Source organism: Bombina bombina, chromosome 9, assembly GCF_027579735.1.
Source record: "Bombina bombina isolate aBomBom1 chromosome 9, aBomBom1.pri, whole genome shotgun sequence".
Classification (NCBI taxonomy): Eukaryota; Metazoa; Chordata; class Amphibia; order Anura; family Bombinatoridae; genus Bombina; species Bombina bombina.
The window spans coordinates 67,838,921-67,911,009 of NC_069507.1; the positions used below are offsets into that span (position 1 = coordinate 67,838,921).

The following is a 72,089-nucleotide window of genomic DNA, read 5'->3' on the forward strand; positions in this document are numbered from 1 at the left end:
TCAGAGCATTAGGAGATTACTTAGAACAGCTGTTTAAACACTCAGGTAAACCCACAAGGCCCAATCACATTGAAACAAAGTGAGAGTAAGAAACACCCGCACATTAACTCTTTCATATCCATTGGTGTATTAAACATTATACATAAATGTGACCGGACCTGTGGGATCCCTGAAATGTAACAGCATAACAATAAAGAAAAACAAGATATATAAAAAGAATAACTTAGAAATTGAAAAACAAAAATTGAAAAACATGAGGCAAAGCATTGGGAACAATTTAAATAGTAAAAAATGAAAGGCTAAAGCTAAGCCTATATTTCGATGTTACTTTATGACTGCTTAAAGTTAATAATATAGAGGTGGTGAATCGGCCAATAGCTATCAAGGTATATAAGATAAATGCAGATAATATCTAAGGGCCATCACCAAAGCTATATTGGTCAAAATAAAATAACTAAATAACTTTAAACAGTATAACCAACAATTTTGATTTCTTGCTACATTAACGTGAGAAGACACAATAAAAGTATACATTGTTATTCTGGATATAAATAACACTGAACTAAAGAATGCATATATTAGGCAATAAGTACACAGGAACAAATAGGCCAAATTGGCATTTGAGCTCTAATGTTTCTAAGCTATATGACAATTTGATGCAAAATTGTCATATTCTGCAAAATTAATTACATATATGAATATTAATTCCTATCAATAAAAAGTTTGACATCACTAATTTTATTGATCCCTAGTGGATAGCCCGTTTTTAAAGTATATATCCAAAAAAATTCTCTTTTTGATAAAGCCTGATATCTATCTCCTCCTCTAGCTCCCAGTGTGACTTGTTCAATCCCTTGAAAGAGAAAATGACTTAATCTATTAGTGTGTTCAAAAATGTTTAGCAACTGGAGTCTTTGGGACCTCTGCTTCCAAAGACAGCAGATGCTCTCTTATTCGATCTTTGAGATTCCTTGAGGTGAGGCCAATATATTGAAAATTACAAAAAGAGCACGTTATAAGATAGACAATATAGATAGAATTACAATTGATAGATTCTCTTATTTTATAGGATATTCCTGTCTGTGTAGATTTGAAGCTATTACCTACAAGGGCATAGTCACAACATTTGCAAGGTTTAGTTCCACATTTGTGAAAACCAATATTCGTGGGGAGCCAGCTATTTGTTCTATTTTGCCTTGTTTTGATCTTAGATGCAAAATTCTTTATGATTTTGTCACCAATGGTATCAGACCTACTTGCAATAAAATTGCAATTACCAGGAATCAGTCTCAGATCAGTATCTCTTTCCAATAGTGGCAATCTCATTTTGATTATATTACAAATGTCACCAAATTGCCTACTAAATTTGGTAATAAAATTAATACCTTTATTTTGTTTCAATCTATTATCAGAGTTAGTATTAGTACGGTCTTTTAATAGATTGTTTCTATCAAAACTTGATACCATTCTGAGACTGTTCCTTCAACCCCTCTAAATTGTAACCTCTGGCTACTAAGCGCTCTGTCAAATCATTGGCATGTTTCCAATAATCACTTAGATTGGTACAATTGCGTCTAAGTCTGATATACTGACCTTTTGGTATCCCTTTTTTTAGGTGTCTAGGATGGGAGGAGTCTGCCCTAAGGATGGTATTGCCACTTATTTCTTTCCTATACACTTCTGTGAGTACTATTTGGCCATCATTTCTTAAAAGTAAATCAAGATAAGAAATGCTAGTGTGGGAGGCACTGAAGGTGAATTTCAGATTACCATCATTAAAGTTAAGATAATCTATAAAGTTGTTTAATTCCTCCTCAGTGCCTTCCCACACAAGCAAGATATCATCTATATACCTTGTATACATCTTGATATTCTTATGAAAGGTATTATTATCACTGAAAATCTTCAAAATTTCAAAATTTGCCAAATAGAGATTAGCATACGAGGGGGCAAATTTTGCCCCCATCGCAGTACCTCTGAGTTGAACAAAAAACTCTCCATTAAAAATGAAGAAATTTCTGTTCAACAAGAAAGTTGTGGCAAGTAAAATAAACTCAATTAATTCAGCATCATATCCAGAATATCTTTCCAGCATTTTTTTTTCATAGCATTAATTCTCAGATTATGCAGAATACAGGAGTATAACGAAGTTACGTCTATATGACAAATAGATAGCCCTTTTTCCATTGAAAGTTTTGAATTAGCCTGATCAGATGCTTGGTGTCTCTGAGAAACCCGGGTAGTGATTGCACAATTGGTTGCAATTGCGCATCTACCCATTGGCCTAGTTTCTCCCCCAGGGAGCCAATCGCAGAAATGATTGGTCTCCCCGGGGGATCAACCATTGATTTGTGTATTTTTGGTAAAAATTTAAAGACCGGTACTCTTGGGTTCTTAACAAAAATAAAATCACATGTTTTAACTGTAAGTATTGAATTTTCTAACCCCAAATCTAAGAGATGTCTTAGCTCTTTCTGAAATTTACTTGTTGGATTAAATGTCAATTTTTTATATGTGTCAGTATCACCCAATTGCCTGTAGGCTTCTTTTAAATAATCAGTGTTATTTAAAACTACAATAGAGCCCCCTTTATCAGAGTCAACAATCACTATATCTTGGTTGTTTTTTAATCTCATTAATGCATGTGTCTCTTTATTACTTAGGTTTTTATAAGTATGATTACCAGACTTTTCATTATCAGTTACTTTCTCTGACAGAGAGATAAGATCTTGTTCCAGAATAGAATGGAAAAGCTCAATGATATCATTTCTAGCATTCACTGGATAAAAAGCAATAGGTTTAGAATCTTTAATCAAACATTGTTTTGTATAACTACCAATGTCTGTATCAACATCTTGTAGCTCACACAGAGACACTATATCACAAAGATCTTTAAAATTGCATGCATCATTCAATGCCACCGTGTCTTTCTGTGTACCACAAAGTTGATCAGCAGTATCCACATTTTTTAAGTGTTTGGTTAGAGTTATTTTACGGACAAATTTATTAATGTCCAACATTGTTTCAAATAGATTAAAGTCCCTAGTTAAAGTTACAGACTTATACCCAAAAGCCATTATTTATATGAGGATAACCCCATCTTCTTTTGACTATAGCATTTACACAACCTGGCAGAAGTCTATTTTAGCTCCGTTGTGCTTTTTTTAGAGAAGAATTTGTGTTTGGCGTTTGATAAAAAGTAGTTACACCTAGGAAGATGCTTGAGTGGGTTAGATGTTTACATGATGGAATTGTGAGTAAAGTTTAGGTGAATGTTTATTTTTTTTTCTGTGATAAAGTATATGGGGTCGATTTATAAAACTTCTGAGGCGGCGGACAGCAATCAGCCCTATTGGATACAATCGATTTGATTGCTAGGGGCCGATTGGCCGTGAATCTGCAGGGGGGCGGCATTGCAAAAGCATTTCACGAGAAATGTTTGTGTAATGATAAATCCCGACAGTGCGTGCTGTCGGAATTTATCAATGTGCGGCAGACATGATGCGCTACAGCGGATCATGTTCGCTCGCACTATAATAAATTGGCCCCTATGTGTTAAAGTTTGGGGTCAGACAATGCTGTTTCCAATTTACTTCTATTATCAAATTTGCTTTGTTCCCAAAGATACCTAGGTAGGTGTATGGTGCACTACATAGGCACACAAAGCATATGTGCGTCTTCCTCAGAAAAAAACAGTAATCATTTTTACTAGAAGCATTTTTGCTAATGGAAGTATATTCCAAAAATTCTTCTATTTAAAGGGACATAAAACCCAAAACTTTTCTTTCATGATTCAGATACTGTAGGGAATACAATGTTTTAAAACAATTTCAAATTACTTCTATTATCAATGTGGTTTGTTCTCTTGTTATTCTTTGTTGAAGAGATACCTAGAAAGGCAGAGTTCACATGTCTGGAGAACTATATGACAGGAAACAGTGCTGCCATCTAGTGCTCTTGGTAAAGCATTGTTTGTAAAGCATTGTTGCAAAACTGCTGCCATATAGTACTGCAGACACGTGCACACTCCAGAACTTACCTTCCTGCTTTTTAACAAAGGATAACAAGAAAACAAAGATTATTTGATAATAGAATTAATTCGGAAAGTTGTTAAAATTTAATTTCTATTTAATTTCTATTTAAAATTGAAATGCACCCAATTTTGACCTTTCTATCTCTTTAAAGGACCAGTCAACACAGTAGATTTGCATAATCAACAAATGCAAGATAACAAGACAATGCAATAGCACTTAGTCTGAACTTCAAATGAGTAGTAGATTTTTTTATAACAAATTTCAAAGTTATTTATATTTCCACTCCCCTTGTACCATGTGATAGCAATCAGCCAATCACAAATGCATATACGTATAGTCTGTGAATTCTTGCACATGCTCAGTAGGATCTGGTGACTCAAAAAGTGTAAATATAAAAGACTGTGCACATTTTTTTAATTGAAGTAAATTGGAAAGTTGTTTAAAATGGCATGCTCTATCTGAATCATGAAAAATTAATTTAACCTGAGTGTCCCTTTAAGAGGAGCGTTGCCTGACAGGCTGGTCCATTTGTTTTTTAGGCAAGATCAGACTAATATGGTTTAGGGAAGTCCTTCTTTATGACAAACACAGCCACTGAGTCATTGTTTGTTGTGGGTTGTGCACTTCTCTTTCTGTTATCATTTAAAAATGTTGCACTGGCCTTTTCTTAACATTTAAAGGGACAGAAAATGTTCTAATGTGTTAAATCATCTTATTATTTGCTCTTTTGCTGGTATATAACCATTGCAAAGTACTTTACTGAACACATCAGATAAACCAATGAGAAGAGAACGATTCATGTAGGAACCAATCAACAGCCAGCTCCAGTGGTGCATTACAACTCCTGAGCCTACCTAGGTATGCTTTTCAACAAAGGGTTCCAAGAGAATGAAGTAAATTTGATAATATAAGTAAATTGAAAAGTCTCTTAAAATTGCATGCTCTATCTAAATCATGGAAGTTTAATTTTAGCTTTCAAACCCTTTTAATCTGTGCCACACACACTTGCTCTGGTCAGGCACTAATTGGTAGGTATGCTCTGTGCAAAGCTTATGCTAACACCCCTACAGAGATCTTCGTGTTAAAACTATATATTTTTAATGCTGCTTTGTAACAACTACTTCACAGTAGTATACTGGGACCGAAATAAAATGCAACAAACAAAATACTGCATATCAGATAACTGCAGTATACATTCCTGGACGTAAATTAGACTCTAGTGTGCTTGGTTTAGTTAATAATTTATAAAAAATAATTACGTTTCATATCAGTCAATGATCTGAAACTGTAATTTGCATTCTGTTTTCTGTGTCACCTTGCAAACCAGGATAGAAACCTTTCTTCATGTGGATTGTAAGGAGACTATAAATACATTTTACAGGTTCTGATTGGGAATGGGATGTGTACTGTCTGATCTGTTAAAAATAAAGATTTTAGACTTCAGATAAGAAAAATATATACATATTCTTTAATAAAAAAAATAAAAAAAACTATTTTTATGAATGTACACAAATGAGTTAAAGTTCACTAAACATACTATACTATTTAGTTAAAGGGACAGTCAAGTCCAAAAAAAACTTTCATGTTTCTAATAGGGCATGTAATTTTAAACAACTTACCAATTTACTTTTATCACCAATTTTGCTTTGTTCTCTTGGTATTCTTAGTTGAAAGCTAAACCTAGGAGGTTCATATGCTAATTTCTTAGACCTTGAAGGTCGCCTCTAATCTAAATGCATTTTGATAGTTTTTCACCACTAGAGGGCATTAGTTCATGTATTTGATATAGATAACATTGAGCTCATGCACGTGAATTTACCATGGAGACAGCTCTGATTGGCTAAAATGCAAGTCTGTCAAAACAACTGAAATAAGGGGGCAGTCTGCTGAGGCTTAGATACAAGGTAATTACAGAGGTAAAACGTGTATAATTATAACTGTGTTGATTATGCAAAACTGGGGAATTGGTAATTAAGGGATTATCTATCTTTTTAAACAACAAAAATTCTGGTGTTGTCTGACCCTTTAAAGAGATAAGAAACCCACTTTTTTTCTTTCGTGATTCAGATAGAGCAGGCAATTTTTAATTTACTCGTATTATCAATTTCTCTTCGATCTCTTGGTATCTTTATTTTAAAAAAGCAGGAATGTAAGCTTAGGAGTCAGCCCATTTTTTGGTTCAGAACCTGGGTAGCGCTTGGCTTCATTTAGAAATTGATAGAAAAAATATATAAAAATTGATAATAGGAGTAAATTAGAAAGTTGCTTATAACTGCATGATCTATCTGAATCATGAAAAAAAAATTGTGTTTCATATCCCTTTAACATTGTAATTTTTTTATTTCATTATCAAATAGGTCACAGTTTTTCTTCCACTGGCAGTGAAAGGTTTAAAGAAAAGTTTAATCTTGATGCAAGTAATACAAATAATGAAATAGTTAAGCAGAAAGATTTAAGCTTCACAGCATCAAGGGGTTTATATCCTTTAATCAGATTTTTTACTTGTGCGCTCCCAGCAGCTTGGTGCAGGTAATAATTAAACAGAACAATAGTACCAACAGTACGCACAGGGGGGCTGGAGTCATGGAATGTACCCAGGGAGGTGAGAGGTGCAGCAGAGGTTAGATGTGTGTGGATAGAACCTGCTGCCCCAGAGTCACATCCCCTCTGGGAATCTGTTTTCAAAACACCAAGAGGTGCAGGGCTGTCTAGTGCCCAGGTCTACAGTGTGTTCCATGGCATATCTGCATTAGATGGTGGTAGCCATGCAGTGGCAGAAGGGCTGGGCAGTGCTGGAAGCCATCTGTAGGTTTCTTGGGATCACAACAGCTGCAGGTAAGTGTCACTTAGCATATACCTAGGTTCACAGAATGATTTATTGTACAATATTCTGTAATATGATAGCAGCAGGTTTTTAAGTTTAGAAAGAGATATTCAACTTGGAACATCCCAAGCTTAGTACCATCTAAATTAGGATGGTGTTCACGAGGCTATGCATGATGTAACCACAAGCAAAGAGTATTACAGTTGCCCAATTTCTACCAAGATATCAGGCAAACAGAAATGTGATAGAAATCAGAGGGATGCAATAGTCAGGAGACTGATGAAATGATTGAGATTGTATATTTTTACATGATCTGATTGCAAAACAAATCTGTGATATTATTATTATTATCTATATTTGTAATGGGCCAACGATTCTAAAGTACTTATCTTTGTCTATCATAAAAAAAATGAGCTTAAAGGAATATAAAACCAAAAAACGTTATTTTGTGATTCAAAAAGAGCATACAATTTGATTTTTCCCCCAATTTACTTATGATATCAAATTTGCTTTGTTCCCATGATATTCTTTGTTGAAGAGATACCTAGGTAGGTATCTGGAGCACTACATTGCAGGAAATAGTGCTCCCATCTAGTAAATGGATAACATTCTTGCAAAACTGCTGCCACATATTGCTCCAAACAGGTGCACATTCCTGAGATTAAGGCCCTGTTTTTCAAGAAAAAGATACCAAGAGAAGGAAGAAACTTTGAAAATTGAAGTAAATTAGAAAGTTGTTTAAAATTGCACTCTCTTTCTGAATCATGAAAGAAAAAAAATGTGAGTTTCATGTCCCTTTAAAGGAACATTAATGTGCAAACTTACACAAATCAAATGCCTAGTATTCTCTAAAATCAGCACCTAGTGTGCATTTATGTCTTTTTGATTTTTTAAACTAAAAGCAAAGTAACTGCAAACTTGAAAGATAACTATTCTGAGACTATATAATACCACTTTTTCCTATCTATCTATCTATCTATCTATCTATCTATCTATCTATCTATCTATCTATCTATCTATCTATCTATCTATCTATCAATCAATCAATCAATCTACCTACCTATCTATCTATCTATCTATCTATCTATCTATCTATCTATCTATCTATCTATCTATAGTTTAGGTCTGTCTGTTACATGCATATATATATATTGGTAATTCTTATTTGTGTCAGAGATTGTATTGTATTTATCTTAAGTATGAATAAAGTTCCTATATACAATTTCTCTTGCCGATCTCTTGCTCCTGTATAATCTAGTGCTTTTGTGAAATGGCAAAACAACAGGTTTATATGGCACATTTAGTAACTAAGCAGCTCAGTCAAGGTCAGACACCTATCTGTAAAGTTTAAAGAACCATATAAAATGTTAGTGACTTAACCATTTGTGTGCCTGAGCAGAAAAGCCTTTTATAGCTCTGACAGCTTAAAGGGAAACTAAACAATTTGAGAATTTTATATGGAATGCTTAGTTGTTTGTAGTAAAATAACTTTGCAGAAATACTTTCATTAGTTATTGTGTTCCCTTTTCATGTAATTTAGCTCTGAAAATTATGGATTTTCTTATTATCAGAGTTGGAAATGCCCTTAATGACCATAGCTAGCTAGCCTTGTTGTGTGCAGACTTAACTGAAGAATGGTTTCTCCAAATAAGGCAAGTGATAATGGGTGGAGTTTGACTATTGAAAAAAAACAAATGCAGGAAACAAGATGTTAATTTTCTTTAAAAATGTTTCAAGTTGGCTTTTATATTATTTTATAGTAAGACAGCAGAAATGTCTTGGTTATACAACAAGGTACAACAGTAAACGCCTTGAGAATTTAACATAATTTAAATATGCATAAAAAAGTATTTTCATGATATTATTTGCATTTGTCTAGGTTAACTATGACAAGTGTGCTTTAGTGCTTAATTTCTGATATTTACTATACAAATATAAAAAAAATTCTGTTTAAATTTTCATAAAGAGACCAGAGTTCCCTCATTTATTGGATGTTAATTAGATAAACATTGGTAAATATATTATTAGATTCATCTTTCCATCTATTTATATACTTGCATTATGTTAACAGCAGAATTAATCTACTTCCTTAGGCGTCACACAGTCAACAAACACATTATTTATACACACACACAAACACATTATATGCACACATATACTGTATATACACGCTCAAACAAATTATAAACACAAAAACACATTATATATGCACACATACACTCACATTATGTATACACACACAAACACATTATATGTACACATACACAAATATACAAATTATAAACACACACATTTATACACACACAAACACATTATATGTACACATACACACACACTATTTATACACACACAAACACATTATATGCACACATACACTCACATTATTTATACACACACAAACACATTATATGCACACATACACTCACATTATTTATACACACACAAACACATTATATGCACACATATACTGTATATACACGCTCAAACAAATTATAAACACACAAACACATTATATGCACACATATACTGTATATACACGCTCAAACAAATTATAAACACACAAACACATTATATATGCACACATACACTCACATTATGTATACACACACAAACACATTATATGTACACATACACAAATATACAAATTATAAACACACACATTTATACACACACAAACACATTATATGCACACATACACACACACTATTTATACACACACAAACACATTATATGCACACATACACTCACATTATTTATACACACACACAAACATTATATGTACACATACACAAATATACTGTATATACACGCTCAAACAAATTATAAACACACACACATTTATACACACACAAACACATTATATGCACACATACACACACACAAACACACTGTATATACACTCTTCAACAAATTATATACAAATAGATTTATACACACACAAACACATTATATGCACGCATACACACACACTGTATATACACTCTCTAACAAATTATACACACACACAATTATACACACTAACACATTATTTATACACATACAAACACATTAAATGCATACGCATACTGTGCTGGCACACTCAAACTCAAATTATATACACACACATTATACACACAGACATTAATGCAATTTTAAAAGAATTCACAATATAATTTTATTATTAAAGTTACTTTGTTCTTTTGGTATCCTTTGTTGGAAAGCACAGCTCAGGAGCCGCAATGCACTGCTCGGAGCTAGCTGAGATTGGAGGCTACACGCATGTGCCTTTTTTTATTGGTTTACCAAATGTCTTCAGCTAGAGTGCTCCAGTAGTGCATTGCTGCTCTGGAGCTGGCTTTAATTATGTTTTTAATATTTTTCAATGGCCAAACACATAGTTATATGCAAGCAACAGTGCAATAATACAATTATATATCACACAAGTATTTTCTTTCTGCCCTTATATTTCCCTTTACATGTAAAAACCATAAGGGTTAAAAAAATAAAACTGAACATTTTAAGTAACTAGAAAACAGAGGGCTGATCCCTTAATCCCTTGGTTTGAGCCATACAGACTCATTACTCAGAGCAGGACAAAGGCTCGGAATGCAGCTTATGCACTCTGGTGTATGTGTGTTGCTTTAGCATGTGGCATTAGTAACTTGGCTACGTCCGGAAATGCACATACTCAGAATAACTGTGTACTCAGGGAGAGGGGGGATTGCATAGGGACTTGTTCAATTTTGTGATGGTCCAGTGAGTAGCTCCTCTATGTATACAATTAACTATCTGGCTGCTGGTTGCAAGGGAGGACTGGTAACTTCCAGCCTGTCTGGCAATAACAATATATGAAAAGTACAGGGACCCAGCAAATAAAAAAGTTTTATTCAGGAATAAACAAGCGGCCAGGGAGAGGGAGGCAATGGATCCACTGCTTCAATGTCAAACTGTCTGCTTGGAGAATACATGCAACTCATTTTGCTGCAGTGCCCAAATAGTCACATGTGATTTGGACAAGCTAAGAAAACCTTTTCATATGTAGTTCTCCTGCTTTCTTTTTACTTCAATATTCTAAAAGACACAATTTATTTTTATAAACATGCACACATACAGGCACACTTTAGACACACGCACACACAGTCACCAGGGGTCAAGCCCAGTGGGAATGCATGGGATTGGAGTTCCTGCACTATTTTTGTAAGTGGAACTAAGTTCCCCCTGGACAAAGAACAGAAAGGGAAATACATATATACACACAAAACAGAAAATAGTCCTTGCAATTAAAGGTGTTTGTGAAACGTCTTGGCAGAAGAAAAAGCCCAATTACTTTATTTTATACACCAATAGTATGTGCAGTCTGTTTATCTATGTTGGTGTCTTCTATATGTCTATCAATTTGTGGTCAGCAGGCCAGGTTCTCTGAAGAATGCTGACTTATGCAAGATAATGTATTTGGTGCAGATTCAACCTTACCAATTTCATCCCAAAGTACAAGGTGACCTGTTTTGCTTTCAGTGTTACTGTGCCCATCTGGTTACTCTGCCAGTGTTACTTGCTCCACATTTTACTTGGTATAAGTGTTAATGGTAAAATAAAATTACACTCAGACGCCTTGTGACCATAATTTTACTTTAAATCCCATTATTATTGTTTCTTATTGCAGAGTGAGTGCACACACAAACCTTATTAAGTTTTAAGATTGGATATCAGAGCGCCAAACAACGTAGGCAGGGTCTATGGGCAGATAGTCAAATACCAAAGGTAACAATAGGTTGAAATAATATGATTTAATACATAAGATAAAAAAGTTGGTACATTTAAAATTATACAACAATTAGTCATGGATCCATGTTACACTTTAAAATATATATTGAAACACTAGGATCAATTTAAAAATGCTTGTAGAACAATTAATAGCAACAAAAAAATCTAACAAATAATGTCTATCGCATAAACTTAAATTCTAATATGTGAATGCTAGGAGCGCTTATGCACACTCTATTTATAAAAACAATGGGTTACAATGCACAGGTGGATAGATTCCAGGTTGCTTGAAACCAGTGGGTGTGAAATGTAAGTGGCTCCGAATTGGGGTTTTGCCTATGTGTTTATCCAAAATTGTGTAAATCCTAACATGTGGACAAAAAATGTTACAGGAATGTCTAGAACCTGAATTCAAAATATAAGACCTGAGGTTGTGCCTATGTGTTTATCCAAAAAGGGTGTAAATCCTAACAAGTGAAAACATTTGAGAAAAATATTGCAGGGGTGTGTGAACCTTATTATCAAAATAAACAATGAATTCAAAATAAAACGATATACAAGTGAATTTTGGACAAATCAAATAATGCAAACATAAAGCATAAATAGAACCAAAAAAAACAAAAACAAAAAAAAACAAAACAACAGCACAACTTTAATGTGTGTTCAAATGTGTTTCTGCTTGCAAACTGTGATGTGATGTGAACAAATATCTATTATAAACACTGAATAGTGGCAAAACTTTGTGATTGGATTGGAATTGAACACAGGCTCTAAATTGATACCCTAAAATACAAATCTAAAGGGCTCAGAGTTGCTGAGCTAGATATAAGGGCCTTGCTCAAAGAGCCTCAAGATGTTAATTAAAAGAGACCATATAACAACATTGGGAATTATTTCTACATAATCAGCAGTTGGGATCCATATTGAGATAGACTATAGCAAGATTCTTATTATCCAATTTGAATATTTATTTGGACTTTTAAGCATTTTATGTTATATCTTCTGTTTTTTAACCCAATGTTGTTATATGGTCTCTTTTAATTAACATCTCGAGGCTCTTTGAGCAAGGCCCTTATATCTAGCTCAGCAACTCTGAGCCCTTTAGATTTGTATTTTAGGGTATCAATTTAGAGCCTGTGTTCAATTTCAATCCAATCACAAAGTTTTGCCACTATTCAGTGTTTATAATAGATATTTGTTCACATCACATCACAGTTTGCAAGCAGAAACACATTTGAACACACGTTAAAGTTGTGCTGTTGTTTTTTTTTTTGTTTTGTTTGTTTTTTTTTTGTTTTTTTTTTGGTTCTATTTATGCTTTATGTTTGCATTATTTGATTTGTCCAAAATTTACTTGTATATCGTTTTATTTTGAATTCATTGTTTATTTTGATAATAAGGTTCACACACCCCTGCAATATTTTTCTCACATTTTTTCACTTGTTAGGATTTACACCCTTTTTGGACAAACACATAGGCACAACCTCAGGTCTTATATTTTGAATTCAGGTTCTAGACATTCCTGTAACATTTTTTGTCCACATGTTAGGATTTACACAATTTTGGATAAACACATTAGGCAAAACCCCAATTCGGAGCCACTTACATTTCACACCCACTGGTTTCAAGCAACCTGGAATCTATCCACCTGTGCATTGTAACCCATTGTTTTTATAAATAGAGTGTGCATAAGCGCTCCTAGCATTCACATATTAGAATTTAAGTTTATGCGATAGACATTATTTGTTAGATTTTTTTGTTGCTATTAATTGTTCTACAAGCATTTTTAAATTGTTCCTAGTGTTTCAATATATATTTTAAAGTGTAACATGGATCCATGACTAATTGTTGTATAATTTTAAATGTACCAACTTTTTTATCTTATGTATTAAATCATATTATTTCAACCTATTGTTACCTTTGGTATTTGACTATCTGCCCATAGACCCTGCCTACGTTGTTTGGCGCTCTGATATCCAATCTTAAAATTGAATCCACCCTTGGCAACTAGGTGCCAATTTATTAGAGCTGGAGGTCTGTTGCATTATATAGTTGGCGCTTAGTTATCACCTTTCCACACATACAAACCTTATTAAGATCACAATATGAGATATTTACATTACAGAGCCAGGGAGTAACATCTCTAATAATTTTACTAAGGCTCTAAGCTTTTTTTTCAGCATCATCTATATACAAATGCACATTCATGTTTTCTAAAAAGTGTCGGTCTGACTGCTCAATATTCAGTATAAGTTGAATCATAAATTACAAATACAAATTTCACCCCTGCCATGTAAAAATGTAACCATGGGTGTCCATCCTCAGGCCCAAATGCAACCATTCAGCCCTTCTTTGGTTTTAATTGGCTTTCATTAACCAGAGTGTATAGATTATCTACACAAAAATACAGTGTTCGTGTGTATGTAAGTGTGTGTGTGTGTGTGTGTGTATAAAACAATATTAATTGTGAGGGGGTGGAAGTTTTGGTCAGTTCCTACACTTTTTTTTGTAAGACTTGACCCCTGCCACACACCACACTACACACACTACACACACACACACATATATATATATATATATATATATATATATATATATATATATATATATATATATATATATATATATATATATATATTACTGTCCCTTTAAGGACAGGCGTAGGGTGGGGTAGCGCAGGTTATGCCAACAGCATGGAGACAAATAGAGCTATGGAGGCAACCCCTGACAAGCTATCACAGGGACAGGGTATCAGTGATTTCATGCCTGCCAGTGGGGTGTCTCCATTACATGAGATACACACTAAGATGACAGCCAGTCACAGTAATTGTATACTTAAAATGGGCATAGAATCTGGCATGTTGCAATATATGCTGGTACCATGCTCAGTAGGCTGTCACTGGATGCCTCAGGAATGCGGAAATACCAGTGATGCCCAATATAGTTATCACATGACATACATGGCAAGTCATGGTATGTAAACAATGACTTGTCTTGACCCATTCTTTTCTCTCACTGTCAGCATCTACGTCATACAAACAGTTAAAATGTATTTTAACCCCTTCACTATCGGGAATTTCGGAGAAGAACTTGCCCAAAATGACTCCATTTAAAGTCAAGTAGAATATCCCATTAAGTACAATAGGAAAACTACTCACATGATTTTAAGCTACCATAGCTCTAAGTGTTGTGCTCAGTACAAATGGAGACTGTATTTGTTGTAGGGGGTTCCAATATTTAATAACAAAAACACAAATGTCTGTTTTTGTGCTTTCCTAAACTAAAGGGATATTCTTACTGTATATGGTTTAACACTATCAGCTAGATTACGAGTTTTGCGGTAAGGTGAAAAAGCAGCGTTAACAGTTCCTAACGTTGCTTTTTCACGCCTGCTGGTATTATGAGTCTTGCAGGTATACGGGCACCGCACACTTTTTTGGCCTTACCGCAAACCCACTTACGTAAATTTCATAAAGGCTTTTTTCTATGGGACTTTCATAGCACTGGTATTACAAGCTTGTCCTAAGAGGCCAAAAAGTGAGCGGTACACCCTATCCCGTCAAGATTTGTACCGCATTTTAAAGTCAGTAGCTATGATTTTTACACTACAAAGCTGTAGCATAAAACTCATAACTAAAGTGCTAAATAGTACACTAACACCCATAAACTACCTATTAACCCATAAACCGAGGCCCTCCCGCATTGCAAACACTAAAATAAAATTATTAACCCCTAATCTGCCGCTCCGAACATCGCAGCCACTAGAATAAACATATTAACCCCTAAACCACCGTACGCCCGCCTCGCAAACACTAGTTAAATATTATTAAGCCCTAATCTGCCGCCCCATAACATCACCGCCACCTACATTACACTTATTAAGCCCTAATCTGCCGTCAACAACATCGCCGCCCCCAATTCTAAATTTATTAACCCTTTAAACCGAAGTCTAACCCTAACCCTAACACCCACTAACTTAAATATAATTCAAATAAATCTAATTAAAATTCCTATCATTACCTAAATTATTCCTATTTAAAACTAAATACTTACCTGTAAAATAAACCCTAAGATAGCTACAATACAACTAATAGTTACATTGTATCTAGCTTAGGGTTTATTTTTATTTTACAGGCAAGTTTGTATTTATTTTAACTAGAATAGTTACTAAATAGTTATTAACTATTTACTAACTACCTAGCTAAAATAAATACAAATTTACCTGTAAAATAAAACCTAACCTAAGTTACACTAACACCTAACACTACACTACAATTAAATAAAAAAGAGAAAAGGAGAGGAGCGCCGACTCAAATGTAGGGATAAAACAATTTATTAAAACAAGAAAAACGGTTCAAAAACACTCACAAGATAAAAGGGGTAAAATTCATATCTGGGCCGTCTGCCGTGAATATTCCCCTGCGGTCAGTTTGTAGTCACTCCGATGTTAGGAGGTATATATTCTGGCTGTTAGAGTCTCACGCTTTGTAATCGGTCCTTACCACACCGCTCTGCAGTCGCGGGTGGTGACGTAGAATTCAGCGTGCAGTCTCAGTGGTTGAAAGTGGATCAATGCACTACGGATCCCTTGTAGGGACAAACGAAGTAGCGAGCCTGGATCTTTCTTCTAGAAGAAAGATCCAGGCTCGCTACTTCGTTTGTCCCTACAAGGGATCCGTAGTGCATTGATCCACTTTCAACCACTGAGACTGCACGCTGAATTCTACGTCACCACCCGCGACTGCAGAGCGGTGTGGTAAGGACCGATTACAAAGCGTGAGACTCTAACAGCCAGAATATATACCTCCTAACATCGGAGTGACTACAAACTGACCGCAGGGGAATATTCACGGCAGACGGCCCAGATATGAATTTTACCCCTTTTATCTTGTGAGTGTTTTTGAACCGTTTTTCTTGTTTTAATAAATTGTTTTATCCCTACATTTGAGTCGGCGCTCCTCTCCTTTTCTCTTTTTTATACAGTTTCTTGGGACCTTTGGAAGTCCTTTTTGGAGGAGCAGCGAGACCACACACATATCTGTTTATTTCTCTCTGTGACTTGGGAGACATTTCTCGGACTTAAACACCAGTTATTTTGACTCTGGACTTTGTGAGTACCTGTGTACTGGCTATATGTTCAATCCAGTTACCAGTGTACCCTTATGTTGACTAATATCATACAGGGTTTTTAATAATATCATATTGTTTGGAATAAGTATATAGCGCTTTACCGTATATTTTTATATATACTACAATTAAATAACTTACATAAATTAAATACAATTAAATAAATTCAATACAATTAGCTAAATTACAAAAAAACAACACTAAATTACAGAAAATAAAAAACAAATTACAAGATCTTTAAACTAATTACACCTAATCTAATAGCCCTATCAAAATAAAAAAAGCCCCCCAAAATAAAAAAAAACAGCCTAAACTAAACTACCAATAGCCCTTAAAAGGGCCTTTTGCAGGGTATTGCCCCAAAGAAATCAGCTCTTTTACCTGAAAAAGAACCCCCATAACAGTAACAGCCACCACCCACACAACCAACCCCCCAAATAAAACCCTAACTAAAAAAACCTAAGCTCCCCATTGCCCTGAAAAGGGCATTTGCATGGACATTGCCCTTAAAAGGGCATTTAGCTCTATTGCAGCCCAAACCCTAACCTAAAAATAAAACCCACCCAATACACCCTTAAAAAAATCCTAACACTAACCCCCAAAGATTAATTTACCGGGAAAAGTCTTCATCCAAGCGGCAAGATGTCCTCAACGAAGCCGACAGAAGTGGTCCTCCATACGGGCAGAAGTCTTCACCCAGACGGCATCTTCTATCTTCATCCTTCTGACACGGAGTGGCTCCATCTTCAAGACATCTGGCATGGAGCATCCTCTTCTTCCGACGTCTTCTTGCTGAATGAAGGTACTTTTAAGTGACGTCATTCAAGATGGCGTCCCTTAGATTCCAATTGGGTGATAGAATTCTATCAGCCAATCGGAATTAAGGTTGAAAAAATCCTATTGGCTGATCCAATCAACCAATAGGATTGAGCTTGCATTCTATTGGCTGATTGGAGCACTGAAGATGCCGTCTGGATGAAGACTTCTGCCCGTCTGGAGGACCACTTCTGCCGGCTTCATTGAGGACATCTTGCTGCTTGGATGAAGACTTCTCCCGGTAAGTGAATCTTCAGGGGTTAGTGATAGGATTTTTTAAGGGTGTATTGGGTGGGTTTTATTTTTAGGTTAGAGTTTGGGCTGCAATAGAGCTAAATGCCCTTTTAAGGGCAAAGCCCATACAAATGCAATTTTCAGGGCAATGGGGAGCTTAGGTTTTTTTATGTAGGGTTTTATTTGGGGGTTGGTTGTGTGGATGGTGGGTTTTACTTTTGGGGGGCTGTTTGTATTTCTTTTTCAGGTAAAAGAGTTGATTTCTTTGGGCCAATGCCCCGCAAAAGGCCTTTTAAGGGCTATTTATAGTTTAGTTTAGGCTAGGGTTTTTTTTTATATTGGGGGGAGGGTTATTTTGATAGGGCTATTAGATTAGGTGTAATTAGTTTAAATATCTTGTAATTGTTTTTTTTTATTTTCTGTAATTTAGTGTTTGTTTGTTTTTGTAATTTAGTTAATTGTATTTAATTTATTTAATTGCATTTCATTTATGTAAGTTATTTAATTGTAGTGTAAGGTTAGGTGTTAGTGTAACTTAGGTTAGGTTTTATTTTACAGGTCAATTTGTATTTATTTTAGCTAGGTAGTTAGTAAATAGTTAATAACTATGCCTGTGAAATAAAAATAAAACCTACTATAGATACAATGTAACTATCAGTTATATTGTAGCAAGCTTAGGGTTTATTTTACAGGTAAGTATTTAGTTTTAAATAGGAATAATTTAGGTAATGATAGGAATTTTATTTAGATTTATTTTAATTATATTTAAGTTAGTGGGTGTTAGGGTTAGGGTTAGACTTAGGTTTAGGGGTTAATAAATTTAGAATAGTGGCGGCGACGTTCGGGATGACAGATTAGGGGTTAATAACTGTAGGTAGGTGGCAGCGATGTTAGGGACAGCAGATTAGGGGTTAATAACATTTAACTCGTGTTTGTGATGCGGGAGTGTGGCAGTTTAGGGGTTAATATGTTTATTATAGTGGCGGTGATGTTGGGGGCGGCAGATTAGGGGTTAATAAATGTAGGTAGGTGGCGGCGACATTGGGGGAGGGAGATTAGGGGTAATAAATATAATGTAGGTGTCTGCGATGTTGGGGACAGCAGATTAGGGGTTAATAAGTATAATGTAGGTGGCGGCGATGTCGGGAGCGGCAGATTAGGGGTTAATAAGTATAATGCAGATCTCGGTGATGTCGGGGGTCGCCGATTAGGGGTTAATAAGTGTAAGAGTAGGGGTGTTTAGACTCGGGGTTCATGTTAGGGTGTTAGGTGTAAACATAAATTTAGTTTCCCCATAGGAATCAATGGGGCTGCGTTACTGAGCTCTACGCTGCTAAGATCCAACAATGACCTGCTCCTTGCCTCCTCTACCATCACCTCCTCTCATGCTAGACTGCAGAACGTCACTCGTGCGACACCGACCCTCTGGAATGCACTTACCCAATCTGTCAGACTTTCCCCTAACCTCTCCTCCTTTAAATGCTCCCTAAAGACCTTTTTGTTCAGGGAAGCTTATTACCCAACTCATTAACAAATTAATTTCACTTAATCAACAGTTGCCCTCATCTAACTCCTCACTAACGTCATTCTCATGATACACTACATCGTCCGCTCGCACATGAAATAATAGAAGTAAATTGGAAAGTTGTTCAAAATTGTATATTCTTTATGTCTAAATTATGACTGTCTAATTATAACTTTACTGTCCATCTAAGCAAATAGAAGAGGGCAGGCTACATCAGTCTCTTTCCTTAACTGCCCATGTGCAGAGTTCATGCTATATCTGCTTATTAGTTTGTGATTGGTTAGCAAGAGTTCTTTTGTTCTAGGGACAGGGAAATCAGTGAAAAGAATGAACATAAAATAATATGCTCATTTGACAACATAAAACTGCATTATTCATTGCAAAAATATTCTTAAAAATGAAGATTCATTTTCATGCATCTTAGATTTTGTCTTTAATGTCCCTTTAATAATTATTGTTATAGCTCTTTTTGTACTAATATATCTATTGTTTGTATAGCTTATTTTCAGACTGGTTTTAAGAAACACTTAACAAAAATGTATCACTTGGGGGCTGTAGGCAAAAAGATATGTACTAAACAAGTCTAGTCTTAATACTGTATAATATGAATATATGTATAAACACATGGCAAAACACCAGCCTACATTTTTAAAAAGAGAAATGAAATACAGCTCTCGCACACTAAACTCTCTAAAGAATGAGTTTTTCTTGTTATAGTTTATCACCGTAATAAACAAGTAACTGATTTACTCAAACAGTTCACAATGGGAGCTGTGATTTAATTAACCCTTTTGTGTGCCAAGCTTTGTGAAACAAGAAAAAGTGTTTTGAGTGAACCAATTCAATGCCAAATAATATTACTAGCTACAAGTTTCCACCAGGGAAACAGATGTATGAAGCTGTACGAGTTATACAGCTGGTTTGGATAACTTGAGTGTAATAATTGTGTTGCTTTGCATTATATTTTATCGTGTGTTGTCAATGAATGTAAAATGTAAAGTCAGAGCAAATGGTATTAGGTATTTTAAAATGCCTTAAGGATATATATATATATATATATATATATATATATATATATATATATATATATATATATATATATATATATATATTGTATATGTTTAACGTTAAGGAGGGGGCTACTATCAAAATGTATAGGTCTATTGTTTTATATAAACTCAACTAAATAATTTGGTCTCAATGCTGATGGCAGCAACCAACAATTAATCTAAGGAAGGCTGGTGCCAAACAAAGCTGCGACAACAATTCATTATTAAAGCGACACTCAAGTCAAAATTAAACTTTCATGATTCAGAAAGAGCATACAATTTTAAACAACTTTCCAATTTACTTCCATTAACAAAATGTGCACAGTTTTTTTTATATTTACACTTTTTAAAGTCACCAGCTCCTACTGAGCATGTGCAAGAATTGAAAGAATATACTTATATGCATTTGTGATTGGCTGATGGCTGTCACATGATACAGGAGGAGTGGAAATAGACATAATGTTGAAATTTGTCAGAAAAAAATCTATTACTTATTTGATGTGCTATTGCATTGTCTTTTTATCGTGCATTGGTTGATTATGCAAATCTACAGTATTTACTGATCCTTTAAGGGTTCAGATAAATGTAGCATTAAAGGGACATCATACTGTAAAATGTTCTCACTTTTAAAAGTCCATAATAGTCGAAAAATTACATGCTATAATTCATTAGAGCATGTAATTTTAAGATTAGTGACCCTGCACTACTGTTTGTTTAACATCATCAAAGGAAGAGCACTGCGGATCCTGAGTAGGGTTACCAAACAGCCGAAATTTTATTGGCAAGGCCAATATTTTTAAAATTCAGTTCAATATAGATAAAAATGAATATATAATTCTGTATTTGCTGGAATCCAATTGTGAACAGAGAGAGAGAGGGAGACAGAGAGACCAGCCCTTTTTAAAGGTTGTTCCTGCACCAGCTTTAAGGGAACAGTCTACTTGATTTTTGTATTCTTTAAAAAAGATATATAACGCCCCTACTACCCATTCCCCAGATTTGTATAACTAACGTTGTTTTGTTAATATACTTTATAACCTCTCAGTTTGCCTGTTTCTAAGTTCCTGCAGGCCGACCCTTATTTTATTTTAGATTCTTACACTTACCTTATTTTACAATTTTGCACTACATCCAGACATTGCTAGTTCTTGTATGCCATATAGATAACACTGTGCTCACTCCCGTAAAGAATGATAATGGTTATACAAGAACCTGCACTAATTGGCTAAATGCAAAGCACAGAGATAAGAGGCAGTCTACAGAGGCTTAGATACAGATAATCGCAGAGGTAAAAAGTATATTAATTTAAGTGTTGGTTATGCAAAACTGGGGGATGGGTAATAAAGGCATTATCTATCTTTTTAAACAATACATGTTCAAGTAGACTGTCCCTTTAAATACAATGAACCCTTATCGGTTATTTGTCTGAGTATACTGTCCAGTTAAAGGGGCATTACAAAAATATTTTGAAGGGGCATAAAAAATCTTTCACATATGCATAGTGGTTTTACACACACACATATAAATATATATATATATGTGTGTGTGTGTGTGTGTGTATATATATATATTCAATGATCCAAGTAGCAATGCACTCACTTAATACCTTCTATTTAAATGCCTGGTTGCTACCTCTAAGTACACATCACAGAACAAGTTGAGGGCACTCACAGATACTTCAAAGATTCTTCTTTTATTGTAGTATCTTTAAAAACAGTTCCAAAGCATTAACAAATAGGTTGATGTTTCCTAAAGGAGGTACTAAGTTTGGTCTGTAAAGACTACAAAATATCAAATTAATCATTTGAAAGGCTGAAACGTCAACCTATTTGTTAATGTTTTGTAAATATTTTTAAAGATACTACAATAAAAGAAGAATTTGTTAAGTACCTGTGAGTGCCCTCAACTTGTTCTGTAGTGTGTACTTAAGAGGTAACAACCGGACATTTAAATGGAAGGTATTGAGTGAGTGCATGGCTACTTGCATCTTTGAATACACACACACACACACAAACATATATATATATATATATGTGTGTGTGTGTGTGTGTGTGTGTGTGTGTGTGTGTGTGTGTGTGTGTGTGTGTGTGTGTGTGTGTGTGTGTGTGTGTGTGTGTGTGTGTGTGTGTGTGACCAATTAAGAACTGCTTGAAAACATATGTTAAAAGCATTTATATTTGTCATTTTGCTTTGTTTTGCAATCCATGAATACACCCATTGAAAAGCCTCTAGAGCATGTTTAATGTGTTGCATGCCGCTATAGCCTCTTTGGAGCAAGAAAAAAAAAATGCAATTGTAAAAGTTAATTACAGAAAAGTTGGGAAATAAATAATGGAAGTATATTGCAAAGGTTTTTTTATGCATAATTAAGTCACTAAAAAGTTTTAAAAGTTGTGTGTCCCTGATATTCTTAAATTGTGATTGAAAAAGTAATTATTTTTTTGCATTACACCTATTTTCTAGTGTGAAGGCTGGCTGTGATGAGTCAGTCAATCAGAGGCACTTTTACCATAATGAATTAACTACCCAAAAGCATACCTTCAAACATTTGTCGCTGGCTCTTTGGTACTCAGGAGGTTAAAAAGCACCCATCGCCATTTTGCGAGTGGGGCCATGTTAAGAGGGGTGGGTTACATGTGGCTAGTTGGTGGATCGTGGGTGAGTCTGGGTGGTTGGTGGGCATATGCAGCAGGGTTAGCCTTTAGAAGTTAGCAAGGTGCATTTACAGTTCTGATGAAAACGGGAGGTAAAATAAAGAAAATATATAGCACAGTTTGTCTATTATGTGTAACTAAACATTTTATATTTAAATCTTAAGGTGTTTACTGTCCCTTTAAGACTGCATTGTTTTGCAGCCTTTGGAAATACCCCTTGAAAAGCATCTTAAATGCCTTTATCTTATCTCATAAAGCAAACAATTCTGTAGCATGTTACAGGGTAACGTTATGAGTCCTGCAGGTTGTTTTCCAACCTCTCTAGGGGAATTGGGTAAAAAACAAAAGCTTAAGACTCACAAACATTTTAAGGAGTGAAATTGTGAGCTGAATGTTCATTTAATTGTGAGTGTGGGAGAAATGTATCTGCAACCAGTGTGAGAGACCGGAGCATCAGAAGCTTCTTTCTGTTCCACCCTTATGTTTATTGATGCCATGACATAGCATTTGGGATCATGGGTGGGCTCAGAAGGGCAACTAATCAGGTTAGATTAGTTGCCCTGGTGGATACCACTTACCTTCTGGCACCCATGTACCCTTGAGAGGGAGGTTTCAGATGCAGGAGAAGTATTTGACAGGATCTTAAGGGGAACATTTACTTTAGATGAGGATCTTTTAGTTTTATTGTTAATAATAATTTTAATTCTTATGTGGTCCTGTGGTAATGGTGTTGTGCATTATTTTTTAGAAATAAGGTTAACATACTTTGGGTGATTTATGTATGCAAGTGTCCCCTGCTGCCACATCTCAGCATCCTTACTTTCTATTTTCACTCTGTGTCTCCTTTGTGCTGCTGTGTCCCATTTTATACCACCCTCTCTAGTTTTTGGCAGTATCTTTATCTTTTAATGCACCACTATCTCTCATTCCTACCATTATTTCTGCCAATTCCTGCTAGTGTCTAAACTTCTGTCATAAACTCCCCCATTGTTCCGAAATTTCCCTCTTTGTGCCATACTCTACTCTACCCTGTTGTTCTATAATCTCTACTCTTTGTGCCATCCTCCTTTCCTTTGTTCCATACTCTTTCCTCTTTGTGCCATCCTCCTTTCCTTTGTTCTATATCCTCTCCTCTTTGTGCCATCCTCCTTTCCTTTGTTCCATACTCTCTCCTCTTTGTGCCATCCTCCTTTCCTTTGTTCCATACTCTCTCCTCTCTGTGCCATCCTCCTTTCCTTTGTTCCATACTCTCTCCTCTTTGTGCCATCCTCCTTTCCTTTGTTCCATACTCTCTCCTCTTTGGGCCATCCTCCTTTCCTTTGTTCCATACTCTCTCCACTTTGTGCCATCCTCTTTTCCTTTGTTCCATACTCTCTCCTCTTTGTGCCATCGTCCTTTCCTTTGTTCCATATTCTCTCCTCTCTGTGCCATCCTCCTTTCCTTTGTTCCATATCCTCTCCTCTTTGTGCCATCCTCCTTTCCTTTGTTCCATACTCTCTCATCTTTGTGCCATCTCCTTTCCTTTGTTCCATACTCTCTCCTCTTTGTGTCATCCTCCTTTCCTTTGTTCCATACTCTCTCCTCTCTGTGCCATCCTCCTTTCCTTTGTTCCATACCCTCTCCTCTTTGTGCCATCCTCATTTCCTTTGTTCCATACCCTCTCCTCTTTGTACCATCCTCCTTCCCTTTGCTCAATACTTTCTCCTCTTTGTGCCATACTCCATTCCTTTGTTCGATACTCTCTCCTCTTTGTACCATCCTCCTTCCCTTTAGCTCAATATTCTCTCCTCTTTGCACCCTCCTCCATTCATTTGCTCCATACTCTCTCCTCTTTACACCATCCTCCTTTCATTTGTTCAATACTCTCTCCTCTTTGTACCGTCCTCCTTTCATTTGCTCTATACTCTCTCCTCTTTGTGCTGCCCTCCTTTCCTTTGTTCAATACTCTCTCCTCTTGGTACCATCCTCCTTCCCTTTGCTCAATACTCTCTCCTCTTTGCATCATAATCCTTTTCTTTGCTCAATGTTCTCTCCTGTTTGTGCCATTCTCCTTTCCTTTTTTCAATACTCTCTCCTCGTTGTGCCATCCTCCTTTCATATGCTCCATACTCCTCCTCTTTGTGCCATCTTCCTTCCCTTTGCTGCATAATCTCTCCTCTTTGTGCCATCCTCCTTTCCTTTGTTCAATGCTCTCTCCTCTTTGTGCCATCCTCCTTTCCTTTGCTCCTTTCTCTCTCCTCTTTGTGCCATCTTCCTTCCCTTTGATCTGCCTTTGTCCCCTCTTGTGTCCCCTTCTCATCTCTTTTTGTCATCCTCTCTTCTTTATTATATTCTTCTATTATATTTCCACTCTCTCTTTACACATTGTCCCTCCACTTTTTGATATTAAACATCACCCCCTACCTTATTTTCCTCATTCTCCCCATGTACCATTTTCTCCCCCCCCCCCATTATGCAATCTTTCCCTTTCCATTATCCTCTGTCCTTGATGTCAATTTTGCCATATTTGTTTATATATTTGCAATTTATACAGTGTTAACATTTTCCTCTGCACATGCATGTGAAGTACAGCTAAATATTCTCAGTGCACCAGTATTTTAAATACTGCTGCTGCTCAGGGCACCAGTGGGGCTTGTATCATCTCAGCAATTAACAAATTGAATAATTACCAGATAGTACAAGCACCTCAGGCTGTGCATAATTATTAGGCAACTTAACAAAAAACAAATATATACCTATTTCAATTATTTATTTTTACCAGTGAAACCAATATAACATCTCAACATTCACAAATATACATTTCTGACATTCAAAAACAAAACAAAAACAAATCAGTGACCAATATAGCCACCTTTCTTTGCAAGGACACTCAAAAGCCTGCCATCCATGGATTCTGTCAGTGTTTTGATCTGTTCACCATCAACATTGCGTGCAGCAGCAACCACAGCCTCCCAGACACTGTTCAGAGAGGTGTACTGTTTTCCTTCCTTGTAAATCTCACATTTGATGATGGACCACAGGTTCTCAATGGGGTTCAGATCAGGTGAACAAGGAGGCCATGTCATTAGATTTTCTTCTTTATACCCTTTCTTGCCAGCCACGCTGTGGAGTACTTGGACGCGTGTGATGGAGCATTGTCCTGCATGAAAATCATGTTTTTCTTGAAGGATGCAGACTTCTTCCTGTACCACTGCTTGAAGAAGGTGTCTTCCAGAAACTGGCAGTAGGACTGGGAGTTGAGCTTGACTCCATCCTCAACCCGAAAAGGCCCCACAAGCTCATCTTTGATGATACCAGCCCAAACCAGTACTCCACCTCCACCTTGCTGGCGTCTGAGTCGGACTGGAGCTCTCTGCCCTTTACCAATCCAGCCACGGGCCCATCCATCTGGCCCATCAAGACTCACTATCATTTCATCAGTCTATAAAACCTTAGAAAAGTCTTGAGATATTTCTTGGCCCAGTCTTGATGTTTCAGCTTGTGTGTCTTGTTCAGTGGTGGTCGTCTTTCAGCCTTTCTTACCTTGGCCATGTCTCTGAGTATTGCACACCTTGTGCTTTTGGGCACTCCAGTGATGTTGCAGCTCTGAAATATGGCCAAACTGGTGGCAAGTGGCATCTTGGCAGCTGCACGCTTGACTTTTCTCAGTTCATGGGCAGTTATTTTGCGCCTTGGTTTTTCCACACGCTTCTTGCGACCCTGTTGACTATTTTGAAGGAAACGCTTGATTGTTCGATGATCACGCTTCAGAACCTTTGCAATTTTAAGAGTGCTGCATCCCTCTGCAAGATATCTCACTATTTTTTACTTTTCTGAGCCTGTCAAGTCCTTCTTTTGACCCATTTTGCCAAAGGAAAGGAAGTTGCCTAATAATTATGCACACCTGATATAGGGTGTTGATGTCATTAGACCACACCCCTTCTCATTACAGAGATGCACATCACCTAATATGCTTAATTGGTAGTAGGCTTACGAGCCTATACAGCTTGGAGTAAGACAACATGCATAAAGAGGATGATGTGGTCAACATACTCATTTGCCTAATAATTCTGCACTCCCTGTACATATATACTAAAAAATGCTACCCATTGCTGCACTACTTAGCTCCTTTGATGCGCAAGGTTCTGATGCCGTCTGTGACGGCATCAGAACGAGACGGGCATAGAAGCGCAATGCACTCGCATTGCGATTAACTTGTAATACCAGCGCACATTATCGTGCGCTGGTATTACAAAGTAGAGCCCTAATATCACTTGCATACAAGAGATATTTAGCACTCTACTTGTTATCTGGCCCAAGGTGTTTATGACATTTGAAGGAACCACACTGTATCATTTGACTGTCAATTGTCATAGTTTCATATTATAATTCTTTTGAGAGTCATAAAAACATTGAGTGATATAATATTGACCAAATATTTGACATCAACGATCAGACACAGAATGAGAGATCTCTACTCAATGCAGTAGAATTACATAATTAACAAGCACATAATAAAAAGACAATGCAATAGCACTTACTATGAATTTCAAATGAGCAGTAGATTTTTTTCTGACAAATTTTCACCCATTTTCTGTCCCCCTGTATCATGTGACAGACATCAGCCAATCACGGACTAGTATACGTATACCCTGTGAGCTTGTGCACATACTCAGTTGGATCTTGTTTCCCAGATATTGTGAATATAAAAAAGACAGTGAAAATTTTGATTATGGAAGTAAATTGGAAAGGGTCTTAAAACTACATGCTCTATCTGAATCATAAAAGTTTACTTTGACTTGAGTGACCCTTTGTGGGATGGGCGATTGTGTTTATATTCAAATTCGAATGTTAGAACGAATTTTATTGTAGAAATTCGATTTACATAATAGAATGTTGATCAGAATGAATATTCTTAAAAAATCTATTATCAAATGTTATTTACAGTTTTTTGAAAGTCACTTTCAAATTCAAATGTCACTTTTATAAAACACAGTTGTAGACTAGAAATACTATTTCAAATTCAAATGCTACATTCAAATTCAAATATTACGTTTATAAAAAACAGTATTAGACGTTTGCATGCCTCCTATTTTTGATGTAACGCTCTGTGTATAAACAGTGATGTATACTTTTCTAAACCGCCCCCACTGGCTGGAGGCCTATGTATGTGGTTACTATGTATTACTTTATCTTTCACCTCAATAAAAATATAAAAAAAAAAAAAAAAAAAAAAAAAAACAGTATTAGACTAGAAATATTATTTTGAATTCGAATGTGACATTTATTAAACACAGTTGTAGACTAGAAATACTATTTTGAATTTAAATGTTACATTCGAATTCGAATATCACATTAGAATTCGAAATTGAATGAATACATAGCTAAACATTATTCAAACGAATATTTTCTAATTTTATTGAAAAATTCAAAAACGAAAATTCGAAAATAGAATGTTAGAATGTTATATAAATATTCGAAATTCGATTTGAACAAACAAATGTATCAAAATTCGTTTTAAATTTTGAAATTTTAGAAACATTCGCCCATCCCGAAGTGCAGCACTAACTATTGGCTATTTTAACATAGTTATTGAAAATTCTTCTTTTTGTTCACAGTAAAAAGTATTATTACCCCTTGAACTCATTGCTATTATAAGATGATAATAACAATAACAAAATCTATCTTTCTATGTTATTATCATTTATTTATAAAGTACCAAAATATTATGGTATTTGTGACTGTAACCACATAAAGCCCAGGTCACAAGTGTAGCCCTAATGATAGGGCAGGGTGCAATTCTATTCTAGAGAATATATAGTACAGCGGTCATCTCTTTAGCGCTCTCTGTACTTTTAATTGATAACATGGCCGCTCTAAACATTGCTCAAATATTTCTGTTACAAGTAAGCTAAATTACATGTAAAATATATGTTTACAATTTAAATAAATATTTTAAAAGTGTTTTAAAGGGATTTTGCATATGAGAAGGTATTTGATGAGGAATTGCTCAAAAGTGTATATAGTATATGTGTGCGCATATTTGTATGTGTGCATATATGTATGTGTAACAGTGTATATATGTATATTTGTGAAATCCACTTTTAAACTAGTGAATAGAGGGTTAAGCAGAGGGTTAAAAACAGGCTTCTTTAGTAGCACCATGTGCAGGTGCCCACTGCAAATAATTCAGGTTTCAGTATAAAGGTAATTGCTAGCAGGAAACAGTATACAGGTGTAAAAGCACAATAGGGATTACCTTGTTAGCTTGCAGGTGAGGAATTCAACAGCAGGTTTTAGGCACACATTTCCATACAACTTGATTAGAAGACACCAGAGAAGGAACAGGTCTGCCAGAGAGTGAATAGGCACTAGAGGCAAATAGTACTAGAATCCAAAATCAGAGTCAGAAGAAGCCGGAGTCAAAATCAGGCGACCAACCAGTCTGCAGAGGTACACAAGGAGCAGGTATAAGCGAGGTCACAGAGGGATGACCAAGGTCAAGCCGTAAATCAGTTTGAACAGTCGTCAAGCCAAGGGGTAAACAGAGAGTAAAGTGCAGGTACAGACCAAAAGTTCAGATCCAGAAGAGCAGATAATCAGGTATCAGGTACTGGGGTCAGGCAATAACACAAAACTTTAGAGGATAGCCAAGGAACCAGGGGACAATATAAGGTACAAATCAGGTAGCAAGGAGACAGGTAAGGAAAACCAAGAATATCACAGAGAGTATCTGTGAAAGCTAATGACTTAAATTAAAAGAGCCCAGTCTGAGAACGAACAATAGCTTGTTTTATGGCTAGTTACCACCCATGGAGGAACCACATTTTGCTCAACACATGCCTTTCACAAAGAAGAACTTTCCTGCAGTATATCAGTCCAGCCCTGAAATACCAGTGAATGCCTAACTGAACAAGAGAAATGGCAAAACCCCAGATGTACATTTCAGCCTAGTATGGGCCTCATCAGTGAGGTGCAGCCATATCCCTCTAGGCACACTGAGCAACGGGTCCATGTGTGGCTTCCCACATCACCCTTAGGGAGACTTTCCTAAGGGTCATAATTTTCATAAATAAAAAGAGAGAAGCGCTCAACCTGGGAACGAACAATAGCATAATAGCTTGTTCTATCACTAGTTACCATCCTAGGAGCAGCTTCTTTTTGCTCAACATGTGCCTTTCACAGAGTAGAACTTTCCTGTAGTATATCAGTCTGATCCTAAATAATAGTCAACTCCAGTCCTGAAATACTAGGCAATCCCTCTCCGAATAAGAGAAACAGCAAAACCCCAGACGTACGTTTCAACCCAGTGTGTATGGCTGCACCCCACTAACGAGGCCCACAGAAGGCCAAAACGATTGTCTGGGGTTGACTTGTTCTTTGTTAAGAGAATTGCCTGTTATTTCAGTTCTGGACTGACCTTACTCGGCGGGACCAGGCTTATATACTTGGGAAAGTTTTCCTCTGGAAAAAGCACAAGTGGACTAAAAGAGGCTGCTCCTAGGTAGTAACTTGCCATAGAACAAGCTATTGAGCTGTTGTTCATTCCTAGTAGAGCGCTTTTCTCTTTTTAATGCATTTGTATTATGACCCAGGGGAGGTCTTCCTAAGGGTGATGGGGGAAACCAAATGTGGATTCCTTGCCCAGTGTGCTTAAAAGAATATGACTACATCTTACTGATGAGGCCCATGTTCCTTGCTTAGAGGAAAATTGCTTGGTGGGATCAGACTGATATACTTTGGGAAAGTTTTCCTCTGTGAAAAGCACAACTGGGCTAGAAGAGGCTACTTGTAGGTGGTTACTCACCATAGAAGAAGCTATTGAGCTTTTATTCATTACTGGTAGAGCGCTTCTCTCTTTGGAAGCTAATTACTGGTAACTAGAATAATCAAATGTTTTCTGAACATAGTGGTGGGCTTTTATAGGCCATGGCTAAAGGCCACAGTCTAAAGCCTGCACTAGCCCGTTGGTAGAGATCATACCTTTTTGCTTGGTCTTGCAGCCCCAATACCAAGCTGACACTTAGAGCAGGTGTCAGTGCATCTTGCCAGGAAATAAGGGGAATACCCACATGAGTTAGCTCATCCACAACTTAGCACCTTCTCAGTGATTGTGCACTGTCTCCAAAGACCACACAAGCTGAGGTAAAGGAGTTAGTGATGACGGTCTTTACAGCAGGTAATGACCAACAGGATACAGTATGCAGGTAATAGCCAGCCTGACACAATATGCAGGTAATGACCAGCAGGACACGGTATGCAGGTAATGACCAGCAGGACATGGTATGCAGGTAATGACCACCAGGACACAGTATGCAGGTAATGACTAGCAGGATACAGTATGCAGGTAATGACCAGCAGGACACAGTATGCAGGTAATGACCATCAGGACACAGTATGCAGGTAATGACCAGCAGGACACAGTATGCAGGTAATGACCAACAGGACATGATATGAAGTTAATGACCAGCAGGATACAGTGTGCAGGTAATGACCAGCAGGACACAGTATGCAGGTAATGACCAGCAGGACACGGTATGCAGGTAATGACCAGCAGGACACGGTATGCAGGTAATGACCAGCTGGACACGGTATGCAGGTAATGACCAGCAGGACATGATATGAAGTTAATGACCAGCAGGATACAGTATGCAGGTAATGACCAGCAGGACACAGTATGCAGGTAATGACCAGCAGGACACGGTATACAGGTAATGACCAGCAGGACACGGTATGCAGGTAATGACCAGCAGGACACAGTATGCAGGTAATGACTAGCAGGACACAGTATGCAGGTAATGACTAGCAGGATACAGTATGCAGGTAATGACCAGCAGGATATAGTATGCAGGTAATGACCAGCAGGACACGGTATGCAGGTAATGACCAGCAGGACACAGTATGCAGGTAATGACTAGCAGGACACAGTATGCAGGTAATGACTAGCAGGATACAGTATGCAGGTAATGACCAGCAGGACACAGTATGCAGGTAATGACCAACAGGACACAGTATGCAGGTAATGACCAGCAGGACACAGTATGCATGTAATGACCAGCAGGACACAGTATGCAGGTAATGACCAGCAGGATATGATATGAAGTTAATGACCAACAGGACACATTTTGTTTTCTTCTCTTGGTATCCTTTGCTGAAGAAAATACCTTTGTAGGCTCAGGACCAGCATTGCACTGCTGGGAGCTAGCTGGTGAGTGGTGGCTGCACATATATGCTTCCTAGCATCTGATATGGTCATCTAGCTCCTAGTAGCACATTGCTGCTCTTTAAACAAAGGATAAGAAGAAAACAAAGCACATGTGATAATTGAAGTAAATTGGAAAGGTTTTTTTTTAATTGCATTTTTTATCTGAATCATAAAAGTTTAATTTTGAGTTTACTGTCACTTTGAGAATGTTAAACAGAAAACAGTGAACATAAACAAACAGATTTAAAGGGACATGAAACCTAACATTTGTCTTTATAATTCAGCCAGAGCATGTGATTTTAAACAACTTTCCATTTAACTTCTATTATTTAATATGTTTGATTCTCTTTGTATCATTAGTTGAAAAGCATACCTAGATAAGGCTCAGGAGTAGCAATGCCCTACTGGGAGCTAGCTGCTGATAGGGTGCTGCACATAAATGCCTCTTTTCATTAATTCCCCAGATGTGTTCAGCTATCTCCCAATAAAATAGTGCTTCTTCAACAAAGGATACCAAAAGAATAAAGCAAATTTGATAATAGACGTAAAACGGAAAGTTGTTTAAAACCACTTGTTCTACCTGAATCATAAAAGATCTATTCATGTCCCTTTAACAAACCTACTCTACATTTTGAGATTTCTCTACTAGAACATATTGCTAGACTAAACCTCTGACTCTCTATAGATTCATATACTACTACACAGTATCTAGCCGCCAGTGTTGCAGACCACAAGATTGTAACTAAATAATTGCCTGCATTACAGCTTAGGGTTATGGTTACACCACGTGCAGCATCATCCATCGGAGTGCAGTAGTTTGGTCCATGTCACAATGAATCTAACTGCACTTCTACTGACGAAGCACATATAGGCCAAAACGTGCCACTGTGGTTTGCTTTAGAATCCTCTCCTTCAGAGGAGCTGGTATTTCGAGGCTGAATTTTTCCCCATGAAATGGTCAAGGGGGCTGCACACTGGGTGGGGCAATCAGATGAACAGTCAACTGAGTTATATTAATTTCCAGTTGAGCACATCCATATACTGTTAGTAAAGTTCAGTTATTAGTCACAATGAATCATTTTGCTCCAGAATTGTTCTCTCTTTGATCATAAAGACTAGTCATGACAAAATCCCTAAACTAAACATAAACATTGTATGCTAGTATTAGCAAAGGGAATCATTAGAACAAATGTATTAGCAAAACAACTTGTTAATCTGGACAGGATGCTCAGAGGAGCAAAGGTAGCGGAAAACCATTATTGGGTGCAGAAAATCCAGTCGTCTCTTATTTAGGTCTTTAGAGAGGAGCTGTTAAAGGGACACTATACCCAAACATGTTCTTTCTTGATTAAGGTAGAGAATATAATTTTAAACAGCATTCCAATTTACTTCTATTACCTAATTTGCTTTATTCTTTAGATATACTTTAATGAAGAAATAGCAATGCACACAGTGAACCAATCACAGGAGGCATCTATGTGCAGCTACCAATCAGCAGCTAATAAGCATATCTAGATATGCTTTTCAGCAAAGAATATCAAGAGAATGAAGCAAAATAGATAATAGAAGTAAATTAGAAAGTTGTTTATAATTGTATTCTCTTTCTAATCATGAAAGAAAATATTTGGGTTTCATGTCCCTTTAATCAGCGAGTGATGAAAGAATTTTGAACTAGCAGTCAAGTGTGAAATGATTACTGTAACCTTTGACCTTTTCTGTGATGGCTAAAAATTATATAATTGCATTAAGATTTTGACTCCTGAAATGTATGTTTAAAGGGACAGCAGCACCTAGAGATTTTTCTATAAAATGTTTAGTTATGTATAGTAAAACTACTTTGCAATATATTTTCATTATTTATTTTGCCCCCTTTTGTGTAATTTGGCTCTGAAAATTGTGGCTTTTGTATTTCTCAGACCTGGAAAGGCACCCAATGTCTCAAGGCTAACTCTGCTACATATCTTTCCCTGATTGTCTTTAAAAGAGAAGAACAATATACAGTATACTAACAATATGTTATAGCTATCTTTGTTGTCTGCAGACTCAAGCCCAGATTGGCTCCTCCCAACAAGGCAAGTTGTAGGTGGAGTTTGGCTATTGAAAAAAAAACATTCAGCAAATAAGATGTTAAATTGTTTTAAAAATGGTAAGACTTTGCTATGACTTTACTTAAGACTACATAAATGGCTTGTAATTACAATGTGTTTATTGTCCCTTTAAGGCAGGAATGGGGAACCTTGGCCCTCCCGATGTTTCAGAACTACATTTCCCATGATGCTCAACTGGACTTCAGAGTGCCTAAGCATCATGGGCAATGTAGTTCTGAAACATCAGGAGTGCCAAAGTTCCCCATCCCTGCTTTAAGGGATGAGATAGAGATAAAGAAACGTGGAGGTTAAAATTAAACCTTCATGATTCAGATAAAGAGTACAAATTAAAGGGGCATAAAACACTTTTTTAAAAATAATTCAGATAGAGCATACAATCTTAAAGTCTCAAATTGAGTTAATTCTCATGGTAATCTTTGCTGAAGATAATACCTAGGTAGACATACTGGACATAGATACAGAAAGGGAAGCAGTCTACCTGGAAAGAACAGCACAGTGGCTTTTTGCTTTGGCCCAGTTACCACCTGGGAGCGGCTCCACATCTGAGTTTCCGCATCATCCCAGGGTCATAAAGCAATTAGAGGAAGTCTCCCTAAGGATCATGGGGGAAACCAGATGTGAACTCCTTACCCAATGTGCCTAAAGGGATATGGTTGCCCCTCACTGACAGGGCCTTTAAAAGGTCAAAATGATGGTCTGGGGTTGTCATGTTCCTTGTTCAAAGAGGTGCCTGGTATTTCAGGGCTGGACTGACCCTGTTAGGGAAATCTGACTGATAAACTTCAGGAAATTTCTCCTCTGTGAAAACCAAAAGTGGCCTTAAAGGGAATTTATACACTAGATTTTTCTTTGCATAAATGTTTTGTAGATGATCCATTTATATAGCCCACCTGGGGTGTGTGTGTGTTTTTTTTTTTTTAATGTATAGTTTTGCTTATTTTCAAATAACACTGTGCTGATTTTCAGACCAAGCCCCAAAGTTTTAGATGCATACTGATGTCTACATACTTCTGACGGCTTCTGTTTGTATAATGGGTCTTTTCATATGCAAGGGGGGGGAGTCTACTATCAGCCCCTTTTAGTGAGTCTCCATGGCTAATCTCATCAACACTGTTAAATTGGGAGCTTCTAAGTACGTTTTTAAATGGTTTTATACTGGAATTTCTGTATCAGTATCTGTGCATATTATTCTGTATAGTAGTGTCTATTAAATTCAGTTAAGTGACAATTGGTGTATACTACCCCTTAAAAGAAGTTACTCCCAGGTGGTAACTTGCCATAGATCAAGCCACTGAACTGTTGTTTGTTCCTGGCAGATCGCTTCTCTTTCTGTATCCTCAGGTAGAGTACACGTGTCTGAAGAGCTATGTGACTGCAGTTTTATACAGTGCTCCAGACATATCTGTTTATTCTCCAGACAAATGCATGCTTCTGAGCTGTTGCTTTTCAACAAAGGATAATAGGATAAATAAATTGGAAACATTCTTAAAATTGTATGTTCTATCTGAATCATAAAAGAAAATGTTGGTGTTTCATGTCCCTTTAAAAAAAAAATCCAATTTCCATCTCATATCAAATGTAAGCCTTTCCCTTGGTATGCTTTGTTTAAACATAGCTCCTTCCCATTATAGTATATCCACCAATATCCCATTCTTTGCCACAAATCCAACAAGCTGGTGACTAATTGAATAACGCACTAAAATCTTCTTATTACCAAAACATCTTTCTGTATTTAGAAAGTCAAACTATGCAGCTGCATAAGAATTCCTATAACAATAACTCACAATGCACTCATTAAAGGGATTATAGATCTATTGCTAGCTCATCTGCAAAGTCACTGACTTTAAAAACAGCTTTATGTTCTCTTTTGCGACTGCCGACCTGCTCTTAAATTCCACATTAATCTCTATATTAGTCTTTAATTGGTCATCAAAGCATTTTAAAATTCACCTGACCTTAACCTCAAGATACCCTTCACCTCTCTAAATTATTTTCTGTACCTGTTTATGGGTACAATTACATGTGCAGGTCTAGGCACAAGAGGGAAGAACAGTTATAAGGTAATAAGTAAGTGGAAAGCTTTGATTTAAAGGTGCCAAAAGCAGGAATGTCCATAATCCTGTACTGCCATCTGCTGTTAGCACCTGAGTACTGCATGGTTATCAAATTTGTTGACAAGGCTGTTTAAAAGGCAGAACAAAGGTAAAATATTTGAATGGTAGAAAAAACGCTTTCCATCAATATATCTATAGGGTAAATTAATTTAACTGTTTTGAATTTAACATTAGGTTTAAGAAAAATTGAAAAGTGAAATGTAACTTTTAAAGTTTACATAAATTTAAAGATAATCAATCAATGCAGTTTGCATTTCAAAGAACAAATAGTTTTTAAGAAATTATCGGCTAGATTACGAGTTTTGCGTTATGAGGGGTGCAGTGCTAACTTGCATGTTATTGTCACCGCTAACTTACCTACAGCGCTGGTATTACAGGTTTTCCTAAACCCAGCGTTATTATACAAGAAGTGAGTGTAGAGCAAAATTGAGCTCCATACCTCACTCCAATACCAGCGCTGCTTAAGTCAGCGGTGAGCTGGTTGTATGCGCTCGTGCACGATTTCCCCATAGACATCAATGGGGAGAGCAGGCTGAGAAAAAGTCTAACACCTGCAATAAAGCAGCGTAAAGCTCCGTAACGCAGCCCCATTGATTCCTATGGGGAAACTAAATTTATGTTTACATCTAACACCCTAGCATGAACCCCGAGTCTAAACACCGCTAATCTTACACTTATTAACCCCTAATCTGCTGCCCCCAACATCGCCGACACCTGTATTATACTTATTAACCCCTAATCTTCCTCTCCGGACATCGCCGACACCTACATTATAGTTATTAACCCCTAATCTGCTGCCCCCAACATCGCCGACACCTACATTATATTTATTAACCCCTAATCTCCTGCCCCCAATGTCACCACAACCTACCTACATCTATTAACCCCTAATCTGCTGCCCCCAACGTCGCCGCCACTATAATGAACACTCCCTCCTCACAAACACTAGTTAAATATTATTAACCCCTAATCTGCCGCCCCTAACATCGCCGCCACCTACCTACATTTATTAACCCCTATAAATATATAAATATATATATTCACACACACATATATATATATATATATATATATATATATGTATACAGTGCTTTTTTGTAAAAGAAAAGGCGCCGGTACTCATTGATTTTTTATGTATATTTTTTGTTTAGTAGCTTTAAGTAAAGCAAAGGGACAAGATAATTTATAATGTTTGATGCATTCCTCTCATGAGTTGGCAGAGGTGGGGGTACCGGTGAGTACCCCCACAAAAAAGCCCTACATATATATATATATATATATATATATATATATATACACCCACAAAAAAGCCCTATATATATATATATATATATATATATACACATACACATATTTTATATTCAATTTAGAGTTTAGTGGCATTTGATAAAAATGAGTACTTCAGTATTTACTGTGATGTCTATTAAGACTAAGAAGTCACTGTTTAGATAAGGCTAGAGAGTTAACCTCATCCCTTCATGTCTATAAATACTGAATCACAAGTTTGTGAGTGGCACCTGAATGATCAATCAAATTTAATGATCTGAGAAATGACCGGGAACAGTAGAGCGGTATGAAAAGACAAACAAACATGCAGTGTAAAATAACTGTTGAGTGTTGATATGAGACATTACAAGGAGATGCAGGAAAAATACAAATGCTAAAGAAATGTCCATGGAATGTGCGGAACATCTTGTGCATATTTTAAGGAAAAATGTCCATCAACAAAACAGCACTGATTGTTTTTTCTTATCTATGCTCTAAGTCATTAATCATTGGAGTTGGTGATTTATGTTGTTTGTAATTGCGTTGATTTCTAAAACACTTATTTTACAAATGTCTGAGAGCCTTGTTGCTTCTGCACACACACACACGTGAGCTTTTTACTTGCAAGTGGTGAGTTCAGTGTTTGATTACAAATGTCTGAGAGCCTTGTTGCTTCTGCACACACACACGTGAGCTTTTTACTTGCAAGTGGTGAGTTCAGTGTTTGATTACAAATGTCTGAGAGCCTTGTTGCTTCTGCACACACACACGTGAGCTTTTTACTTCCAAGTGGTGAGTTCAGTGTTTGATTACAAATGTCTGAGAGCCTTGTTGCTTCTGCACACACACACGTGAGCTTTTTACTTGCAAGTGGTGAGTTCAGTGTTTGATTACAAATGTCTGAGAGCCTTGTTGCTTCTGCACACACACATGTGAGCTTTTTACTTGCAAGTGGTGAGTTCAGTGTTTGATTACAAATGGGAAAATAAAGCCTTATCACAGGCAGTCTATCTAGCCTTCATTTAGACCAATGGTTTTCTACCACTGTGCCGTGGCACACTAGTGTGCCGTGAGAGACCGTCAGGTGTGCCGCCGTGAATTGGTGCTTCTCCTACACTGATTGTGAATCTCTTATACTGGTGCCCCCAAGGCTTAGGTACTTTAACAGTAGGATCACTTGGGCCCCAGTAGTTTCTGCTTTTAGGCTCAATACTTGTGCACTGCTTACTGCCCTAACAAGCAGGACTTTTACTTGCATGGAACTACTTCATATTACCTAAGACTTTATTTTCATCACTGGTACCCCCCTAACAGCCTCAATACGTGGAACTTTTGATTGTTACTATTGTGCCTCTAGCTTTGGCAATACAGTTGTTGTTACTGTCATGCTAATAAAGCTTAATTGAATTGAATTGACTAAATTGTTCATATATATATATACTATTGCCAGGATTGGCACTCTCACCTTCCATCATCTGCCAGGGTGCTAGTAATATACGTAGTAACAGATGAAAACTTGCACTCACTGGATATTCAAAGATCAAATTTACTGTGACAAGTGTAACGTTTCGGAAACTTTACATCCCCTTCCTCAGACGAGGAAGGGGATGGAAAGGGATGTAAAGTTCCCGAAACGTTACACTTGTCACAGTAAATTTGATCTTTGAATATCCAGTGAGAGGTTCCAGTTTTTTCTATAAGATTATCCATATGGATAATTTTATCTATCTATGTATACAGAAGTTGTCAAATTGAAATGTACCATTTATGTTTGTTTCAAGGATATGATGTTTCATATGTTGTATTGTTTTCGCAGAACCTCAATAAAAACTTTAAATAAAAAAAAAATAAAAAATAGAGGCAGCATTTGTGCAATAATAAAATGTTCTAGCGTATTAGAGAATTTTTACTGTTGTGCTGTCATGTTCTCAAAGGGACACTGAACCCAAATTTTTTCTTTCGTGATTCAGATAGAGCGTGACATTTTAAGCAACTTTCACATTTACTCCTATTATCACATTTTCTTCATTCTCTTGCTATCTTCATTTGAAAGCCAAGAATGTAAGTTTAGATGCCGGCCCATTTTTGGTGAACAACCTGGGTTGTCCTTGCTGATTGGTGGATAAATTCATCCACCAATAAAAAAAGTGCTGTCCAGAGGTCTAAACCAAAAAAAGCTTCTTTTTCAAATAAAGATAGCAAGAAAACAAAGAAAAAATTATAATAGGAGGAAAATAGAAAGTTGCTTAAAATTGCATGCTCTATCTGAATCACAAAATAAAAAAATTGGGTTCAGTGTCCCTTTAAGTTAAGCAGCATCAGTAGTCATAAGCTTTGTTTCAGTTGTGCTTTGTATTTACTGTGTCAGACATTTTGGTTACGATCAATTATTCTGTTCATAGATGAAGCCATATTTCATGTGTTTGTATACCGCATTTTCAAAATGTACTTATTTTTGACAGTCCTGTTCCTACAATGATGAATATTTTTAACTTACTGGTTAACACAAGTGATAATAAGTTGAATATAATTTTTGTTTTCCTTTAAGTTATTATTTTAATATTATGGAGCAGATTCATTAATATGTTGAGACTAAGTGAAACAGCTCCACAAGGAATTAAGATATTTCTCATTAGATAGCCATTTTAGCAGTCAGTGAGCTCCACAAATACATTTAACATTAAATAAAGATATAACTTATCTAGTAGAGTCAAGTATACATTAAAGGGACAGCTTACTGTAAAAATTGTTTTTCCCTTAATGTGTTTCCAACTACATTTTTTACCAGCTGCAGAGTATAAAATGTATTAGAATTTGCTTTTTAAGGTTTATTTGTATATATGAAACAGCTGATTTTGTGTTTTGAAGCCACAACCTAATAAAATGGGTTGAGCTTGTAGATATAATCAGATCTCATTACTTTATCACATTTTGTACATTTACATGCTTCTTTATCTTATATCTGTCTGTAAACCAAAGACCAATACTTGGAGAGAACAATGGAAAATTATAATTTTATTACTTTATCTCTTCTATACCCCACTGGGAGTGTAATTTCTTCTGCTGGCTGTGTTTACAAAGCTTATCTATAGCTTGGACCTAAAGTCAGAAACTTTTAGAATAGGTTGGGATACCACATGCTAAATTAACTATTTCAGATGCCAATACAAGGGCAAAGGAGCTACTTATAAACAATTTAATACACTCCAGCAGGTAAAGTGGATAATTGGAGACATTTTTTGAGTAAACTGTCCCTTTAAAACAAATTTCAAAGTATCTGCTCACCCTTTCAGCTTGGTTGCCTTGCCATAGGTGGCTACAGCACATTGCTATGCAGCTCCCTCTTGCTGCCACTGGGTTAATTACATATTACAATCATATTCCCTGTGGGCAGTTGGCATTTTATAAAAATTGAGCAAATAGTTTTATGTTTACAAGTGACATACATTTACCAAACTTGTCTAACAGCCTTTGGCATTTTCTCTCCTTTCCATAGTTCTTTTGGGTGTCGGGATTGAAACGCTACAGCAGGGGCAATTTCCCAATCTGGCCTATTATTTATTGTGAGTACAATCTCTGCATATCATTATTATTTGTACATTATCATAATGCAGTGATAGTTACACTGACGTCATATGGATGAAAATATGCAAGAAAAATTGTCTTACATAATATATTTTTTGTGTGTGCATGCATGTGCATATGTGCGTGTCTGTGTGGTGTGCATGTGTATGTGTGTGTGCATGTGTATTTGCGAATGTGTGTGTGGTGTGCATGTGTGTGTGTTTATGTGTGTGTATGCACATGTGTGTGGGTGTTTGTGCACGTGTGTGTGCATATGTGTGTGTGCATGTGTGCGTGTGTGCGTCTTTGATGTGTGCATGTGTATGTGCGAGTGTGGGTGTGTGCTTGTGCAAATGCGAGTGTCTGTGTGGTGTGCATGTATGTGTATTTGTGAGTGTGTGTGTGGTGTGCATGTGCATGTGTGTGGGTGTTTATGTATGTATATGTGCAAGTGTGTGTGTGGTGTGCATGTGCATGTGCGTGGGTGTTTATGTATGTATATGTGCGAGTGTGTGTGTGTGTGTGGTGCATGTGTGTGTAAGTGTATTTGCGAGTGTGTGTGCGGTGTGCATGTGTGTACAGTTTACAAAGACACAATAAATATGCAGAATGTTGTTTGTTTCTAATAAAATCTAATACAGAATTGTAATATTTCTATTTTTAATTAAAGGGACAAGTATTCTTTTTTCTTTATGCATTATAATTATTCACTGCATTGCAACAGACCTGCATACAAAATAAATATTTTAAAAACATTTAAAACCTGTCATTGTGATAGAATAAAATTCATTGTTTTGCAGTCCTGTGACACATCTCTTGAAAAGCCTCTTGGATGTTGTATATTTTACCTTTATCACCAAAACACCATTTAAAGAGACATTAAACTTAATTACATATGTTTAGTAAAAGTTTGCAATGTATATTATTATTTATTACGCTCTTTTTTACTGTAATGAGAGTCCCACTGTGCTGAGCTGGAGAGCTACCAGCAGGATACAGGACTGTTATCCAGCAACACGCTACACTGTTATTGCTTCATCAGTCCTAAAACTTACCTATATATCTGTACCTAACGTGCCACCGGAAATGTAATACAGTATGATACATATACTCAAGGGTTATGTCCCTGGACTGGAAAACAATGCAAATTGTGTTTTTTTTTCAAAGCGCAGATTACGTGCTGTTAAAGGGATATTAAACAGTAAATACATTTCATGCACCTCCCTGTAATCATGGGTGCTGCCATTAGAACATAGGTGACACCGCAGGTATCTGAAAGAGAGTTGCTACACTGCACATGTGCAACTGCGCTGGAATGAAGTGAAAACTGAGTTTCAACATGGCGGCAGCCACAGCTAGAGGGAGACGGAAATAATCTCAAAAATGTTTTTAGTGTTTAATGTCCCATTTAATTTTGTATGCAGGTCGTCTGCAATGTAGTGCTTAAAGGGAATGTAAAGTTTTATAAATGAGTGCCCGGTTTTTAAAAATACTATTAAAAACCGGGCACTTTCATTCATTAAACTTTACATTGCAGCATTTTTTTTTTTTTTTTTTTAAAGACTTACCTTTTTCTTTAGCAAACCCAGACCGTGATCCTCCGCCCGCAGCTCCTCTGTATTTACCTCAGCAATGACGAAACCGGCTTCCTCCAATCATGGCGTGCACCCCAGGGGCGCGATCCGATATAGATCGCAGTTTGCGGCGCAAGCGAGGGAACCCACGTCGCCCGCAGTTTCAGCTCGCAACTCGAGCCATCCAATATGCGGCGCCGTCACTTGCTAAAGTGGCGCAAGTCTCACAAACCAGCAATGTCCAGAAATCTGCGTAAGTACAGATTTTTGGAGTCGCCAGTGACTTGCGCCATGTTAGAAACTGCCGGCGCCTATAAAACCTGACTAAAGTCTAAATCACCCGCACTGTCTAACACGCCTCCCTTACATAGCCCGACACGTCTAACCCTCTATCCGCTATCCCCCCTCACTATCCTAACAATAAAAAAGCTATTAACCCCTAAACCGCCGCTCCCGTACCCCGCCGCAATCTAATAAAGTTATTAACCCCTAAACCGTCGCTCCCGTACCCCGCCGCCAGCTATATTATATCTATAACCCCCTAAAGTGAGCCCCTAACACCGCCGCCATCTATCTTAAAATTATTAACCCCTAATGTAAGCCCCTAACACCGCCGCCATCTCTATTAAAATGATTAACCCCTAATTTAATCTACCTACCCCGCCGCCAGCTATATTATCTATATTAACCCTAAGTATATTATAGTTAATATAGGTATTACATTATATATATTAACTATATTAACCCTAATTATATTAGGGTTAATATAGTTAATATAGTTACTATAGTATTTATATTAACTATATTAACTCTATCTAACCCTAACACCCCTAACTAAATTTATATTAAATTAATCTAATTCATTTATAAACTAAAATATTCCTATTTAAATCTAAATACTTACCTATAAAATAAACCCTAAGATAGCTACAATATAATTAATAATTACATTGTAGCTATGTTAGGGTTAATATTTATTTTACAGGTAAATTGTTAATTATTTTAACTAGGTATAATAGCTATTAAATAGTTATTAACTATTTAATATCTACCTAGTTAAAATAATTACCCAATTACCTGTAAAATAAATCCTAACCTAAGTTACAAATACACCTACACTATCAATAAATTAAATAAACTACAAACATCTATCTAAAAATACAATTAAATTAACTAAACTAAATTACAAAAAAACACAAACACTAAATTACAAAAAATAAAAAAAAGATTACAAGATTTTTAAACTAATTACACCTATTCTAAGCCCCCTAATAAAATAATAAAGCCCCAAAATAAAAAAATTCCCTGCCCTATTCTAAATTAAAAAAAGTTCAAAGCTCTTTACCTTACCAGCCCTTAAAAGGGCCTTTTGTGGGGCATGCCCCAAAGAATTCAGCTCTTTTGCATACAAATACAATACCCCCCCCATTACAACCCACCACCCACATACCCCTATTCTAAAACCACCCAAACCCCCCTTAAAAAAGCCTAACACTACCCCCCTGAAGATCTCCCTACCTTGTCTTCACCACACCGGGCCGAACTCCTGATCCGATCCGGGCGATGTCTTGCTCCAAGCGGCAAAGAAGAATTCTTCCTCCGGCGATGTCTTCCTCCAAGCGGCAAAGAACAATTCTTCCTCCGGCGATGTCTTCCTCCAAGCGGCAAAGAAGAATTCTTCCTCCGGCGACGTCTTCCTCCAAGCGGCAGCAAAGTCTTCATTCTTCCGGCGGCATCTTCGATCTTCTTTCTTCGCTCCGCCGCCGCGGAGCATCCATCCCGGCCGACGACTGAACGACGAATGAGGTACCTTTAAATGACATCATCCAAGATGGCGTCCGCCAAATTCCGATTGGCTGATAGGATTCTATCAGCCAATCGGAATTAAGTTAGAAAAATCTGATTGGCTGATTGAATCAGCCAATCAGATTCAAGTTCAATCCGATTGGCTGATCCAATCAGCCAATCAGATTGAGCTCGCATTCTATTGGCTGTTCCGATCAGGGGGGGGGTATTGTATTTGTATGCAAAAGAGCTGAATTCTTTGGGGCATGCCCCACAAAAGGCCCTTTTAAGGGCTGGTAAGGTAAAGAGCTTTGAACTTTTTTTAATTTAGAATAGGGCAGGGAATTTTTTTTATTTTGGGGGTTTATTATTTTATTAGGGGGCTTAGAATAGGTGTAATTAGCTTAAAAATCTTGTAATCTTTTTTTTATTTTTTGTAATTTAGTGTTTGTTTTTTTTTGTAATTTAGTTTAGTTAATTTAATTGTATTTTTAGATAGATGTTTGTAGTTTATTTAATTTATTGATAGTGTAGGTGTATTTGTAACTTAGGTTAGGATTTATTTTACAGGTAATTGGGTAATTATTTTAACTAGGTAGCTATTAAATAGTTAATAACTATTTAATATCTATTATACCTAGTTAAAATAATTAACAATTTACCTGTAAAATAAATATTAACCCTAACATAGCTACAATGTAATTATTAATTATATTGTAGTTATCTTAGGGTTTATTTTATAGGTAAGTATTTAGATTTAAATAGGAATATTTTAGTTTATAAATGAATTAGATTAATTTAATATAAATTTAGTTAGGGGTGTTAGGGTTAGATAGAGTTAATATAGTTAATATAAATACTATAGTAACTATATTAACTATATTAACCCTAATATAATTAGGGTTAATATAGTTAATATATATAATGTAATACCTATATTAACTATAATATACTTAGGGTTAATATAGATAATATAGCTGGCGGCGGGGTAGTTAGATTAAATTAGGGGTTAATCATTTTAATAGAGATGGCGGCAGTGTAAGGGGCTTACATTAGGGGTTAATAATATTAATATAGCTGGCGGCGGTATAGGGGGATTAGATTAGGGGTTAATAATTTTTATATAGGTGGCGGCGGTGTAAGGGGTCAGATTAGGGGATAGATAAGGTAGATGACAGCGGTGTAAGGGGTTCTAATTAGGGGATAGATAAGGTAGATGGCGGCGGTTTTAGGGGCTCACAGTAGGGGGTTAGTTTATGTAGATGGCGGCGGGGTCCGGGAGCGGCTGTTTAGGGGTTAATAACTTTATTAGGGATTTCGGGGGGGGGTCGCGGTTGACAGGTAGATAGACATTGCGCATGCGTTAGGTTTATTTTAGCAGCCAGTTGAGGGAGTTACGGGGCTCCAATAGTCAGCGTAAGGCTTCTTACGGCTGCTTTTTGTGGCGAGATGAAAATGGAGTAAGTTTTCTCCATTTTCGCCACGTAAGTCCTTACGCTGCATATTGGATACCAAATTGCGCTGGTTTGGTATACCTGCCTATAGCCCAAAAAACTACGGGCGACGGCAGAAATATACGCGCGTAACTTCTAGGTTACGCTGTATATGTGATACCAAACCAGCGTAAATATTGGCGTCGCCGGCTTTTGCGGGCGACGATTTTTATCGGATCGACCCCCAGAGCGGGAGGGCCACGCCGTGATTGGAGGAAGCCGGTTTCATCATTGAAGTGCTAAGTACAGAGGAGCTGCGGGCGGAGGATTGCTGGTCTGTGTTTGCTAAAGAAAAAAGTAAGTACTGTATTTAAAAGAAATGCTGCAATTTATTTATTTATTTTATTCAAAATGAGTCTCTCTCACTGTTCGTCTGTTCTAGGTTCTCATCTGTTGCAGTATCAGCCTGTGAGGGAGCTTTTTTCCTGCATCTGTTTCTCACTTCCTGCATTAGGTAAATTCTCGCTTCTGTGCTGGTAATGGACTCGCATCATCCATATTACAATATCCTCAAAGAGGCACAGATGAATTAAAACTGTTATTTAGAAATTCAGTTGATGGATGATGGTAATATACGGATATTCATCTATGTATTTTCTATAACAGTTGTGATTCATCTTCATTTCCTAATTTAAGTATTTTACCAAATGCCCCAATGACATTTGTTTGCCACGTTAAAGTGCCACTATATATTGAATATAGCAATATTTCTTCAGCAGGACATGAAAGTCAAAAGTAATCAGCTGATGGGTGGGAGCAGGTTAGTAACTATAGTTAACTATCAGCTGATTTTTTTCACCTGTGCTCCAGTTCAGATATCATAAAACTGAACGCTAGTTGTTGATTGGTGGCTGCTCACATGTCTTTTGTCATTAGCTCACGAGATGTGTTCTGCTAGGTCCCAGTAGTGCATTGCTGCTTTGTTAAACAGCCCTAGTCAAAAAGGATGATCTTCCTGGAGTCATTCTGAAGTAATGGATGACTCCAGACTAGTAATCTGAAGCCATCCTGAAGTATGCCCACAGGCCGAAATATTTAAATGTGATTACCCTAGAGGCATTCACTGGCTGTTCATGCTGGTGAAGTAATCAGTAAGGTAATCTGCTAATTATTCTGAAAATGTTTAACCTTAGCTGATGACTTTACAAGCCTGATGACGTCTAATGATGTGCAAATGACTTCTAAAGTAGTTTGACGATCATCACATGACTCCAGGATGGTCTCTTAAGTAACCCAGTTTGTCTTGGGGTTGGGACGATAATATTTGACAGTAATATGTCTCTTTAGTCCAGGGGTTTTCAAACCATTATTCAGGCCTCCTTAACAGAACAGATTTTTAGAATATCTGAACTGGAGCACAGGTAAAATAATTAGCTGATTAATCAAAAATAATTATTAACTTGTTCTCAACCGAGATAATCCTGAAAATCTGGTCTGTTAGGGAGGTCTAAAGACTGGTTTGATGTAAATAAATGGAGAAGTCAAAGATAAAGGGGCAATGTAATGTAAAATTGTTTTCCCCTTAATGTTTTTTTAATTACTTTTTATACCAGTTTACAATGTATGGGAAATTGATCCTTTAGATTTATTTTTGTATATGAGTAGCTGTTTCTGGTAAATAAATCCACAACCCAATCAAGTAGGCTCAGTTTGCAGGAAGAGTAGACTTTATCATCTACATATACACACAAAATCATGTTTATCATATCTCTCATTCTATACCCAAAGATCCAATATTTAGAGAGAATAATAAAAATTTAACTTTTAATTACCTATCTGACCTAGCCCCCATCAGGCATATGATTTCTTCTAAACTTCCTTATTTATATAATTTTTTAATAACCAGCACTTAAAAGGACATTGTTATAAGCAAAAATTTGAGGTTATTCCCAAACTCCTTCTAGTTATGGGTGCTGCCATGTTAAAATCTTTGTTTCACTACATTCCAGTACCGACATGTTTGTACATTTGCAGAAACTCTTCTTCAAATATCTGCAGTGTAACCTATGTTTCAAAATAACAGCACCCATAATTAGAGGGAGGTAAAAAAATCATAATACACGGTCCTTCATGAGAGCATACTGAGGTAGGCTCAGGATTGTGCACTCGTCTTGAGCTCTATATGCAGGCTTTGTTTGTCACAATGTGAGAGAGAAGAGAGAGAGAGAGCTGGTATCTGCTGTTAGGAGGTTTTATCACTCAGTTTATATAATTGAACTAAAACCTATGAGCACTTGGGGGACAACTACACGTCTCTTCTGACTTTTTTCTTTTATGGAATTTATATAAACAAATATAATGGCCTTGATTTAACTGCATTTGTAATTGTTACCACCTGTAAGCAAGGTGCTGGTCAGTTCCTACAGCGCACCCCAATGCAAAAGTCCCAGCTGCCCTGAATTTACTAGGAATTGCCCTTTATATGTCCAGTGCAGGGGGCACGATGAATTAAACAATTAAAAATAAAGGTAGGCCCCACCTGTTCCCACCACTCCCGCACCCCTCCAGCAATGGGCCGCCCACCCGCCTCCCTCCTGACCCTCCCATGCCAGCAACGATCAGCGCCACCGCTGCCCGATGCAGAGAAGGATACACAGTGTCCCTCTCTGCTTCAGTACTTCTGCAAGACTATTTCTGCACTACCCCACTCGTGGGGCATGCAGAAATAGCGAAATGTCGCTAAAAGTAGCGAGATCACGGCAGAGAGAGGCAGGGTACGATGCTGGTCCTTAAAGACTTAACAACCAGCACCGTCCTCGCGCTTGTCTCACGCAGTCTCTACTGCCCATCGGCACTGGTCATTAAGGGGTTATGGCCAGGTATGTTTGTCTTGCGCAGTCTCTACTGCCCATCGCGCTGGTCATTAAGGCCAGGTATGTTTGTCTTGCGCAGTCTCTACTGCCCATCGCGCTGGTCGTTAAGGGGTTAAGGCCAGGTATGTTTGTCTTGCGCAGTCTCTACTGCGCATGACTGCGTCGGACAAACATACTTGGCCTTTTATAATATAGGACATGCACTGATGTTATTGCCAAGTAATTGAAAACTTAAAGGGTCATAAAACCCCAAATGTTTCCTTCATGTTTCAGATAGACCATACAATTTTAAACAATTTTCCATTTTCATTCTGTTATCTAATTTGCTTATTTCTTTTGGTATCCTTTGTTGAAAAAAATGCTTATGTAGGCTCAGGAGCTGGGAGCTAGTTACTGATTGATGGCTCTTGTCATTGGTTTACCATTGTGTTAAGCTAGCTCCCAGTAGTTCAATGCTGCTCCTTCGAAAAAAGCAGTTATGTGCAGTCACTAGAGGCAGGGGAGGCAGTGCTTCACCTCTCATATGGGCAAAAATATATATTTTTTTTATTGGCTTTAAAAAAATAAAATTGTAATTTTTTTTTTTCCCCAGCATTTTTTTCTCTCACAGCTATATGTTGTGCAATGGAGAGGCACAAGCAGGTCTGCCCACCATTACACAACATGCTGCGCCATCTACTGCATGAAAGTGGTTAAGATCATTGCATGGCCCATAAGTGCTTTATTTGAGGCAGTCCTATTTGGGCTGAACCAATCCAGTGAGAGGCATTAGTAAGTGGAACTTAGGGTTGGGGCTGGATGTTAAATCATATAAAACAAAACAAAAACAGAAAAAAACAACTTTCATATATTTTGTTGCTGTCCTGTGAAGCTGCTAGCTTTTGCTAAAGTGAAAAAGAGTTCTGTTCTTCCCCTCTAAGTGCAGTGGAATGTGCCACTGTCACTTCCTGAATCCTTACAGAGCAGGAAAAGAGGCACAGAGAGCAGTGTTTCAGCCACATCTTATTGAAGTAAGATTTTACTGAAAGGGATTCTGTTAGTGAAAATGATAATTTAATGAATGTGGTCTAGTGTTTTTTTACTCTTTTACAGCAGGGTCGTTTTTGTATTTTGTTTACTCAAACTTTACACCCACTAACTTAGCAGCTTGCCTCTGTACTTCACACTAAATTATAGACTAATTTTCTGAACTCTCTGTAGCTCTGCTGTTTTATTACTTTCAAATGCAGTGGTCCCCCCCCCCCCCCTTGTATGTGTGTCTCTCTCTCTATCTATCCATCTCTCTCCTTATGTGTTGTTCTCCCCCATGGTCTCTTTCTGATTCTGCTGATTGGTGGCTGCACATAGATACCTCATGTGATTGGCTCACCCATGTGCATTGCTATTTCTTCAACAAAGGATATCTAAAGAATGAAGGCGTATCCTAGCCACTGCCTCACCAGCCTCTGACGTCACTGCACGTCACTGGAAAAAAGATACCAAGAGAATAAAGCAAAATTGATAATAGATGGAAACTGTAAAGTTGTTTAAAAATGTATGCTCTGTCTAAATCATGAAATTGTCCCATATCTAGGCTTATGTCTTAAAATACCACAAAGGGTTTAGCTTCTTCCTACAGGCAGTTGTGGTTGTTTCATTAAGGGGAAAGGAAACCCAACATATTTCTTTCATGATTCAAATAGAACATACAATTTTAAACCAATTTCCAATTTACTTCTATTATTAAATTTGCTTCATTCATTTGGTATTCTTTGTTGAAGGAGCAACAATACACTACTGGGTGCTAGATGAACACATTAGGTAAATCAATGACAAGCAACATATACATATAGCCACCAATCAGAAGCTAGTTCCCAGCAGTGTATTCTTGATTCTTCAACAAAGGATACCAAGAGAATGAAACAAATTAGAAATAGAAGTAAATGGGAAAATGATTTAAAATGATATACTCTATCTGAATCAATTTTATTTTTTACTCTACTTTCCTTTTAATATAATGTGACAGTACAGTGAATATATATGTCACCTCCTTTTCAGGTGCCAGTCAGAGCCTCCTCTGTATATATGCCTAGGAAAGACTGCACGGATGGGAGGATTTCAGAGGTTTGTGGGCTATGGCCTGCTATCTGTAGCATGCTTTTTACATCCGGTGTTGGTCTGGCACGTCACAATTCCAGGTAAGGCTGTAACACTATATACACAGAGACACACATATATCTATCACACACACACATGTTGATATACACACATATATTAACCACTGAGCTGCTTAAAGGGATATGACACCCCACATTTTTATTTTGTGATTCAGACATAGCATACAATTTAAAGCAACTTTGATTTTACTCTTATTATCAAATGTTCTTCATTCTCTTGGTACCTTTATTTGAAAAGCAGTAATGTAAGCTTAGGAGTCGGCCCATTTTTGTTCACCACCCTGAGTAGCGCTTGCCGATTGGTGGCTACATTTAGGCACCAAACAGCAAGTGCTACCCAGGTGATTAACCAAAAATGGGTCGGCTCCTAAGCTTACATTACTGCTTTTCAAATAAAGATACCAAGAGAACGAAGAAAAATTAGAAAGTTGCTTAAAATTGTATGCTCTATCTAAATCATGAAAGAAAAAAAAAATGGGTTTCAAATCCCTTTAAATCCCACCATACTGTCATTTTTTTCTTCCGCATGATATAAATATCCAAAGTTTTTTATCTTCATTATAGGGCAAAAACTTGCAAAATTAAAGAACACATTTTGCACAATAAATAACGTTTAAAAAATATATATAATAAGCAATTCTACAAAATAATGCATATAAATGACACACCCCTACACACATGCACAGTATACCCCAAAAACACCAGCTAAAAGGTTTTTTTTTAAATATACTTTTTATTGTTCATCATATTATATATACAAATAAATATACATAATTTACTTTGGAAATTAGTTTGAATATAGATTATTTGATGTATAGCAAAAGATAATCTATTTTTAGATTTACAAAACGCACATTATGTGGAAGCAAACATCTTTATAAAATACGCCCCCCTCCACACTGCTGGCATTTACGGAACGTTCTAAGATAGCAAGATATATACTTTTCTAGAGAAGCAATGTCGTGTGTTGTCTGTACAGCGAGTGAAAGCTCCACTTTTCACCTGGAGTGAAAACTGCAAGACTGGCAAAACATTTATCGTTGGATGTGGCGATCATTGAGCATTGGGCCCCCTGCGTTTAAAGGGACAGGAAAGTCAAAAATTAAACTTTCATGGTTATGACAGAGCCTTTAATTTTAAAGGGACAGTCTACCCCCAAATTGTTATTGTTTAAAAAGATAGATTATCCCTACACGGGATACCAACACGGTTACATTAATACATTTTTTACCTCTGTGATTACCTTGTATCTAAACCACGGCAAACTGCCCCCTTGTCTCAGTGCTATATACAGACTTGCATGTTAGCCAATCATTGCTGACTCATAAATAACTCCACGGGAGTGAGCACATTGTTATGGCACAAATGAACTAGCTGTCTAGCTGTGAAAAGCTAATAAAATGTACTTAGATAAAGGTGGCCTGCAAGGTTTTAGAAACAGACAGAGATGTAGAGGTTATAAAGTGTATTAATATAACAATGTTGGTTGAGCAAAACTTGGGAATGAGTACTAAAGGTGTTATCTATCTTTTTAAACAATAAACATTTTTTAGTAGAATGTCCTACTGAGCATGTGCAAAAGTGAACAGTATATCCGAATATGCATTTTGTGATTGGCTAAGGGATGTCACATGATACAAGGGGATAGAAAATGTAATTCGTTTTTAAATTTGCCAGAAAATATTTTATTTCTTATTTCAGATTCAAAGTAAGCGCTATTACATTGTATTTAGAAGTCCATTGCTGCTCCTGAGCCTACTATGCTTTTCAACAAATGATCCCAAGAGAAGAAGTAAATTAACTAATAGAAGTAAATTGTAAAAAAATAAATAAACTGCATTCTCTATCTGAATTATGAAAGTTTAATTTTGTGTCCCTTTAAAGCTAATGAATTTTAGAGAGCTAGTAATCTAAATATTTTTTAAACTTCAGAGTTTTCAAGAAACAAACATATGGGAAGACTTCATAGGCACTTTTGGTTCTTTTTCTTATCTACCGTCATATTTTATGTTTCTATGTTTAATGTTTTAGATCTATGGCTGACATATTAGTTGCCTATTCTCATTCATATGACTCTCACCTGTCTCCCATTCAGGCACTATGCTTATTGTTACTGGTGTTGCCTATCTTCTCCTGAGCAAGCGAAAAAAGGTCAAGCTAGGGAAGGAATGTATCACTCAGGCAGAATACTACACGGATCCCTCTGCTACTGCCATTGTCATGACGAGAGCAGGTGACACTGAACAGACATACACCTTCAACAGCTCCTTTAGAGAAAAAAGACAATCTCTCCTCACCCAGATGAGGAGTATCCTTAAAGTAAAAAAGGATAACCTGCCCCCTAAGAACACAGGTACTGACAAAGTGCCTAGGGAGACTTCCATGGACATGAATACTAAAAAGAAGCAGGTGCACTTTGAAGAGAATGTCATTAGGATAATTCCTACAGAAGGTGGGATTGCAGAAGATCAGGAGGGAGATTTGGAAGAGACTACTTCAGACACAGCTCCGATCATACCCACTGTAGACAGACCGCTATCCAGCACCATACCCATGTCACCTGGCCTCTTCTGAGGTTTATTTTGGACTTCAGTCACTCAGTACTTTGAGTTATTCTCAGAAATTTAAAGAAATAATAAGCACCCCACAACCCTATGAAATATATACAGTGTATATATATATATATATAATAGGTAAAAGGCGGCACTCACTGGTCCTTCCAAAGTGTACTTTATTTGAACAAAGTGATGTTTTGGGGACACACTCCCCTTCCTCAGACAAGCAAACACTTGTCTGAGGAAGGGGAGTGTGTCCCCGAAACGTCACTTTGTTCAAATAAAGTACACTTTGGAAGGGCCAGTGAGTGCCACCTTTTACCTATTATATTTAACCGTTGGCACCCTGGCAGTTGCTATCGTGGTGAGAGTGCTCTTTTTTGGAACTATATACTGTATATATATATATATATATATATATATATATATATATATTTATATATATATATGTATGCCCTTTAAGTGTTAGCTTCAGAGATTGAGAAAAAATAGTAAGACTTAGGATTGTATTTCCACTCCATTCCTCAGGGCACACAAGCAGGCCAGATATTCATGATATTTGAACTAGGTGAAATAATCAGCTGATGGGTGAAACCATAGTTACTGATCAGCTGATTATTTCACCTGTGTTCTCGTTCAGATATCATGAAAATATGACCTCATGGTGTGCCCTATGATCCTAAGCCTCACAAAGACCACGGCTAATCAAAATCTTTTGTCTCGCAACAAAATTTATGGCTGTGGTATATAACTTAACTCATTTGGAGGTTAGTTAAAACCCACACTGAATGGGCATCAACCGACTGACGTTTGGAAAACAAGGCTGTACTTGGAAAGCTATAAGTGAGCTCAAGAAGAACTTGTCAAATGTCAGACTTTGCAAATTGCAATAAGTACTATTAATTTATTTCAGTGACACTAATCTATGTTTATTGAGCTAGAGGAATACATTGAGAACACATTTGGGGCTTTATAGTTGAAGTTGAACTGTGGGTTCTTAACAAAACATTGCTAATTGCTAACTTTATAAATAATTTTATTGTAACAATGAAATGTTTGCATACAGTATTATTCTCACTTTTGTCATATCACTTTGTTTTTTAGTAAAAATATATTCATCATAACTGCATGAAGCCATGAAATCCACCACAGAAGGAAATAAATGTATGGTTCACTTTTCAGATTAGTTCCACCTCAGTAGGGAAGAGCTGGTAACTTTTGCCCTGAGAGATAATCACATTATACAAAACCATGATCCAGTGAACAACCAAGCTTCTGGGTGCCCCTTTTCTCTTCAATGACTACCCCCTCATGAACACTAAGGGAACTTTCAAGTATTAAACATAAATAAAGTGTTTGATTATTATTATTATTATCATTTATTTGTATAGTGCCACCAAATTCCGTAGCGCTGGGTACAATGATAGGGATATACAATGACAACATTTCGATAAAAATACAAAACATAAAACTAAACAAATCTGGTACAGGAGGAAGAGGGCCCTGCTCCGGAGAGCTCACAGTCTACAGGTTTAGGGTGATTAACATACACGTTTTTTTTCGTGATTCAGATAGAGCAAACAATTTTTAAAACGTTTTTAATTTACTTCTATTATAAAATTTACTTAGTTCTTATGCTATTCTTTGTTGGAGAGATATCTAGATACCATTTTCAAAATGTGCACAGTAGTTTTATATGCACACTTTCTGAGGTAACAGCTGCTACTGAGCATGTGCAAGAGTTCACAGTATATACCAGTATGTTTTTTTGTTTTTTTGTAATTGGCTGATGACTGTCACTTGATACATGGGAAGGGAAAATTGAAGTATCATTGAAATGTGCCATAAAAAAAATTTGACTAATCATTTGAAATTCCGATTATTTTTGCTTTGTTTTTTTATTATAGATTTGTTGATTATGCAATTCCACTGTATTCAATGGTCCTTTAAAATATTTTACTTAAAGGGACATTTCAGCAGCAGTATTTAAGCCTGTTTATAATTTTTTTGCTGGTAAAGTGTGAAGTAAAATCTTTTTTAAACATAATTTAAACTAAATCAGTTTTATCAGTTGTGTACTTTGTACTAATTGGCTGATTCTTACAATAAAACATTTGTACATATCAGCCAATCAGCATCAATAGGATATGGGTCTTAGCTAAAATGAGGCCTGACAAATTATATCTGTTATCATTCAGGTATACTGATTATATTATGCAGTTTTTATGGTAGTATAACATAACTATTAGCATTTAGTGGTGCTTTGGAAGGGGTGTTGTTACACCCCTGAGTAGGATGTATGGATCAGCCTTTTCTTCACATTTTCTACTTTAAAAAAAAAAACACTCTACATAATAATTCTGTTCTTCCTTTCATATGGATGATAAAACATGTTGAAGTGCAATGTCCTTAAAGGATCAGTCAAGACAGTAGATTTGCATAATCAACAAATGCAAGATAACAAGACAATGCAATAGCACTTAGTCTGAACTTCAAATGAGTAGTAGATTTTTTTTCTAACAATTTTAAAAGTTATGTCTTTTTCCACTTCCCCTGTACCACATGATGTGACAGCCATCAGCCAATCACAAATGCACACACATACCATGTGACAGCAATCAGCCATTCACAAATGCATACAGGCTTATTCTTGCACATGCTCAGAAGACGCTGGTGACTCAAAAAGTTTAAATATAAAAAGACTGTGCACATTTTGTTAATGGAAGCAAATGGGAAAGTTGTTTAAAATTGCATGCTCTATCTGAATAATGAAAGTTTAATTTTGATTGATTGTCCCTTTAATCTTTTTGTGAAAAACTATCTTATGAATATACATTAATTAAGAATCAGGTCTTCCATAGTTTCTTTAAACCCAACTAGTTTGTGGTTGTATACTATATGTATGTATGTATATACAGTACATATATATATATATATATGTGTGTGTGTGTGTTACGGGTAAAGTCAATTGTCCGGGTAATCCTAGGATTACCCGGGTAAAACTGACATAACGCCAAAGGCTGTTGGTAAAGCCTGATGTAAGATCATACATCGGGCTTTACCCGGGTAATCCTAGGATTACCCAAACGCTTCTGGATAAAGTCCATCTACACTATTTTTTTGCCTCTGTCTGGCATCCACCCCAAGTGAAAGGTTTTGCCCCCCTTGCACCCCCAAGGCAGAGGCAAAAATAATAGTGAAGATGGGGAATTACAGCGCATTGTATATATGTTTGATGCAGTGATTTGCAAGAACTATTGTCTTCAAAGGACGAAAATAGTGCTGTGATTATCTTTATCCAGAAGCGTTTGGGTAATCCTAGGATTACCTGGGTAAAGCCCGATGTATGATCTTACATCGGGCTTTACTCACAACCGCTGGGTAATGTCAGTTTTACCCGGGTAATACTAGAATTACCCGATATCTGACTTTACCCGTAACATATATATATAGTTTCGATCATGCGTACATATAGGTTGTTATGTGACTTTGTAAATGCAGATTGGTGATATTGTTCATTTTTCAGCCATCTAAAGAATATAAAATCTGTGCATTCAAAATTTGGGGGAGCTGCCAAACAGCCGATAAATGTTAAACAAAAATACAAAAGGGACCTTTACATTTGTGATCTGACTATGAGACCTCAGTGAGTGAGACACAAACAATAGAGTTCTTGTTATTTTTCCTATGGGATCCAGAGCTGGAAAAGTGTAGAAAAATCATCACTTCTCTGTAGCAAGGATCAACACTTCCAATACAGCCGGCACCTGCAAATGCGCGGGGATGAATGGGATGAAGATCCCATAAATGATGATGAAGATGACAACATGGGTTATAAACGAGGTGCAGCCGTGTGTAGGAAACATATATGTTTGGAGCCAATCAGAGATAAGTATCACATTTAGCAGTTCAGCTGCCAGAATGTTACTACTTGGGCTGATTCCCCAAGTCATTAAATGACCACCAAGGATGTATAGGGAAAAAGTCTACTTATCTCATGAGTAGTTGCTTTATAAATGGAACTATAATGTGGGAATTTGTAAAAGAAATGAGAAGAAAGAAAACAGGCATGAAAAGAAAGGAAGAGAATAATTTATCAGAAAAAAATGGCTAATTTTCCTGTTATGTGCAGTATCTGCTTATTTTCTTGTTTAAATGGAAGTCAACAAGTTATAGAACTGAGTAGTAGAGAATATTGGTGACCAATATTTTTTTTTAAATGGACACTGAACCCAAATTTTTTCTTTTGGGATTCAGATAGAGCAAGCAATTTTAAGCAACTTTCTAATTTACTCCTATTATCAAATTGTCTTCATTCTCTTGGTATCTTTATTTGAAATGCAAGAATGTAAGTTTAGATGCCGGCCCATTTTTGGTGAACAACCTGGGTTTTTCTTGCTGATTGGTGGATAAATTCATCAACCAATAAACAAGTGCTTTCCATGGTTCTGAACCAAAAAAATAGCTTAGATGCCTTCTTTTTTAAATAAAAAAAGCAAGAGAACGAAGAAAATCTGATAATAGGAGTAAATTAGAAAGTTGCTTAAAATTGCATTCTCTTACTGATGTACGAAAGAAAAAATTTGGCTTAGTGTCCCTTTAATTCTCTTGATATAATTTGTTCAAAAACATATCTAAATAGGCACAGTAGCTGCTAATTGGTGGCTGCAGATAGATGTCTCATGTGATTGTCTCATCCATGTGCATTGCTATTTCTTCAACAAAGGATAGCTAAAGAATGAAGCAGATTAAATAATAGAAGTAAATTGGAATGTTGTTTAAAATTGTATCTACCTGAATCATGAAAGAGAAATTTGGGGTTTCATGTCCCTAGATATTAAACAGTAAATCTAAGCTAGATATAATGTATTCAAAGCAAAGATAAGTCTTAGAATATTATGTAGAGGTATTTTTATAATTATATTAGTTGTTTAAATATTGATGATAAAAGTTTAAAGGTTTAGATTCTATAAAGTACTCTAGTTTATATAAAGTAATGAGTTTTGAACTAGTTTTATTTCTGCTGAGAGCAATTGGGGAAGGATATAAATCAGGCACTAAAAAAAATTGTGCAAATAAGGCTATGTGGAAAACCTGTTAGATAATATTGTGTTCCACACATCCTGGTTTGGACAGTCTCTTTTGTTTGCCTGTTTTATATCTGTCCCTAATTGTATTCAGCAGTAGAGTGAGATAATGGGAAACTTAAGTTCAAACATGGCAGTGTTTATTAATTAGTAGAAACTCAGTGGAATTTAAAAAAAAAACAAATACAGGAAAAGGGCACAAAATAAATAAATGATATTGCAAAGTTTTTAGCTTTACAGAAGTAAGCATTTTATATTACAATCTCAAACTGTTTGTTATCCCTTTAAGTTTAATAGCTATCTTGTGTGTATTAATATGATTTAAATGAATGTATTGCCTTTGGATAAGTTAAAATGCTCTGTTTTTGTGTAAAAAAAAAATCAGCCAATAAATATTTTCAATTGCCCATTGAGTCATAACAATTCTCACATACCCTCAAATGGTAAGTTTTTAATCAAGTTACAAAAAGAAGTTGGTATCTGTATATAGTGGTTCCTGTTCGTTTTTTACAATTGCCGTTTCTAGTGACACCGCAGTGGATTGTCTGTTCTTGCTTATACTGTTTAAACATAATGGCTGGTAAGGTTGCCATGACAGAACCTATTCAGTCTAGAGAAAAATATATAGATAATATATAGATAATACATAGATAAAAGGAAGCTTAAAGGGACATTCAGATGCAAAAATAACATGCTCTAATTCAATAGCGCATTTAATTTCTGCATCACTGAGACTATCTAGCCAGAGAACAAGTTAAACACAAAAAAATACTTATGATATGCTTATATTGTGTTTTTGTGGTACCATTACAGTAATTCATGTTTGATTCATTTACATCTATTATCAATTTTGCTTAATTCTCTTGGTATCCTTTGCTAAAGAGAGATCTTAAATAAGCACAAAAGTGTGTGTCTTTAGCCATCTGGCAGAAATGTTTGCAACAATGTTTATAGTAATGTTATACATAGTTGCAAACAATGCTGCCATAGACTGCGATCGACACATGCACACGCCTAAGCTCCCATCAGCCTACATAGCTTTATTCTTCAACAAAGTATATCATGAGTACAGCAAATTGGAAATAATCATGACATTTTAATTTTGACTTTACTGTCCTTTTAATATGCAATATATATATGTGTGTGTGTGTGTGTGTGTGTGTGTCTTTTAGAGGATTATATAAAAGCCCTTACACTTGCTACAATGAAATAGTAAACAGCTACACCATACAGGATACAGGTAGCCAAATAATTGGAAAAACAAGAAAAAAGAAAGTAACTGGCTGCCAGTTGTTTTTTAACTGTAGACCTGTTAGAATTATTTGTAAGGGTTATTGGTTATTTCAAATAATCAAGATCTTGCCCAAAATGTTTATGATGTCCACTAAAGCAATAAAGTTACTTTTTATTGCTTTTATTTAGCAATGAGAAGAAACCGGAGCAGATCTGTAGCAGTATTTTCTGCTATGTCCGTGAACCAACAAAGATATATGTATGTGCCAGCTCCGTCCACAATATAAAGGTGTTCGTGATAAGCAATAGGAGAGAGCAGTCAATAGCGTAAAGTGTTCCCTCTAGTGAACCGCTCCTCAAAAGTAATAGACAAATACGCTTATGAGTAAGGCTTGTAAGCCGAAACATGTAAGGCGTAATTCTTTGGCTCTGCTAAGATGTTCGTGAAACATTTTTAATGTGACATTAATAAAGACTTTGTAACTTCAAGGAAGCAGTGCCGGCGTTATCACTTTTTGCTATTTTGAGTTCAGTATTTTCTGCTATGCACATGCAGCTAGAAATTCAGCACACACAAAAAAAAACAACAGCCAATGTTATGTGCAACAAAGTAAACTATAAGAGGAGATGCATTAAAGTTGATGCATCAGTTCATGTTGCTTTAAGATTAGCTACTGATTAAGTAAACAGGGGAGCAATGATAGATTGAAATCTGCTACAATATAGTCAATGTATTTTTTGGCTGCCTTAATATGGTAATTGATGACCTCCCTTCCAAGTAGTCAATGATTGATCAACATAGGGCGAAGGGTTATCTCAAGAATTGCTTAAATACTCTGGGGATCAGACAGAAGCTCTGTTGACTTCATTTGAGGTGCCAGTTTTCCCAAACACTGAGATAAAAGGGGTATATGCAGGATGTGTGGGAGCAATGAATGTTCCTTATATTTGTGCAAATTTTATGGGTTTTTAGGGTTGTTACAAAATGTAAATTAAGTATGTAAAAGACAGACCACCCAACTTATTCAAATACCATAAAATGCATGCTGGAAAAGTTATGTGATATATTTTTATTGGCCAAACAAGATGTAGAAAAAAATATTACTATTCACTTAATAGACTGAAACTTTAAAGGGCATTATGGTTAAAAAAGTAAAGCAAATGTATGAATTACAGCAATTTTAATGCAACTCAGCTATCTGTTTAGTTCCCCACAAAGAGATTAAGCACATAATTAAAGTCCCACTTAGGAGCTTTGCAGCTCCTGAGTAGTACATATACAGTGATTGGCAAGCAGGTATATGTACCTGCCCCTCCTGATTAACTGGGCTTTAGCAAAACTACATGTTCTGATATAATTGTGCATATATATAAAATAGTTTTCAGCGCTGTCTATAATATATAGGTAAACATCTTTGTTCCAAAAAATATTCCTTAGTTTTCCACAAAAAGGAGGCAAGGGGTATCTTTTTCCTTTCAGGTAGGGTGACCATATTGCCACTTTAAAAAGGGACACCTATGAAAAATACATATGTCAGGGCTGTTTAAAGAAATGTTTTGTATAAGAACCTTGACATATGTATTTTTCATAGGTGTCCCTTTTAAAAGCGGCAATATGGTCCCCCTACTTTTAGGCTGCTTTCCAGAAAAATCTGTCAAAACCACCAGTGGAGGGGAATAGTATCCTTATTTGTGGTAAAGTTGCAGGCAGAGACCTGTGGTCCAAATTTTTGATCTTCCTTAGGGCCTGATATTCAAAACCTCGCTGCTCAGGCGAGATATTCTTAGATGTCTCGTCAGTACGGCGAAGCACTTAAAATATGTAGAAATACAAATTTTATCTTGAAACATGTTTATGTTGCTATGTAGTGTTATTTATGTGAAACAGGAAATCCTACATTACAATGTCTAATCCCAAAGGCTCTTACTGAGATGATAAAAAAATAAAAAAAACAGTCTGTACAGAACAATTCCTGATGTTTGAGTCTGAAAAATATATAGTCCAAAAATGCAGGTGTTTGTGAAAAGTTTGTGTAAAATAATGAACAGTTCATTTAAATCCTTAAAACCTTGTGGTAGTTTGATACATATATATAAAACAGATTAAAGGAAAACAAAGAATATAAGAATAATGGTAATCATAGAAGGGGCCTGTTTTTACCCCTTTCCAACATTAGGACATTCCATGCCATCCTAACTGCGAGTGCGCTGGGCTTTAGCACCGTTCGGATGGCATAGAAGGTTTTAGCTGTTTGGCTGTACTAAAGTCAACGGCGCTTCCTGAATGGGATCGCAGCCTGGAAGCCTGACCCGATCCCATCATTGAAATCTTGCAATCGCATGTACGATCGTGTGATTTCAATTGGTTTACATTGAAATGTTGTTTTTCCGATGTATACAAATTAGACCGGTCATGAAAAGGGTTAAAGAGACTACAATATACAGGATCAAATATAGAGTACTCAAATACTTCTGAGAATCCTATGGAACACTTTCGCTATATTTTTTTGTAATTATATATATGTATATATGTATATGTGTGTGTGTGTTTGTGTGACATGTCAAACACCTGTAAATCTAACATACATTTTCTTTACAAAAATAGGAACTTTGTATATTTACCTATAGGCAAAATTTAACAGGCTGTGGATCTTGCTTGATGACATTTAGCCGTTATTATTTATTTGTGTGAGACATAATCCAAATGCCTTGTCCCACTAAAATGAGCCATTAATGTACAACAGATGTAGGACATTAAGGGGGAAAAACACTATTCATTTGTGAAAAGAAAATTCTACATTTGAATGAAACTTCCAGCAGAGATGGTTGTTGTTGGAAGCTGATCATTGCCAAAAACTCACATCGCCAAACTGTCCAAATAAATATGTGTCAGTTATGTTAAGGCCTCTAAAATATTAAAGGGGCATGGAAATCATCATTAAAGGGCCATAATAATACAAAAAATGACATGCTCTAATCGACCCTGGGTAGAAGTATCACTCGAGACCCACAGAGCATTACTGGTCCCAAATGGAAACCACCGCTGATCCATTCAGTAGCGCTAGTTACACATATCAGATGCTTCTAATTTTACTACTAGTATAGCCCTTTAAAGAAATATTACATTTTCAGGTAGAACATACAATTTTAAACAACTTTAAAATGCACTTCTATTATCTAATGTGCTTAGATCTTTTGGGATCCTTTGTTTAAAAAAAAAAACATACCTAGGTAGGCTAATGAGCTGGGAGCTAGCTGCTGATTAGTGGTTGCACATAAATGCCTCTTTTTATTGGCTTACCGATGTGTTCAGCTAGCTCCCAGAAGAACATTGCTGCTCCTTTAAAAAAGGACACCAATGGAATGAAGCAACATTGATAATAGAAGTAATTTGGAAACTTGTTTACAATTGTATGCTCTATCTGAATCATAAAAGAAAAAAATTGGGTTTCATGTCCCTCAAAGCTTCCTAACATATTAAAAAGACATTAAAGTATTTTGTTTTATTTCAGCATCAAAAATTATTTACAGCATTGCAAATGCTAAGCATTCAAAAACATATATTTTTTGTTAGATTTTATGTACTTTTTGTTGGTAAAATATCTTTTGTTTTGCAGGCCCAGGACACACCCCTTGACAGGCTTCTGGAATGTTTATTGTACTTCCTTTGCTGTGGCCAATTAGAGGCAAATATGAACCAGCTCCATCACATATCAACCAATTACTGTACAGCATGTAAGAACAGCAAGGTTCTGCATTTCCCAGAATGCACTCCAGCCTCTCTTGGACTGGGGGGAGTAGAAACACTACAATGTGTCAGTTACAGGAATGTGAAACCCCCCAAAAAATATTTTGTGATTCAGGCAGAGCATACCATTTTATAAAACTTTACAATTTACTTCTATTATCAAATGTGCTTCATTCCCATGATATTCTTTATTGATGAGATACCTAGGTAGGCATCTGGATCACTACATGGCAGGAAATAGTGCTGACATCTAGTGCTCTTGCACATGAATAACATTCTTGTAAAACTGCTGCCATATAGTGGTCTAGAAAGTGGCTTGCTCCTAAGCATACATACCTGCTTTTCAACAAAAGTTACAAAGAGAATAAAGAAACATTGATAATAGAAGTAAATTAGAAAGTTGTTTAAAATCACATGCTCTGTCTGGATCATCAAAGAAAAAATGTGGGTTTCATATCCCTTCAAATTAAAGGGAAAAACAAGAAAGCACCGTTTTTTAATTATGCATAATTGAACATCATTTTTAGTTTAATTTCCTTTGTATGCACACTGAGGTAGACTCAGGAGCATGCATGTCTACTGCTAAGTAGTGCTCAAGACACATGCATGCTCTATAGCCTACCTCAGTATGCTCTCACGGAAAGGAGCTAAGTTATGGCAAAGGATAACCAGATAAAAAGGTAAATTTAATAAAAGAAGGGAGTTAGAAATGTTTGTTTTTTAATTGTATGTTCTGTCTGTATCATAAATGTTTAATTTTGACTTCTATGTTCCTTTAAAAAAAATACCATGATCTCCCCTGCTGACAAACTCCAGAGATTCCGAAAATGAATTAATCAGTATTAGAGAGAAAGGATCGCTTGGTATAATCAATCAGTTTGGGTTACAAAGGACACATTTTATTCAGTGGGTGTTGTTTGAAGTAAAGACCTCAGGGGCAAGAGAAAAAGGTTGTTATGAAGTTTTCACTCTTCGGTTGCTTTATTTTAACCCTAAGATAAATGACTCTTTAGTCACTTTACTACTGCCAGTCTGCCATGCCTGATAAACTGTGCACACCCCTGCACGCTGGCATCCCAGACACAGTTCAACAGACCACAGTGTCTGACTGAAGCTTATAACCCTCACTACATAATGATACAAGTCATTACACTATGGAGAAATTACAGCTTTGAAGTTTAAATAGATGACGAAGAGTAATTAAATATCATACATCTTGTGTGTATAGATTCACATTTCCATTCATAGAAATAAAAAAAAAGTCTATTCAGTATTATAACCTTATTAATATCCCAAAAACTACTGGAATGATCTATTTTTTAAGTCATCTGGCCCCAGCTCCATTCATACATGTATAATTTGTATCCTAAATAATATATAGGAGTATTGATGACCATTATGGGAGACCCATGGTATCTTCCTAACCCTGGCTTCTATGGTTATGCTCTGCACATCTACAAATCATTGGGTGGACATTGGTGCACATATTGCCCTGTGTTCCTTCCTACTGAGAAGTACACTGAGAAGTCTATACATGTGCATAGCTCACAATTCTGTAGCCAAGGTCAAACAGGTTACAGGTTCCCATGGGGAGTAAGAGAAATCCTGTTAAATATACACTGAACATTTCCTGAATACACACCTCCAAATATGCTCCTTCCCTCCAGCCCAGCCCCCAAGGTTTCCTCATTTCAGAAATGCTGAGGATATGTTGTACAGGTAATTTAGTGTATATAACATATATAGTGATAGTTTTTTGTTAATGAACTTATATTCCATACTTACATCAAGTGAAATCTTACACCTAGATTACGAGTTTTGCGTTAGGAGGGGTGCTGTGCTAACGAGCAGTTTAAGCTCACCGCTCACTTGCAGCCAACGCTACTATTATGGGTTTTTAGAAATCCGGCGTTAGCCGCCAAAAAAGTGAGCGTAAAGCAAAATTTAGCTCCACATCTCACCTCAATACCAGCGCTGCTTACGGTAGCGGTGAGCTGCTAAAGCGTGCTCGTGCACGATTTCCCCATAGGAATCAATGGGGGAGAGCCAGCTGAAAAAAAACCTAACACCTGCAAAAAAGCAGCGTTCAGCTCCTAACGCAGCCCCATTGATTCCGATGGGGAAATACTTTTAATGTCTACACCTAACACCCTAACATGAACCCCGAGTCTAAACACCCCTAATATTACTCTTATTAACCCCTAATCTGCTGCCCCCGACATCGCCGACACCTGCATTATAGTATTAACCCCTAATCTGCCGCTCCGGACACCGCCGCCACCTACATTATACTTATGAACCCCTAATCTGATGCCCCCAACATCGCCGAACCCTACATTATATTTATTAAACCCTAATATGCCGTCCCCAGTGTCGCCGCAACCTAACTAAATTTATTAACCCCTAATCTGACGCCCACGTCGCCACCACTATATTAAAGTTATTAACCCCTAAACCTAAGTATAACCCTAACCCCCCCAACTTAAATATAATTTTAATAAATCTAAATAAAATTAGTATCATTAACTAAATTATTCCTATTTAAAACTAAATACTTACCTGTAAAATAAATCCTAAGCTAGCTATAATATAACTAATAGTTACATTGTATCTATTTTAGGGTTTATTTTTATTTTACAGACAACTTTGTATTTATTTTAACTAGGTACAATAGTTATTAAATAGTTATTAACTATTAAATAACTACCTAGTTAAAATAAAGACAAATTTACCTGTAAAATAAAACCTAACTTATGTTACAATTACACCTAACACTACACTATAATTAAATAAATTCCCTAAACTAAATACAATTAATTACAATTTAAAAAAATTATCTAAAGTACGAAAAAAACAAACACTAAATTACAGAAAATAATAAAATAATTACAAGATTTTTAAGCTAATTACACCTACTCTAATCCCCCTAAAAAAATAAAAAGCCCTACCCTACACTAAATTACAAATAGCCCTCAAAAGTAATCAGCTCTTTTACCTGTAAAAAAAAAGTACAAATACCCCCCAACATTAAAACCCACCACCCACACACCCAACCCTACTCTAAAACCCACCCAGTCCCCATTTAAAAAAACCTAACACTAACCCCTTGAAGATCACCCTACCGTGAGACGTCTTCACCCAACCGGGCAGAAGTGGTCCTCCAGACGGGCAGAAGTCTTCATCCAAGACGGGCAGAAGAGGTCCTCCAGACGGGCAGAAGTCTTCATCCAGACGGCAACTTCTAGCTTCATCCATCCGGCGAGGAGCGGGTCAATTTTTAAGACATCCGACGCGGAGCATCCTCTTCAAACGACGGCCGACTGAAGAATGAAGGTTCCTTTAAATGACGTCATCCAAGATGGCGTCCCTTCAATTCCGATTGGCTGATAGAATTCTATCAGCCAATCGGAATTAAGGTAGAAAAAATCCTATTGGCTGATGCAATCAGCCAATAGGATTGAGCTTGCATTCTATTGGCTGATCCAATCAGCCAATAGAATGCCATCTCAATCATATTGGCTGATTGGATCAGCCAATAGGATTGAACTTCATTGGAATTGAAAGGACACCATCTTGGATGACGTCATTTAAAGGAACCTTCATTCTTCAGTCGGCCGTCGTTTGAAGAGGATGCTCCACATCGGATGTCTTGAAGATGGAGCCGCTCCGCGCTGGATGGATGAAGTTAGAAGATGCCGTCTGGATGAAGACTTCTGCCCGTCTGGAGGACCTCTTCTGCCCGACTTGGATGAAGACTTCTGCCTGTCTGGAGGACCACTTCTGCCCGGTTGGGTGAAGACGTCTCACGGTAGGGTGATCTTCAAGGGGTTAGTGTTAGGTTTTTTTAAGGGGGGATTGGGTGGGTTTTAGAGTAGGGTTGGTTGTGTGGGTGGTGGGTTTTAATGTTGGGGGGGTATTTGTATTTTTTTTTTACAGGTAAAAGAGCTGATTACTTTGGGGCAATGCCCCGCAAAAGGCCCTTTTAAGGGCTATTTGTAATTTAGTGTAGGGTAGGGCTTTTTTTATTTTGGGGGGCTTTTTTATTGTGTTAGGGGGATTAGAGTAGGTGTAATTAGTTTAAAAATCTTGTAATTATTTTATTATTTTCTGTAATTTAGTGTTTGTTTGTTTTCGTACTTTAGATCATTTTTTTTTAAATTGTAATTAATTGTATTTAGTTTAGGGAATTTATTTAATTATAGTGTAGTGTTAGGTGTAATTGTAACATAGGTTAGGTTTTATTTTACAGGTAAATTTGTCTTTATTTTAACTACGTAGTTATTAAATAGTTAATAACTATTTAATAACTATTGTAAAATAAATACAAACTTGCCTGTAAAAAATAAATAAACCATAAGATAGCTACAGTGTAACTATTAGTTATATTGTAGCTATCTTAGGGTTTATTTTATAGGTAAGTATTTAGTTTTAAATAGGAATCATTTAGTGAATTGTAGAAATTTTATTTATATTTATTTAAATTATATTTAAGTTAGGGGGGTTAGGGTTAGAGATAGGTTTAGGGGTTAATACATTTAATATAGTGGCGGCGACGTTGGGGCGGCAGATTAGGGGTTAATAAATGTAGGTAGGTGGTGGCGATGTTAGGGCAGGCAGATTAGGGGTTAATAATATTTAAATAGTGTTTGCGAGGCGGGAGTGCTGCGGTTTAGGGGTTCATATATTTATTATAGTTGCGGCGATGTCCGGTTCGGGAGATTAGGGGTTAAAATATTTATTTTAATGTTTGCGATGTGGGGGGGCCTCGGTTTAAGGAGTAATAGGTAGTTAGTGTACTTTTTAGCACTTTAGTTAAGAGTTTTATGCTACGGCGTTGTAGTGTAAAACTCTTAACTACTGACTTTTAAATGCGGTATCAGTCTTGACAGGAGAGGGTCTACCGCTCACTTTTGGTTAGACTCGTAATACCGGCGTTATGCAAGTCCCATTGAAAATATAGGACACACAATTGACGTAAGTGGATTTGCGGTATTTCTGAATCTGGCCACAAAAGTGAGCAGTGAGCCTGACGTTTCAAGACTCGTAATACCAGCGGGGGTTAAAAAGCAGTGTTGGGACCTCTCAACGCTGCTTTTTAACCCTAACGCACAACTCGTAATCTAGCCGTTAGTGATTTCATTAATTTAGAATGTCCAGTGTATTCCCTCTAGAATATATCTTGTGCATTGAATTAAGTGGAATCTTTAAACTTAGATTTTTTAATGACTCAGAACCAATATTCATTTAGAGTCAGTGGAGCTATTACTAATAAATTATTATGCTCCACTGTAACCCATCAGAAACGTCTTGCAAAAACATTTTATACAAGCTCAGTTGACGTTTGGCATTGTTTTCTAAACGATTCCATTTAATTAGAAGAGCCACGGTTTGAATTTGTATAACTTAAATGATATATATCTATCTACCTATCCATCTATTTATTTGTCTTCAAGGACCTGTATGCTGTTTGATAGTAGTATGTAAAGATGTTAAGTATAGGGAAATTTTTCACTAAAACAATAATGAGAAATTGCTGCCAATAATTAATAAAAATGATTGATTTTGATTGCATTGACATCAAAATGTGAATCATAATTAAGGTTATAATTCTTTTAAATATTTCTTTATGAGGATGACCAGGGCCAGCCCAAGGGTTTCATATGCCCCAGGTAAGACAACATTTTCATTCTTGTACACTCCATCTCCCTATCTATCCATCCACCTAGCTACCAACAAGCTTACATATTCTCTCTAATTCATCGTATTATTGTTATGATGTGATAAGGATGAAAGAATTGCCCTACATTGGTGCACAGATATTGTGCGGTTGACCTGCATTGGTGCCTAGCATGACACAGATGTGGTTAATGGGCTTTATTTGAGGATACACACAGCCACATTCACCTCCTCACACCATGCCCATGCCAGGGCCAGCACTCACTTCAGACATACTGAGAGCATGCACACTGCCGAGGTCAATGTCTGTATTTGTGGACTTCTGACATGAATGCTAGGAGGCAAATTGCAGATTGAAGCCTTAGCATCACCAGGATAGCAACTCAGCAAGGGACTGAGAAAGATGGGGGGATTAGAGGAGGCCATGCAAATAGTAGTATCATCACTACACAGGGGCCTTGTGGGGACCAGGTTCCACCTGCATCATCTCTGGCCCCACTGTGTGCACCCCTGCAAAAAAAGGGAAAAGTTTAAGGAAAGTGAAGGGATATGTCTTTACAATTGGTATCATGGTTTTCAAAATGGCTGCCACAGTTTTACTGAAAAGAAGAACCTGCCACCATATTTGTACAGGAAGGCTGCACAAGAGCACATCCTCTGGTACAGACTAACAATGATGGAACCATAGTCACAGCAGCCCCTTTTTCTCTTATGTGTTTAATAATGTAGCTTCTGCAAACAGCCAGAAAGCACTTGGTGGCCCTCAACAACCTTTGTTTTAGGGCCCATTGAGGTCTAGTTATGCCCCTGCCCTGCACTTTCATTAGAACAGAAGATTAATAAAACAATATACATATCATTTAGTAAACAGGCATCTGTTTACAGATTAGACTAAATAATACAATGTGCAGTTTTACTAAATACAGTATGTAATATACACTGGGTGTTTTGGAGCAGAGTAGACAGGGAGGAGTTATGTAAATGATATGCGAGCTTGATTAATACTCCTGTATCCTTCTTACCTGATTGCTCTGCTACAAAATGACCCTGGATTTTTTGTCAAATGTTGGCAACTAAGGGGTGGCTGAAGAATCAGCTTTAAGGGCCACTAAAGTCAGTTTTATGATCAGATAAAGCATGCAATTAAAAAAAAAACTTTTCAGTTTACTTTCATTATCAAAATATGCATATTTTTGTAATATGCATACTTTGTGAGGCTCCACCTCCTACTGAGCATGTGCAAAAGTGCACAGTATTTACTGTACATATGCATTTTGTGATTGGCTAAAGGCTGTCAGATGATACAAAGGGAAGGAAAATTGAATTAACGTTGAAATTTGTCAGAAATTATTCTACTGCTCATTAAGTGCTATTGCATTGTCTTTTTATTGTGTATTTGACAATTATTCAATTCTACTGTATAGTGGTCCTTTAGGAAATTTCTTACAAACAAGAGCATCCCACACAGAGATGGAGATGCAGACTACAACTTTGTTTGATGTGTGTGCCTTATTTTAAAAAGGCATTTATTAATCATAAAAACAATAAGCAACACTTACATTTTTAAATGTATGATATAAATGTATTATTTACCAGCAGGCCAATAAAAGTTGCAATGACACACACACTTAATGCCACTTTATATGTGTTGACTGGCTGCAGGGATGTAACTACAGCAGTCTCAGCCGTCTCAGTTGAGACTGGGCCTACACCTCTAGGGAGCTCATCTAGCCCTACGGTCAGTAGTAGAATCACCACAGGGGGCATGGTGGGCCACCTGCTTCTTGTTTCAGCACTTTGTGTGCCAGGGCCAAACTGGGAATAAAAAGAAGCCGTGGAAAAATGTACATAGCAGCCATATTTTCCGTTGAGTCAGTAGAATACACAAGCCCCATTTTTCTCAAGGGGATTATTGGGTTACTTTTTTTTATTTCACATTAAATGATATCAGTTTGCAATAAAAAAAGGCAAGATTGTTGTTATATAGGCACCATACAACCTAGTTTAATTAATGACTCCCTGTGAAAATGATTATCCATAGTGTGATGTGGAAAAGACACTCAAAACAGAAACCATTTTAAGCTAAGCTACTAAAATGCTACATGGTCTAGGAAATAAAACTTACAAATAAAGAATTTGTCAGCTTAATATGTATAGCCCAGAGGAGGAAGCGAGGACATATATCCACATTGCATCACCAAATCACCACCCCCTTAAATTATAGTTGGTCCGTCCCAGCCCACTGGAAAATCTCCTGGTGTCCTGGTAGACCAATCCAACCTCGCTGTGTGCCCCTTGAAAAACTAGGCTCACAAGGTAAGCAAAGTGTTTGGATTTCCAATTTACAAATATGATGACAGGATTTCCAAGATATGCATTACAGTGTTGCTGTACAAAACATTCCACTTTATTTGTACAGGAAGTGTATATCCTCTGGCCTAGCCTAGCTAAGATGGGAGGATGACTCACAGTAACACACCTATATTGCTTCTTGTTCACCTGCTGCTGATTAAAAACAGCCAGAGGGTGCTGAAGACATGGCGGCCCTACCACAGTCTTTACCCAGAGACCCAGTGAGGTTTGGTTGCACCACTGATTAGCTGAACAATTTGAAACTGTTTTGCCAATTTAAAGGGACAGTCAACACCAGAATTTGTGTTGTTTAAAAAGATAGATAATCCTTTTATTACCCTTTCCCAAATTTTGCATAACCAACACTGTTATATT

General features: G+C 36.6%; 1 protein-coding gene across 1 annotated transcript; it reads left to right on the forward strand.

The window, feature by feature from the left end:
* Positions 1-31,145: 31,145 nt before the first annotated feature.
* Positions 31,146-53,708, forward strand: TMEM72 (transmembrane protein 72). Its single transcript, XM_053692897.1, has 5 exons — positions 31,146-31,164; positions 41,175-41,241; positions 46,477-46,548; positions 50,945-51,084; positions 53,159-53,708. Exons 1-5 carry the CDS (start codon positions 31,146-31,148, stop codon positions 53,635-53,637), a joined length of 777 nt encoding a protein of 258 aa, XP_053548872.1. The 3' UTR covers positions 53,638-53,708.
* The last annotated feature ends 18,381 nt before the right edge of the window (positions 53,709-72,089 follow it).

Coding starts and splice junctions, on each gene's coding strand:
- TMEM72 (XM_053692897.1), top strand. Junction 41,242..46,476: donor AATCTGGCCTATTATTTATT/GTGAGTACAATC, acceptor CGTCTGTTCTAG/GTTCTCATCTGTTGCAGTAT. Junction 46,549..50,944: donor TTTCTCACTTCCTGCATTAG/GTAAATTCTCGC, acceptor CCTCCTTTTCAG/GTGCCAGTCAGAGCCTCCTC.